This window comes from Cibotium barometz, chromosome 32 (assembly GCF_041138505.1).
Source record: "Cibotium barometz isolate CiBa-2024 chromosome 32, ASM4113850v1, whole genome shotgun sequence".
Lineage (NCBI taxonomy): Eukaryota > Viridiplantae > Streptophyta > Polypodiopsida > Cyatheales > Cibotiaceae > Cibotium > Cibotium barometz.
The window spans coordinates 36,241,489-36,313,577 of record NC_141077.1 but is presented as its reverse complement, the minus strand read 5'-3'; the positions used below and the strand labels follow the sequence as shown (position 1 = coordinate 36,313,577).

The 72,089-nt window shown below is 40.2% G+C and overlaps 1 protein-coding gene across 3 annotated transcripts; it reads right to left on the bottom strand.

Annotated features, from left to right (window-relative positions):
• Positions 1 to 35,026: 35,026 nt before the first annotated feature.
• On the bottom strand, positions 35,027 to 38,688 carry LOC147620142 (PLATZ transcription factor family protein). 3 transcript variants are annotated; one of them, XM_086772336.1, is made up of 5 exons: positions 38,348 to 38,688; positions 37,679 to 37,870; positions 37,293 to 37,367; positions 36,938 to 37,078; positions 35,027 to 35,838 (listed from the first exon to the last, which is right to left on the bottom strand). In XM_086772336.1, exons 1-5 carry the CDS (start codon positions 38,348 to 38,350, stop codon positions 35,404 to 35,406), a joined length of 846 nt encoding a protein of 281 aa, XP_086628462.1. In that variant the 5' UTR covers positions 38,351 to 38,688; the 3' UTR covers positions 35,027 to 35,403. The 3 variants fall into 3 exon arrangements, with proteins under 3 accessions (XP_086628462.1, XP_086628461.1, XP_086628460.1); XM_086772335.1 differs by lacking the exon at positions 38,348 to 38,688 and having other exon boundaries at positions 35,027 to 35,284; positions 35,420 to 35,838; positions 37,679 to 38,297; XM_086772334.1 differs by lacking the exon at positions 38,348 to 38,688 and having other exon boundaries at positions 37,679 to 38,294.
• Positions 38,689 to 72,089: the final 33,401 nt, after the last annotated feature.

The following is a 72,089-nucleotide window of genomic DNA, read 5'->3' as shown; positions in this document are numbered from 1 at the left end:
TTGTACTGCCTTGCTTCTAGGTTCTCTCTCAGGCATACCCCGCATGTTTTCCGCAATAGATCGTCCGATCGTCTGAGCAAACGCTGCGAGATCACCTAGGTGAGCAGGCATAGTTGGTGGAGGCACTTCTGGGATAGCCTGGCTGATAGGAGTTGGCGTTGGTCTGAGTAGGTTGGCAAATGACGTAGGATATGATATGTGACTAGGCCTAGCTCCCCTTGGATAATGGTTATGATAAGGCGGTCTTGGAGCATACGCCATTGGCATACTAGGAGGCGTAGGAGCTACATGAGCATGAGTAGCAATAGGTACATAAGGCCGATAGGCACTGCCACGCACTGTTGTAGGTACTGTTCCACTAGGTAGTGGTGTCGTACTAACTACAGTGGTAACAGGTGCGCTTTCTGTCATGCTCATCATTGGGGTAGGCATTGCGGATTCCTTAATGGAAAGTTGAGCCAAGGTTGGAAAACTAAAGTTACTACTCGTGGGCTCAACCTGCATTGAGACTCCAGGCGAAACAACATATGAAGGGTCTATGGGACTCACCGAGGGAGTCTCCAATTGTGATAGGGTTGGTTGTTTGGCCTTGCCCGTATCCAAAAACCTCATAGGGCCAGTGGAAACTAGGTCCACTCCCCTATTTTGCCTCTCAATTTGGATAATTCTATGAATCACCTCACATATCATGTGTTGTTGCTCCTCTAGATTAGTGGCGCTAGATGTAGATCGTAGGACTTCTAACCAACCTACATGATATGTGTAACCCGTGTATAGGTCCGTTAGAGTCTCTGTGTGTAGATCATATTCCCAATTTTCATTGAGAAATATCCCATCCAGACTTGGTGTGCCAAACGGTTCTCTTGAAGTGGACGCAATGTCACTTCTTATGGATTGGCTCCTAGGGACCTCTACTTTAGGAGGAGCATCGGAATGTGGTAGCTCAGTAGGGCCCTCATTGAACGAAGTGGGTAGAATATCCACATGGACACTCTTTGGGAGGGTAGGGTCTACATAAGATGTGAATGGCGAATCTACTACCCCTCCTTCCTCATTTACTTCGCTTGTCGCATGTTCAGAGCGTGTAGCTCTACTAAAGGTCTCTATTAGACGACTAAACATGCTAGATCCGGGCTGTGGGGCCCACACTGGCATGTTTTGGCTTGTCTCCTCAGGGTTCTTGGTAGGGTGCCCTTCCATGGCTTCTGAGTCGGAGGATGAGTCACTATCCACTATTCGTGGATCTTGGGTTGCACTCCCTTGGGTTCCAGCCGAAGGCCAAGATGCCAACGTGGAGGGATGGTGTGAGCCTGCGTAGACTGAAACGCTTTCTAGTGGCTCAGACTCCAGCACCCGACCAGAGCGTAGATACATGTGACGTGGGTACCCTACGTGCGTTGGTAACTACCCTTGAAACTCACACAAGTGGTTTCTTAGGTGTTTCGCACCCCGTTTTTACTTGTTTTTGTGTTGTTTTTAACCCGTTTTTGACCCCCTTACCTACGGTCGAACTTGGACTAGGGCGTGTGATAGCTCGAAACGAGCGTATCGTTTAAAGGGTCCTAGTGTGCTTTACAGCACCGTGTTCGTCTATCTAGAGCTCCTGTAGTCCTCAAAACAGTCCGTTTCCTTTGGGGGAAAAGGGCAAAAGCCTATTTGCTTGTGGAGGAAAGGGTGAGGGCTTTATCCCACATGCTCACTTTACTCCTTGGGGAGTGGGCTACATATAGGGCACAACTTCCCATAAGCTCTCACTTGAGAGAAAGCTATGGAGGCTCACTCTCCTATATATATATATCAAGAGACCGAGACCGAGGCCGGGGTCGGGGTCGGGGTCGTGGGTCAATTGGGGTTCTTTCTTTTCAAAATTTTTTTCTCCAATTAGAACATCTTTCCTCTCCACATGTTTGGTTCTTTCTTTGAAAATAAAATTTAATTTTTTTCTTTTTTATTTTTTATAATTTTTTTTTTATTTTCTGTTTTTTTTTGTGAGATAAGTTTCCTAGGGTTTCCTTAGGGTTCAGCCTTGGCCGCGGTGCAGTTCGCACACACAGCACAGATCTGGGGATTCAGAAATCCCTCTCACACGCAGAAACCAGATAACAGAACGTACGCCCACACGCGGAGCGAAAATATAACAAAAGAAACAGGAATACAGAAGACAAATTGCAGAAACAGAGATTGAAAACCACAGAAACACCTCAACAGCAACACAGACGCCTTTCCTATAGTGTAGATTAAACTTCACGCAGCAGCCGAGCTGCAAACTGGAGCTTAGTGCAGGGCAACTCCCCGGCAGCGGCGCCAAAAATGTGCGCTTTTGCCGCACAGGTCGTAGCTGGGGACTTGCCAGACACCGTATGCGAGCCACGAATGGCTACAAGCATACAACCAGGGAAGGAAGCTCAAACAGAATGCCAAAGGGTGTGTCACTCACCACTTAACTGCTGCCTTGAAGGATTCCCGCGTCGCAGCCGTGAAGGAGGAGCCGCCGTCGCCGCTCTACCGCCTCTCCGCCGTCTCACCGTGCCGCTACACAGTGCGCTCGATCGCTCTCTCACTCTCTCTCTCTCTCTCTCTCTCTCACACGCAGGAGAAGGAAAACAAGGAGATAAGGCAAGAGCACTCTTCTATTCACAACACATGAGAATGAGGATTTTAGGGTTACATTTGACTCATATAGGTGACTTGGCCGTTCACACTTGGGCGCCCATACATGGCCGGCCGACCCTAACCCTTATCCTACTGATATCCAAGGTGCGCCTCTCATCGGCGATCACCCAATCCCTTCATCCTTAACATATGGTGCCGACAAGCCCGGCCCATGACTCAGAATATTTAAATTAATGACGTAAAATATAGTATGTCGCAATGTCCGCCATGGGTTAACACCTAGGCTTATGGTGTGGTGAAGATGAATAAATGTATAGCGATGGAAACCGTAACTTATTTCCAAGTGCTCCCACCCAACCATGAGCGGCACATATCTATAGCCGATATATGTAGCTGCTTATGGGAGGATGTCAAACCATTGCTAGATTCCCTTATACTTTGCGAAGCAGTTATATGCCGAGTTTGTATTGGGACTTGAGGTGGACTATAGTACTACTCGTCTTGGTAGTGGTGCAAGTCGTCTTGGTGCAGTGGTGCAAGCAGGGGTTGCTTAGGCGAGCAAGGTAGGTTGTATCTCCCCCGGCCCTTTGAGTTGTTGAGGCAAACCTGACCTTTGTGCCACTTTTGACTGTTGAGGCTCTTGGATCATATATTGGGGTCGATGTACACCTTGCGCCAGAGTTGCATTTGGGAATGTGCATAAGAATGAATGCTATATGCATTATGTATTGGGCACATTACATCAGTGTAAATATGGGATTAGACACTGCCCTTGTCCAGAGAATAAGGCAAGAGGTAAGACCTCCTGCATAGATTTGGGTTTGCATTACATAATGACACAAGATAAATATCAAAATCCCAAAAGAACTGTCAACAAAACGTTTAAACATGTTGCTCACATGGAGCAAGAAGACTTGACGGACAAGCTCATGGCCCCAACAATGAAAGAAGAAGAACATATCTTTCCAAGAGGAGGATCCACACCAAGAAGAAAAGCTGAAGGAAGACATGGACACGAGAAGAGAAGCTGTCCCACAACAAGAAGACTGAAAGAAGAGGAAGACATGGACGCGTGGAGAGAAGCTGCCACACGATAAGAAGACTGAAGACAAGAGAAGATGTGAGGCTCCAAAGAGTGAGGAGCCATGTGAAAATCTCTGAGAGAGAGAGAGAGAGAGAGAGAGACCCCACAACCCAATGTAACCTACCCCAACAAAGTAAAACCACCGATGATGTAGGCCACGTGGTAGATGTATGTGTGAGCACTTTAGTCAAGGTCGCGGGCACTTGTAGTAGCCTTGGACACATAGAGAGAGTGTGTGTCACAAGGATTATGAGTTTAGGGACTTGAGGCACTGGTCTCGCGGACTATCAAGTAAGAGAGAAACTTGGTATAGGGTCCAGGTGTGCTAAGTTAACTTGAGGGGAGGTATGCTAGGCAGCACTGGTCGTCGCGGACTATCAAGTAAAAGGGAAACTTTGTATAGGGTCTAGGTGTTCTAGGAGTATTCACTTGAGGGGAGGTGTTGAAATATACAAGTGAATAGGGTGTGTGCGGGGGGAACAAGCCCTTGGTTATTAGAGGCTATAAAAGAAAATCTGTAAATGTGAAGAACCTGTGAAAAGGTGAGAAGAATCTACTGGGAGAGAATAAAGGGTAGCATGAGAAGATTTAGGAAGTGTGGAGATATTCTGGGAAGTGTGGAGATATTATGGGAGAGGTGGAGAGAATCAAGCAAAAGAGGTGGAGTGAATCAAGGAGAAATCAATGGGATTAGATGCTTTGATGTAAACTCTATAAATTGAGGCATTAGCCTAATGAGAATTTGCTGGTTTTTTATTATCCATGCCTACATTAAACTATTTGTTAATTGCTCACTAATTACTTACTAATTACATCTTAATTGCTCACTAATGACATCTTAATTACTCACTAATGAGAATTTGCTGGTTTTTGATTATCCATGCCTACATTAAACTATTTGTTAATTGCTCACTAATTACTCACTATAATTACTCACTAATTACTTACTAATTACATCTTAATTGCTCACTAATTACTTACTAATTACATCTTAATTGCTCACTAATTACATCTTAATTATTTGCTAATCACTTTGTTAATGATGTTTATTCTAGTATTTGATCCACCATAGCTCATCACAATGCTGTAATTTTAACATAAATGTGGTCCAATGTTGTGACTAAACTTTGCAAGAGTGAGGGTTGGGTCCACATATACACTCTTGCAAAGTTTGGTCACCATCAAACTACATTTGGTTTCAATGTGCATGTTAAAGGCTCAATTTTCGAGGGGCTCTCTAAGGCCACAACACATTGAAAATTGGGCCTTTGGCATGCACATTACACACAAATGTGGTCTGATGGTAACCAAATGTTGCAAGAGTGAGGGTGGGTCCACATATACACTCTTGCAAAGTTTGTCGCCATCGTACCACATTGAACACCAAACAAAAAGACATCAAAAGATGCAACAAGTAGACATCAAAAGATATAAATTATAATGAGAAAAAGTGAGACACCAATAATATAATAATAAAAATGCAAAGTACAACTCTCGATGATATCAAACTAATCACACTAGTACCCTCTCTAGCTCTCAAAATATCTAATATGCTCTCGTGTTCATCTACATGAAGCTGCCAAAGAGGTCGAGCACCACTTTTTGCGGCGGCTCTAAACTCAATCACGACGAAGAATCTTGATCGCAATCACAATATGAGAGAAGATGTAGGCCTCACAATCAACCTCGTACTGTGGAACTAAATATATCTCCTATGCCTGTGAACCTACTGAAAATAGTAGCCTGCCACCACCACGACCATACTATGTGCATCACACATACCCCATGACCATCCATGGCATCCTCATTGAGAGTTCTCTCTCGCATGTGCATCTCAACAAGTAATAGTCCACCTACTCCTAATTGCCATCTGGACAAATGACAACAACAACATCATTCATGGTCAATAAATCGATAAGCTCGTCATAGTCAACTGCAAACATGGCGTGAGCATCAAGTGCGATAGGTACAACATGCATCAGATGCTCAAGTGTAATCACTCACTCAGTCTAATGATCTACCCATGCAAACATGACACTCTCATCCCAATATCCCTCTGTGAAGCATGCAAACTTTCATGTAAAGATAACAGGGTCGCCTCTACTGTGAGAGGTGCTTGCAGCATGGATTGGAAGCCCAAAGTTACTAGAACTTTCTACCAGTCGAATGCCACTGAGCGATCGATATGACTACCATCCACACACCAAAAATATAAAGTTCCTAGAACTTTCTACCAGTCGAATGCCACTGAGCGATCAATATGACTACCATCCACACACCAAAAATATCTCCTAACCATCCTCGTACTCTCGATATCTCAGTAGCAGTTGAATTCCATTGAGCGATCGATAGTGTTGCCATCCACACACCAAAAATATCCCCTAACCATCCTTGCATCACGTGAGGGATAAGAAGAGGTCACGCTACAATTCAAGTGTCATGTACACCACTCCACCACCTACAGTGCATCTCCAAATCTCTCTGCATCATCATGTCGAGGCTAGTGATGCCGTAAAGCACGCTCCATGCACGCACCACCACCTCATGCTCCCCCTTCCCATGGCTGATCTCAAAAAAGCTCTAAATGACCTGTGTGGCCAGCCTCCAAGTACCACTTGTAAAGCCAATAGAACTGCCTCGAATACTTGAACTGACCACCCATTAAAGGGAATGTGGGGGAGAGGGAGAGCTTCAAACCCTAGCAAGCAAACACACACACACACACACAAGAGAGAGCAAGACACAAGAGAGAGATATATAGCTAAATTTTCTTCTATCTTCTTCTTCTCTACTCAATCAACATCAATGTCCACCGTAGCACTAGTTGAGCTCGATATATCAACACTCCCCCTCGAGCTCAACTCCACACACTACACTCCAAGTAAGCTCCTAAACCTGTGGAGCTTCTTCATGCCCAATGCCTTCGTGAAGATTTCAGCTACCTGATCCTCTGTGCTGACATATACCAGATCTACACATCCTACTAGAACCTTCTCACTCACAAAGTGATAATGCACCTCAATGTGCTTTGTTCTAGCATGATATACTAGGTTACTGGCCAATTGTATGCTTCTCATGTTGTCATAATATATATGACAACTGCTCTATCCACCACGGGCTCTCCCATGTCACCAAGTAGCTTCTGAAACCAAGCTACCTCACAAGCTGCCATAGCAGTACCCCTATACTCTGCGTCTGTACTCGACAAGGCAACTATTGGCTGCTTCTTACTACTCCAACTCACAACAACACTCCCAAATGAGAACATAAAACCAGTGGGGTAGATCTCGTCTGCAATACTACCAGCCCAATCAACATCTATGTACCCATGCAATTGTATCTCTGTACCAGCCTCATAGAAAAGTCCATAATCAACTGTGGACTTTATATACCTGAGGATCCATCTAGCTGCAGCAGCCGCCTGCTTCAAGCCATACAAGGCTTTGCATAACCTACACACAAAATCTGGATGTGCATCACTCTCATAACATGGTGGCTGCATCATGTACACTTCTTCTTGCAAATCATCATGCAAGAAAGCATTCTTTACATCCATTTGATGTAAATACCAACCCTTCGCTGCAGCCATAGCAATGACAGCTTTCATGGTTGCCATTCTTGCCAGGCTGAATGTCTCCTCATAGTCTATGCCATAAGTCTGCGCATAGCCCTTGGCAACCAATCTTGCCTTATACCTGCTCATCACTGAACCATCAGCATTGTGCTTGACTTTATACACCCACTTACATCCAATTTCCATGGCATCTTCCCATTTCTTATTTCCAATTTCCTGCTCAAAGCAAGTGGGCTCAACCTCCTGTATTTCTTTTACCATGTAAGCATAATGATGGGCTATATATCCATCATATCTCAACCTGTCAATAGGGTATCTAACCCTCGTAGACCTGCATACACCTAGATCACTACCAAGTGTCCTCAAAACAGCCCTGGTTCTCCTTACCACACTAGGAGTAACCACAAACGGAATGCCAAGCTCCTCATCAAGGCTCTGCTCAAAGCCACTAGAGTCACCATCCACATATGAGTGACCTTCTGATAGAGATCAGGCACAAAAGGTTGATCTACCTTTTCCTTCCCTTTCCGTGATACATGTGTACCTGCATCATTCCTCAACCTTCCTGACCATGGGCTAACATTGGATCCACTACTTGAGGACTCCCCAGGTCCACTCAGCACATGTGATTGCTGCTCTACATGTGGTGCAACATCAGCACTTCTTACATCTGCATCTTATGTTGCCTTCACAACTAGTGCATCTACTCATCTCATCGAAGACATCTCTGCTTACTCGCATCTCACGAGTGGTAGGGTTATAGCATCTATAACCTTTTTGCTCCATAGCATAACCAATGAAGATGCATTTCTCTGCCTTTAGATCCAACTTTGTTCTCACTTCATCAGGAACATGTACATATGCAATACACCCAAACACTTTCAAGTGAGACACATCCGGTCTTATGCCTATAAACTTTTGTTCAGGAGTCATACCATGAACAGCTGTAGTGGGTGTCCTATTCATAATGTACACACTGCTTCTGCCCAAAAGTAATGTGGCATATTCTTTTCAGCCATTAAGGCATGTGCCACTTATGAAATGTGCTTGTTTTTCCTTTCTGCAACACCATTTTGTTGCGGAGTGTACTTTCACGTAAACTGCCTCTTGATTCCCTGCTTTCTTAGGAAATCATTGAACTCATTGGAGAAATATTTTCCCCCACCATCTGATCTTAGGCATTTTTTTTCCATGCCTTTTTCCTTCTCAACCCCAAGGCTTTAAATCTCTGAAAGTGAGCAAACACCTCACTTTTCTTCTTCATGAAATAAACCCACACTTTTCTAGTGTGGTTCATCAATGAATGTAACATAGTACTTGCAATATACAATTGGTGCAGTCTTGGTCGTTCCCCATACATCTGAATGTATGACATCCAATGGCCTTGCACACTAACATGCTTTTCATGTAGGAAAGCATGTTTGGCCTGCTTACCAAGTTGGCATGCTTCAACTTTGGCAAACCTACAACAATATTTTGGGCCTGCATAGACTTCAGTCGCTATACATTCACATGACCAATGCGCTTGTGCCATATGTTAATATCTGTAATGACACATGTTCCATACGCAAACATGGTTGCCTTTATCTCAGGCATCTTCACATCCAAAGTAAACATCCTGCCATTTCTGTTACCCTTTGCAACCAAGCGACACTTATTTTTGAAGTCTTCCACAAAACATCCTTGAGGATTAAACCTCACTTGGCAGACCCTGCTCAACCACCAACAGAAAAACCAGGTTCTTTGTAACGTGAAGTACATCAGCCAACTACTTCATTTTTCCATCCTACATAGACAATGGCACTTTATCAACATGCGCAATGGGATGCGCAGTATCATCACCTGTTTCAACATAACCTGGTTTTTTTCATTTTTTGCATATCTCTAAACCACTCAGCATGACTAGTCATGTGGTTAGAGGTGCCAGAATCCACATACCATATACCTTGAGATCCTGACACATCCCCTGTTGTTATGGAACTAAGCATGTGCTTCATCACAAACAGCTGCTCACTTTTGTCATCACCTCCATGTTTGCTAGATGATGCATAGTTGCCTTGCTGCAACTTCCCACTTTCAATGTTGTAAGATTCCTCCCTCCACCTTTTGAGGTGTGCAAGTGTAAGAACCTCCCCTTCTGATCTTATAATTGTTTCCCTCTCTGAAATAAAAGAAAGATCCTGTTTTACCGTGTTTTGGCCTGGAGAGAGAGAAAATGTCTAGAGGGAGGTAATTTAAATTGAGATATTTTTGGATATAAAAATCCTCCTAGTGTCTAAAATGATTTCCCCTGAAACAGAAATTCAAAATGAACTTTCCAATGTGCAATTGGAATTAATTAAAAATAGGTATAAAGGACCTAAGCCTAAGGGTCTAGATTTTCAGAAATTTTTAGATTATGGTCCAATTAAGGTTCCTAATCCAAATGTAGGGAGGAGATAAATTGAAGAATAAAAGAAAATCCCCCACAAATGAGTAAATGCTCACATAAGATGAAGAGTTGACTAAGGACAAGGTTTATTAGTTAAAAAAGAAGAGATATTTAGAAGAAATGATGCATTGTTTACACCTTAGTGTAAGGGTCTCCCCTCATGAAGAAAGCACCTATTTCACATGTGTGGAGGAGTTTTAAACTCAAAAATAATGAGATATTTTTATCTCTCCTCTCTCCTGTTTCAATTAGATATTTTTATCTCTCCTGTTTCAACTAGATCCAAAAAGTAAGCTAAACTGACCCAAAAATGGTCAAGAATTGACCAAACTAATCTGAAAATTTCTAGAATCAGTTGGCTTGGTTAGAGGCTCACTTATTCCTATAAATAGAAGTCTTCCCCTTTGTAAAAGCTTAATAGTGTTTATGCACTGTTACTCTACTCCTACCTAGAGCCAATTACATTGAATTTTCTTGATAATTCAATTGTTTTTTACTTAATCCTCTCCAAAATAATTGGTGGCCACTCTTGATCCAAACAAGAGTAGAACCCTCGATCCCTCAAGCCAAAGGAAAGCTCACAAACTCCATGTAAGATAAATTCTTCTTACTTTTAATTTTAAATCTATGGTTTTCTTGATTTTCTTGTTTGTTTTAGTTGATTAAGTAAATTCTAATGCTATGCCTTGATGAAAAGGCCATCCCCTTCTCTTTCTTACAATTCAGTCTTTCTTTATCCTAGAATGTTTAACAAAAAGATTAATTAAACTTTTCTTATTGTTTACTCTCTTGGAAATTGAAAATTGTGTAGATTAGAGTCCTTTACATCTAATTGGAGTTAATTTAAATTGAAAATAGAATGTTAAAAATGAGAAATTGTCAGCCATACAAAGGAGGTTATGGCAAAATTTTCTAGAATTTTTTGGAAAAGAAAGTTTATTTTTATGTTATTCCAAAAGAGTAATTCCCACCGTTTGTGCATTCTAAAAGAAATATTTCTATTTTACTCCATGTACATATTCACCTATGAATATGCATGGATATCACGGATATTAATTATTGAATTTAATTTCTATGCATAGAAAGATGCATAATGGAAATTTTTATTATAAAAGTATTGTTTTCATTGAATTTGATTTCTATGCATAGAAAGATGCATAATGGAAATTTTTATTATAAAAGTGTTGTTTTCATTGAATTTAATTTCTATGCATAGAAAGATGCATCATAAAGGATTATTTTATTTCAAAAGTGTTATTCTCATTAAAATTGATTTTACGCATAGAAAGATGCATAAAGGATTTATTTATTTCAAAAGTGTTATTCTCATTAAAATTGATTTTACGCATAGAAAGATGCATAAAGGATTTATTTTATTTCAAAAGTGTTATTCTCATTAAAATTGATTTTATGCATAGAAAGATGCATAAAGAATTTATTTTTATTTCAAAAGTGTTACTTTCATTAAAATTGATTTTATGCATGGAAAGATGCATAAAGGATTTATTTTTATTTCAAAAGTGTTACTTTCATTAAAATTGGTTTTATGCATAGAAAGATGCATAAAGGATTTATTTTTATTTCAAAAGTGTTACTTTCATTAAAATTGGTTTTATGCATAGAAAGATGCATAAAAGATTTATTTTTATTTCAAAAGTGTTATTTTCATTAAAATTGGTTTTATGCATAGAAGGATGCATAAAGGATTTATTTTTATTTCAAAAGTGTTATTTTCATTAAAATTGATTTTATGCATAGAAAGATGCATAAAGGATTTATTTTTATTTCAAAAGTGTTATTTTCCTTAAATTTGAATTTATGCATAAAATGATTTTTATAAAAGTGTTATTCCCACTAAAGTTTATTTTTATGCATAAATAGATGCATAAAAGGATTTTTATAAAAGTGTTATTCCCACTGAAGTTGATTTTTATGCATAAATAGATGCGTAAAGAATCTATATATCAAAATTAGAATTCTCTTAAATTCTATGAATAGATGTAATAAGATGTGATGAGAATCAGATAGATATGAATGAATGGATGGATGTGATGTGAATAGAGGTAATGAGATGTGAAGTGAATAGATGTGAATGAGATGTGAAGTGAATAGATGTGATGAGATGTGATGTGAATTAGATAGATGTGAATGAATGGATGGATGGATGTGATGTGAATAGAGGTAATGAGATGTGAAGTGAATAGATGTGATGAGATGTGATTTGAATCAGATAGATGTGAATGAATGGATGGATGGATGTGATGTGAATAGAGGTAATGAGATGTGAGGTGAATAGATGTGATGTGAATCAGATAGATGTGAATGAATGGATGGATGGATGGATGTGATGTGAATAGAGGTAATGAGATGTGAGGTGAATAGATGTGATGTGAATCAGATAGATGTGAATGGATGGATGTGATGTGAATAGAGGTGATGAGCTGTGAGGTGAATAGATGTAATGAGATGTGATGAGAATCAAATAGATGTGAATGAATGGATGGATGGATATGATGTGAATAGAGGTGATGAGATGTGAGGTGAATAGATGTAATGAGATGTGATGAGAATCAAATAGATGTGAATGAATGGATGGATGGATATGATGTGAATAGAGGTGATGAGATGTGAGGTGAATAGATGTAATGAGATGTGATGAGAATCAGATAGGTGTGAATGAATGGATGGATGGATGTGATGTGAATAGAGGTGATGAGATGTGATGAGATGTGATGTGAATCAGATAGATGTGAATGAATGGATGAGATGTGATGTCATGTGAATCAGGATGTAAATGAATGATATGTGATGAAAATGGATATGAATGTAAAAGTGAAGAATGGATGTGGTTATGTACGTGAAAGAATGGACGTGGATGTACGTGAAAGAATGGATGTGATTATGTACGTGAAGAATGGATGTGGATGTGTATGTGAAAGAATGTGATGTGGATGTGTATGTGAAAGAATGTGATGTGACGTAAAGAGATGTGATGTGACATGAATATATGTGGATGTGAAGTGATAGTTATGAATGTATGAATAGATGTGGTTAGTCGTGTGAACACCTCAGCCTCTGGTGGCTCCCCCTACCTCTAGACTAGCCTCTTCCCCTTGTGTATGATTGCTGTTGTGAATCATTGGACTGTTGTTATCCAGAATTCTGATTCCCTTGTCGGCCACCACCTTGGGCTCACCACACAGCCTCTATCTTTGCCTCTACCTGAATTAGAGTAGAAGGCCTATTCCAATGTGTTCTTGCTTTGTGAAGAAGAATCCTCACCTAAAGCCTTTTCTTCTATGATCAGCATAGATATCAAGTCCTGAAAGTTAGAAATATTCTCCCTAATTGCAATGGAGGTCTTGAATGGCTTGTACTCTTTGCTAAGCCCATTCAAACAGACAATCACCAAATCATCATCCTCCAATGGATACATTGATAGACCCAAGGGATTCGACAATGCCCTTGATCTTTAAGGCATATTCATTGATGGACATGCTCTTCTTTTCCACAGTATGCAACTCTTGCTTTAACTGCAACTTCCTTGCCTTTGTGTTAGTCTGGAACATCTGAACCATTTTTTGCCATGCAACTGTTGGAGTGTTTGCATCCTGTATGTGTCCTATCATAGTGTCTGTGATACTAATTGAAAGCCAACACATGACTTTTCTTACACCCTGATTCCAATCCTTAAATGCCTTTATATCTATAGGAGTGGCATTCTCCTCAGATAACTCTAGAGGCTCCTCATTGTCTCCTTCTACATAATCCCAAAATCCTTTACCCATTAGAAAATTAGTCATTTTGAACTTCCAGGCATGGAAGTTATTCTTATCCAGCTTCTCACTAACAATCTGATTAATTTCGTCAAACATGTTTTCCTACAAGTAATCAAATAACCTGCAAACAGACAACTTCTGTATGCATACAGCAATATCTCTTGTAACTGCCTGTAAAACAGCAGTACTTCAGCACAGCCTGTGTGTCACCAAATGTGACCAGAGTACATGTACATACACCCAGTATCAACAATACATGTCCAAACCCTGTCTGCACTTCCAAAATGCAATGTTGCACTGCAATAACCAAATTTTGAGCAGAAACAATTCTCTACCAGAACTTGAAAACTGTCGAAAATACCCTACAATGATGAAACGGAGCCCGTAACGCACCCGAAACACGAATCTGGCTGAAAAACTTATCCAATAGGATAGTATACCTTCCCTGTAGCTCCGCTCCCGCAAGATAGCTCCTCAATCGGAGATGTGTAGCTCCCAGAGCTACTGAGGGGGTGTTGTACATAAACCAAGAAGGGGAAAGAGATGATGGTGCTCTTACCCGTGTAGTACCGCTTCCTTCCTTGCTTGTTCTTGCATCCTTAGCTCTCACACAAACCACGCTCTGATACCATAAAGAGAATGTGGGCGAGAGGGAGAGCTTCAAACCCTAGCAAGCAAACACACACACACACAAGAGAGAGCAAGACACAAGAGAGAGATGGATAGCTGAATTTCCTTCTATCTTCTTCTTCTCTAATTAACCAACATAACATAAAGATAAGAGTACACACTATATGGGTTAGTACTCAACTACTACAACATACAAGGGTCGGTCCATAATGTGAATCCAACTAAACAAGTTGGATCTATAACTATGCCAGTCTCTAGTAATCCAAAATGGTTGTCACACAACTTGTCATCCCACTGGCCGCATATCACCCATAATCTCACCAACCATGCCAGTGGTGTAGATGCGGAAGCTATCACCCAGGCGGGTCATCAATGTTCATTGTAGCACTAGTTGAGCTCGATATCTCAACACCCATCAGTCAGACCAAATCTATCGCTCATGCCATGTGACTGTGATCCATCATAAATGCATCATGAATGGAGAAACAATGCTGTACAAAATGTGCATCATGCGAGCGATCATCACTAATGTAAAAATGATACTCCTTGATAATGATACGATTCTTAGGGGTGCTAGCAACTCCATCCAAGTGTATCTCTGCATGACGATAGCTAATATGCACCAAAATAGACACCTAAAGTGCAATACATTTTTATCTTAATACAATGGTCAAAAGCGATCTATTATATCACAAAGCAATCAAAGATATTATACCTTCCCTAAAAAGTCGTACTCATATTGTATCTCTTGGTAGGACAAGAATGTATATTCTCAGCAAAGTCCACCATTGAGATAACCACACAATGGGAAATTGTTCCAAGCATGCATGAAACTGACGGTCTTGCCATTTGGCACAATGGGTGTGTCATATATAAGGGTAGATGTGCTCTCTAAAAGTAGTTCTGAATAATACATGTGGAGTATGTTTCTCCAGGACCTGCAACCTCCTTGACTGCCCCCCACCATTGAGTTGGCGCACTCCATACTCATATTGCTGCCAATGCACTACTTCAATGTCACTAACACCCCCTCAAGCATAGGTAGCATTTCCAACCTCCCACATGTACCGCATATCTCCTTGACACATGAAAGGTGATGGTATAAGAAATCTGGCTCGTGTGGACACAAAAGAGAGTGTATGAAATTGCATGGGCTAGAAGGCCTCCCCCATTGTTCCCACGCACTATCGAGAATCCAGGAATCATCAAACAACTGGAGCTTGAGTAGATGAACACACCTCTTCAATGGCAATGATCTTGGACACATGACGACATATGGCTAGCTTGCCTATGGTGGCTCTTGCATTCACACTCTCACTAAGAGGAGGAGGAGACTCACATGCTTCAACTAAACCAAGGGGGGCAATAGTAGGGAGAGGTGGAGGAGGTGAGGGTGATAGTGGCCCACTAACATTAGTGGCGGCTGCCCATTGGCGTGCTCTCCACTCTCTTTTCCGCTCTCACGAGCTATCCTCTTTCTCTCCACCTAAGACTTTGTGAGCCCATTCTCTACAAAATGATATGAAGACTAGACACTGAGCTATGATTGAATGAAATGAGCATAGAAGTGTGTGCATTTGTAGGAAACAACACTCTCTTATCTTGCATTGTAATGGATATTCTAATTCATAAGATAAGATTTCCTTTATTCAATTGGATAATTCTAGATTAACATATATATCTTTTTAATTAAATCCTAAATGATATCTTTGGTTATATTTTTAAAATGGAGAGGATTTTAATATAATATACTTTTTTCAAAAAAAAAATAAAAATAAATAAAATATTTTAAAGATAAAATATATTTCTTTTAACTATTAAATAATATATTATTTAATTTATCTATGTTATTTATTTTTCTAATTAAAATTTACTATTTAAAAATTATACCTTAAAATTATACATATATTAAATAAATTAATAAATAGGTAATTTTTAAAAAATCATATAGGTGTAATAATATATTTTTTAATTGATGTATACTTTTATTTTAAAAATAAATATCATAAGAGTATTTTACATACATATGCATGGATTATCTATAAATTTTATATATATATATATATATATATATATTACATGTATGTGAAACTATGAAAGGAAGCACCCACGCATGGGAGAGGTGATGATGACATGGAAAATCGAGTTGATGACATGGCATACACGTGTGTGACAATGGGATCAACTCAAGATGATGTGATATATCCATGGTGGATGTTTTGATGATATAGACTAACGATGTGGTAATTTGAGTGAGGTGGCAACTCTCCCTCCTTGATGATGTGTTAAAGCATGTCACATGGCATCTAATGAGGTGGAATGTCATGTCATTAATAATGAGGTGGCATAGTGAGGTGGCATGCCATGTCATCAATGATGATGTGGCATAGTGAGGTGGCACATTGAGGTGGAATGCATGCCATGTGTTAGTGACATGTCAGACACATGGCCACATGCAAGGCCACCTTTTAGGGGTCTCCACCTAGGTTTGGTACATTACCTAACCTACTTTACCAAGCCTAGTTAGACTTGGGTTTAGGCTTGGAAGGGAAGAAACTACTCAAGTAGAGCTATTTTCACATAAAATGGATGAAAATTCACCATGATTAGCACTACTTTATCACATAAAATTATAGCATAATCACATAAAATGATTTTTTATAATTAATTTACTAATTATGTTCAGTTGCTCTAAGAATTTGAAGTAAATTTCCAATGGAGATCTTGAAAAATCTAACCGTTAAGAATGAAATTTGACTATATGGTCACATTTTCCTCATAATTATCTATCCTTGGATCATTCAATCAAGTAAAAATACATGATTTTCTATATAAAGATGTGTTGTACTTAAAATTTACTCTTTTGTATACTTTCAAACCATATAATAATTAATTTAAAATAGAAATTACATGTAAAATTACTCAATAAATCAAGTTAGATCTCCATTACATGTCTTTCTTGTGTGCAATGTGGGAATGGAATTGAAGTTAAAACAAGGAAGTTATTAACATTTTAGGATCGTACTATCTACCCGTCCAAGTTTGGGACATGCCATATGTACTATATTTGTGACGTAGGAAATTTGGCATTTGAAATTTTTGATTTTTTATCTGACCATATGTTTAAGTGTAGGACTAAGAGTGTGATATTTCATTAGAAGAGCTCAATGTCAAATTCCTTTTCCAAGTGGGTGTGAGATTAGCCAATTTTAGTGAAAAAAATATTATTTTTTGCTTTAAAAAAACTTGGAAGCTGATCCAAAGTTAGGACCCTTCTTGTACAACCACCCTACACTAACCGCCCCTTTTGGGTTGTGCCAAAGAGTATCTTCCTCCCTTCAAAGTAGAAGGGGAGAACCTATACAAAATTCCTCCCTTTCGCAAAGAGTTGGGGCTAGACTACTCTTGGGAATATTGATTATTGGGCTTATGGCTTTGGTGTCTTTTGTCCTCAGGTTGTGGAATTCCTCCCTTGCATAAAGGGTAGGGGTTGGACTACTCTTGGGAATATTGATTATTGGGTTTATGGCTTTGGTGTCTTTTGTCCTCAGGTTGTGGAATTCCTCCCTTGCATAAATGGTAGGGGTTGGACTACTCTTGGGAATATTGATTATTGGGCTTATGGCTTTGGTGTCTTTTGTCCTCAAATTGTGGAATTCCTCCCTTTTGCAAAGGGTTGGGGCTCGACTACTTCTGGGAATATTGATTATTGAGCTTATATGGCTTTGGTGTCTTTTGTCCTCATGTTGTGGAATCTTTATGTACAAATATTTATGATACTATATATTCTATAGTTATATGTGATTTTTTGGTAGTGGAGAGTGTGGTAGTGCTTGAAAAAATGGCATTTTAGTGTATTTGTATGGGCCATAATTAAGAAAAATCGGCTGAGATATTAGTAGCGCTTATTTTAAGGAATAATTTTTTGTATATTTTAGTTATAAAACGAACATATAGTAGTTATAAGACGGGCATATAGAAGAGATTATCCGGATTTAAGAGTAGTCCTTATTTTGATTGGTTGAAAAGTATGTTTTTTTAAGCACTGGAGTGTGGAGCTGTCTTTGTGGTGCTCCCCTTAGAGATCATTGTTTGTAAAATTTCCCTCTATGTATTGACAATAGTAATACACTTACATAACCCTTTTTCCCCAAAAAAAAATATTTTTTAATACTTAGTACTACATAGACGTAGACTCGCCTAGATTGAGAACATGAGCTATATGGATGAATGGTTCCCTGAAAAGACCTAGGCTCTAAAACTAATGTCACATGTGCTAAGTGGAAGGGTGCTTTATTAAGTACTAGTAATTCATGATAGTTAAAATATTTAAATTAAAATACACAAATAAGAGATTAAGAATTGCATTTTTTTATTTTTGAGAGAGATGTGTGTGTGTCTGTGTGTGTGTGTGTGTGTGTGTGTGTGTGTGTGTACATATATATATACATATATACATATGTGTATATACATACATACATACATATATATATATATATATATATATATATATATATATATATATATACATATACATATGTATATATGTATGTGTGTGTGTGTGTGTGTGTGTATACATATATACATATATACATATGTATATGTATATACATATAAATATACATATGTAAATATATATATATATATATACATGTATACATATATACATATGTATATGTATATACATATATATATATATATATATATATATATATATACATGTATACATATATACATATATATATATATATATACATGTATACATATATACATATGTATATGTATATACATATACATATACATATGTAAATATATATATATATATATATATATATATATATATACATATATACATATATACATATATATATGTATGTACATATATATATATATATATATACATATGTGTATGTATGTATGTATATATATATATATATATATATATATATATATATAGATACATACATACATACTGTGCGCTTTTGCCGCACAGGTCGTAGCTAGGGACTTGCTGAACACCGTATGCAAGCCACGAATGGCTGCAAGCATACAACCAAGAAAGCAAGCTCAAATAGAATGCAAGGGTGTGTCACTCACCGCTCTAACCGCCGCCGTGAAGGATTCCCGCGTCACAGCAGTGAAGGAGGAGCCGCCGTGCCGCTACACAGTGCTCGATCACTCTCTCACTCTCTCTCTCTCTCTCTATCTCTCTCTCTCACGCAGGAGAAGGGAACCAAGGAGATAAGGCAAGAGCACTCTTCTATTCAACACATGAGAATAATGGTTTTAGGGCTACATTTGACTCTTATAGGTGACTTGGCCGTTCACACATGGGCGCCCATACATGGCCGGCCGATCCTAACCCTTATCCTATTGATATTCAAGGTGCGCCTCTCATCGGCGATCACCCAATCCCTTTATCCTTTGCATATGGTGCCGACAAGCCCGGCCCATGACTCAGAATAGTTAAACTAATTACATGACGTAAAACATAGTACGTCTCAATGTCCGTCATAGGTTAAGATGCCCCCCTTCTTGATGTAGATTCCGTCCTCGGAAGCTATGGTATGGTAAGCTTGATAGGGTTGTTGTGGTAGACCGTCTGCAAAATAGGGAAGTAGAGTGAAAGTATGCTGGAATTCAAAAGATATAAAGAGTATAAATTCAAGCATCTTAGACCACAATGGATGTTGCTACGAGACTTAGTTTAAGGGGTCATATGAATGAGCTAGTGTAGCAAATTAACAGGAGTTTAAAATTATTAAAAGTAAATCAAGAGTTAGCAAGGTGTCAAAGGTTAATCAAGGTTTATAACTGACCTAAGTCAAGGAAAATAACCAAGCTTAATAAATAAACAGATGACCACACTGTGTCTACTCTAAGAACAAGTTAATACCACGAGCCTAGGGACACAAGAAACATCAGAGTTACAGGAGCCTTTTGCCTTTATTTTTTTTATGCACGTGATAATTTTTACACACAATGGCGACCTTCCTAAGGCAAAACTAACATCAATCCTAGTACCATGTTTAACATAAGGCATTATCCAGGAATCTATTAGTTCACCTTAGGCAAGGCTACCCCCTACCAACCAAGGCATCGATCTGGAGTAGAATACTCCTCGCCTACCAAGTATCAATAAGGTGATAGGCCAACATTAAAGCACATCATAGACTTGTATTGCCATTTATTGTAGGCTTTTTTTTTCCTTTTTTTTTAAATTTATTTCTTTTGATCTTCGCTCTCCTGAACTATAATTTATCTTGCATCCTTTCGACAAAGGGGTAAAAGCTATGTCCTAGAGGTCAACACACACATGGCCAGGTGTCAAACATTAAGATGGTTTGACCCTAGACCTAAGACAATCATATTCCAAGGTTAACTAAAGACTGCATGCATTCTCAAGAATATATCCAATAAGGTTAAACTCATTAATGATTCACACTAGCACGTCAGGCAACTTCAAAAACTAAGTAGTACATTGACAATTTCCATGGTCATGCATTATAGTTCATGCAATTAATTGAACAGTAAAAACGAAAGAGAGTGGGTATGGAAGAATTACACCTGTATTTTGGAGATCTCCTTGATTCGATGAGAAAAATGCCTGCAATTTGATGAGATATTTATGTATGAGTGTTGCGGCTATCTCAGGACTTGAAAGCAAACCCACCTCAAACTTTTCCACCTGTACAACCAACTAACAAGCACTATACCTCGGGAGGCACATCAGTGTGAAAAATTAAAGACTCGTTTAAGGAATCCAAACTAGAAAAAACTTGAAAACACTAACCTACCTACCAGTCCACACTACTACTGAGGATACGGTAAGAGGATGTTGTAGAGTCCTGGCTCTAGCCCGAAGGCTAAGCCTCTATCCGCATCATCCAAATAAATAAAGTCAACCTCAGTACTGCCGTGAGTTTCATCCGTCCATTCATCTCATTGTCAGATATTTCCTTTTCATTTTCCCATCCACATAAACTCATCAAGAATGTAACCATGCGAGGATAGTCATCTTGTGGAAAAGGAAAGCATTGGGCTAATGGGGATATGTCCTCTACGGAGTAGGGGTCAGTCATGGTCAATAGGCGAATTAGCCATTCTAATTCTTGAACATTTTCCTCTCTGGCTAGTACATCTATATAACTCATGTCTCTAAACTCACGTGTCGACTCACGAACGGCTCACATCTCTAAGCTTATGTGTGTTGACTCATGGTGTTTTTTTCATGGGACTATGGACTTACGTCTCCCAACCCGAGAGAGATGGTTTGGCATAGTTTTTTGAGGTGTTTGAGATTCTTAAGATTTTATGGTGGTTATAAGGATTATTTCTAATCCAAGTTTATGGTGTCTATAAAAGTGATAATATGTGGTTTATTATTTTTTTGTTGATTTTACATGCTCTAAGCTACCAATTTCACCATGTAAATGAACAAAATTTATGCGATGGATGAACAAAAAATCATAACTTCCTCACTCTAATTCACGCACAAGCGACTTATGTTTTTGGGTTAGTTTATTCTACTTTGAATTTACAAATGCTAAGAACAAAATTATGAAATGCATGAATGAAAAATCACTTCTTCCTCACTCTAATTCAAGAAGAGGATGTTTTTGGAGTGGTCTTCTCTCACAAATGGTAGAATGGGGGGAAGAAGCTAATAAAAGAAAGAAAAAAAAACCTACATCGGGTAGCTATTTTCTTCCTACGAGGCTTCTTGTCTGAACGAGATTGAGCAAGGGAAGTAGCTGTTAATGAAGCTTTTGGGACCCATTTGTATGTACTCTTTGGCATAGTAAGCGGAGCTTTAGAGACCACCCTGCATGTTTCCACTCTTGGCGTTGAAGCGTTAGAGGGGTGGCAAACAATCAAAGATGGTTTTGCCACTGGACTTTGTGATTTTTCGTTATCCAGCATTTTGTCCAGAGTCGATGGCTTAGGAGCGGGATTTTGAGCGGTCATACTACTGAGTGTTGGTTCTTGCGTTGTGACTCGTCTGGTTGCCCAATCTCGATATTGAACTTGGTGGCCAACATCCATTTGCGCCCTAAGTTTATAGTGCCTTCCATGGTACCAGCAGGCATAACCAAAAAGCTTTAAATTACGGTCCCCTTGTCATAGGCAATCGGAGTGTGCAGAATTCCTGAGACAGGGGTTTTCTTCTTGTTGATACCTTGAACTTGGATAGCACTCTTGGATAAAGGTGGTTTTCCAAGTTGACACCACACACCATATGATAGCAAATTGTGTTGAGCTCCTGTATCCAATAATGCATTATACAGCACCTCCCCGTAAGGACTCTGTAACTCAATTGGGTATCTTAGAGGTGGGCAGATTCCAGTGAATCCTCCTCTGCCTCCTCGAAAAATACTTGCGTAATTCCCAAGTTGGCTTCTTGTTGGCGCCTAGCACGCTGTTGACGTTCTTTGGCTTCAACTCTCACTTGTATTTTCTTAAGTTCAGCTTGTTCTTTAGCTGCCTTCTTTTGATGGATTGCATATAACTCCTCTTGGCTTAGGGGGTCATAGTATCTTTTGAATTTACTCCCATTAAGGAATCCAATGGTTTCAACTGCGTCGAGAGTCTCCACTCTGATGGTACCTTGCGGGGTAATTTCACATACTCTATACGGTCCCTTACCAGCATATTTGAGCTTCTTTTTTTTGTTTCGCACTCCATACATCAGGACTTTATCCCCAACCTTGATGTCCTTGTCCTTTAGGTGGCGATCAAACCATTTTTTCCTTCTATCCTTCTCCACAAGGGCATTGTACACAGCCAATGTGTTCTCCAGGTTGAGTTAACACACACCCAATAGCAAAGTTTGATGCATCAATATGCACATGGAAGAGTAAATCCTAGTTAGGCATTCTCAAGATTGGAGCACTCGTCGCCAAGGCCTTCTTTAATAGCTCATAGGCACGGTCACATTCTTCAGTCCAAATAAACTCGATGAGAAGCTTATACAATGGTCGAGCTATCTCGGCGAAGAATAGAATAAATCTTCGATAATAACAAACGTGGCCCATAAAGCGTTGGACTCCCTTATAGTTGGTGGGTGGGGGTAATTCCAGAATGACCTTGATTTTACTCTCGTCAGTGGAAATCCCATTTTTGGACACTATATGTCCTAAGATAACTCCGTGTTTAACCCAGAATTAGCATTTGAAAGGATTCAATGAGATGCGATATAATCTACACCTTTCAAATATTTTTCGTAAACACATCAAGTGTGTCCCAAGAGGAATGAACACAAAGATCATCTAAGAAAGCTTCACAGAAGTCCCTTAGCTTAAAGGCTATGTTTATCAATCGTTGGAATGTTGCAAGTGCATTGGTCAAGCCAAAAGCCATGACACGAAAGGCACACTCCAAACTCCGTGATAAATGCTGTTTTAGCTTGGTCCTCGACTGCAATTGTGATCTGATTGTAACCCGAGTACCCATCTAAAAAGCTATATGCCTCCTTGCCTGCCACTCTTTCAAGCACGTTTAGAATATGGCAAGGGGTAATGATCCCTTCTGGTGGCTACATTAACCTTTTTGAGATCAACGCACACTCTGAGTTTCCCATTCTTTTTTGGTACGATGACTATCGGAGAAACCCATTCTGAGTGCTCAATAGGGTATATGAATCCACATTTTACAAACTTTTCAATTTTCTCTTGTACAATCTTTGCGTACTTGAAATAAGCTCTCTCAAAAGCTTATTTGGAGAAGCTCATTGTGTGCCCATCCCCCTTCATTGATGTGTTGATGCTCATACATTTGGAATGTTTTATTGACTTTGAGAAGTGCTTCTTAGGACACATTATCCTTGGGATTGTAGAGTTTTTTGCAGAGTTAGAAATCCCATCAACACCATAAGCAGTCACCTTTCAAAAATTATTATAAACCTTACATACTTATAATGGCTTTCCTTCAACTTTTTTAATGGGCCAATTGTCACACCAGGGTCTATTTAAGGGAGAAAGCATACATCTTAAAAAAATTATTATGAATATTACATGCTTTTATCATGGATTTCCTTTAACTTTTGTAATTTACCAATCGTACAACCAGGGCATTTAAGGGAGTAAGCATTCATCTTAGATAAAGTATCATAAATCTTATGGCTTTTCATCAACTTTTTAAATGTACCAATTCTCACTAGGGTCTATGTAAGGAAGTCAATATTCCCTCCATTGTTGCATACAATTATTAGTTTATCTCACGTAATATATATTCCAGTTTGTGACCTAAGTTACTATCATAGGGACTATAGTAATCTCTCTATTGTTACATACAATTATTAGTTTATCTCACCAGTATATATTCCAGTTTGGAACTAAGTTGCCATCATGGTTACATACAATTATAAGTATATATTCTAGTTTGCGGCCTAAGTTACCATCATAGGGACTTTGGTAATCTCTCTCTCTCTCTCTCTCTCTCTCTCTCTCTCTCTCTCTCTCTCTCTCTCTCGTAGAGCAATATATATTACAATTTTCAATCTAAGCTGCCATCAAAGGGAAGTAAACAAAGGGTAGTTTACACACACACACACAATTATTAGTGTATATTCTAGTTTGCGGCCTAAGTTACCATCATAGGGACTTTGGTAATCTCTCTCTCTCTCTCTCTCTCTCTCTCTCTCTCTCTCTCTCTCTCTCTCTCGTAGCAGTATATATTACAATTTTCAATCGAAGCTGCCATCAAAGGGAAGTAAACAAAGGGTAGTGTACACACACACACACACAAACACACACACACACACACACTACGTATATACATACATACATACATACATACATATATATATATATACACACACACACACGCACACACACACACACACACACACCCACCCACCGACCCACCCACACCCACACACACACACACACACATATGTATATGTATATATATATATATATATATATATATATATATATATATATACATATATATATATATATACATATGTATATATATATACATATGTATATGTATATATATATATCCTACGGCTGGAACCCAAGGGAGTGCAACCCAAGATCCACCGAATAGTGGATAGTGACTCGTCCTCTGACTCAGAAGCCATGGAAGGGCACCCTACCAAGAACCCTGAGGAGACAAGCCAAAACATGCCAGTTTGGGCCCCACAACCCGGATCTAGCATGTTTAGTCGTCTAATAGTAGAGACCTTTAGTAGAGCTACACGCTCTGAACATGCGACAAGCGAAGTAAATGAAGAAGGAGGGGTAGTGGATTCGCCATTCACATCTCATGTAGACCCTACCCTCCCAAAGAGTGTCCATGTGGATATTCTACCCACTTCGTTTAATGAGGGCCCTACTGAGCTACCACCTTCCGATGCTCTTCCTAAAGTAGAGGTCCCTAGAAGCCAATCCATAAGAAGTGACATTGCGTCCATTTCAAGAGAACCGTTTGGCACACCAAGTGTGGATGGGATATTTCTCAATGAAAATTGGGAATATGATAAACACATAGAGACTCTAACTGACCTATACACGGGTTACACATACCATGTAGGTTGGTTAGAAGTCCTACGATCTACATCTAGCGCCACTAGTCTAGAGGAGCAACAACAAATGATATGTGAGGTTATTCATAGAATTATCCAAATTGAGAGGCAAAATAGGGGAGTGAACTTAGGTTCCACTGGCCCTATGAGATTTTTCGATACAGGCAAGGCCAAACAACCAACCCTATCACAATTGGAGACTCCCTCGGTGAGTCCCATAGACCCTTCATATGTTGTTTCGCCTGGGGTCTCAATGCAGGTTGAGCCCACGAGCAGTAACTTTAGCTTTCCACCAACCTTGGCTCAACTTTCCATTAAGGAATCCACAATGCCTACCCCAATGATGAGCATAACGGAAAGTGGTGCACCTGTTACCGATGTAGTTAGTATGACGCCGCTACCTAGTGGAACAGTACATACAACAGTGCCTGCTGCCAGTGCCTATCGACCATATGTACCTATTGCTACTCATGCTCATGTAGCTCCTATGCCTCTTAGTATGCCAATGGCGTATGCTCCACGATCGCCTTATCACAACCCTTATCCAAGAGGAGCTAGGCCTAGTCACATATCATATCCTACGTCATTTGCCAACATACCCAGACCAACGCCAACTCCTATCAACCAGGCTATCCCAGAAGTGCTTCCACCAGCTATACCTGCTCACCTAGGTGATCTCGCCGCGTTTGCTCAGACGATCGGACGATCTATTGCGGAAAACATGCGGGGCATGCCTGAGAGAGAACCTAGAAGCAAGGCAGTACAAGTGGCTAAGCTCACTCCTCAAAACTTCAGTAGTAACGAGGATGTTAGGAAGCACATTGAAGTCTTTGAACACGTGTGTGATTCCTTGGAAGAGCACAATGAGCTGCATAAGTGTAAAGCCTTAGGCTTAACCTTGAGTGGGAAGGCCGGAGATTGGTATCGAACCTTAAGGGTTGAAGAGCGCACTCACTACCCCACTCTCAAGAGATTGTTCTTGAAAGAATACATACGTGAGGGTGTGCTTTGGGGCGTAGCATCTCAACTCCAAAAAGCTGAACGCGAGGAAGGGGAGTCAGTGAGAGACTTTATAAGTCGATTGAAGCATCTAAATTCTCGCTGCACTCCCGATGAGCGCTTCAATAATAACCAACTGCTCGATAGATTCATCCAAGGATTGCACCACGAGGACATATACAATGGCCTAGTCATTAGAGGTCTTACAACGTGGGAAGCAGTCATCACTGCCAATGCAATCCAGTTAGAAGACAACTTGATGATTGCAGGTAAAAAGGTGTCTTCGGAGACAAAATTCGTTAGTTGTATCTGGGCACGAGCCAATGACGGTAAAACCTATTGCCAAGGAGCCCAAGATATCCGAAATGTCTGTGAACCGACCTTACTAAGGCTCTCCAAGAATACTTTAGGGGTAATCGAGCTCCTCAAAATAGCCATATGTACCCAAGAAGAGAGCAACAATGGTGTTCGGTTTGCTTAGGACCACATAGCACGAGTGAATGTCCCACATTCAGAGTCAAATTCAATGGGAATTGCAATGCATGTGGTAAGTATGGCCATCAATCTAAAGATTGCCTAGTACTTAAGCGAATGTTGGCAAATAAGGCACCACTAGCCTGGTCAAACACACCTCAAGTACCCACGCTAATGCCTGCACAACCTGTCGAGCAACCGTACAGCACATAGTTCCAAGGAATCCGAATGTAGTCCAGTCTGTGCCATTACCACCGCCAGTGCTAGGACCACAACCTCCACATCCAAGGATTACCCCAATAAACCAGATGGGTTGTGAGTCACATAGCGCGTGTGGGGATTATGAAGAGGAGATAGACCTCACTGCTCCATACGGGATTGATACGTTTGAAATGACTCCCCAGTACTACATGGAGGATCATTTCGGGCAAGTCAAGCCTGTATATCAAGCGACTGCTCTCGCCACAAGAGGGCAAAACCTTAATACCTTGCTGAGGAGATCACCTCTTCAATGCTACGAGTCTGGTGGACCGCATCGTGTAGCGGAGTGCCCTAATAGGCTACAGAAGATCGCTACTCAGATGCAACCAAATCAAGGGAGCACATCGGGAATGCCGATACTTACATGTAATCGTTGTGGCATAGATCATTTGATTGCTCAATGTCCACATAATCCTAATGCACCCAAGATTACGCCATTGAATTTGGTTGAGGTCACCAAGGCACGAGGAGCCATACCTGTCATACTCGCGAATGTAATTACACGGTCAATGCTTCAAAATCAAAATCACATTCTTGAAGAGAGGGATACTGCATCAATTGCTCGAGCAAAGAAAAAGAAAACACAGTGGAAGAGATCGCTTAATGCCACGAGCTCCAAGCCTAGTTCAAAGACTAACATAGGGACAGGAGACGACCCCGTGTATATGAATGATCCTGAAGATGATTCCGATTCAATAGAAACCATGGGGACCAAAGCCACTACCTTAAGGGAGGAACCCACTCGGGAGCTCAACGAAGGAGAATCAAGCGAGTACATAAATAAGGGGAAACAAAAGAAAACTTCCTCGGCCCCACAACCAAGTCAGTTAATGCCCTCTCGACCACCCAAACTGACTGAGACTCCCCAAGACAAGCCACGCGGGCCAAAAACCCTCAAGAAAAAGATTGGAACTTACCCAAACCCAGTTGAGGAGATTGAACAAGTGCAACACTTAAGGGGTTTGGTGGAAGAAACACAAAGAGAACTGGAGCCAAACCCGAGAAAAATCAAAATTCCAGACACAGTGTTTCCTACGCAAGTTCAGCCTCACAGGAACCATAAACCGTTAGCTATACCTAGTATCATTCAGGAAGAAAGTGAGGATAGGACATCAGGAAGTGGGCAAACACCCTTTTTGCTAGAAAGAATGTTTAGTGAGGGAATGCTTGACCCCATTGAAGAGGAAGTGATTCCATCTTCACCAGTCCCTAGTCAAGGGGCGATATCTCAAAAAGTACCGTTGAATGTCCAAGCTAATGGATTTCATGTCCCTCTGAGATCAGAACCACGATCATATCCAAATTATACGGAGATCTTGAGCTATTCTTAGCTCTTCGGGCATTTCTCAATGGAGAACTAAAGGTGGGATTACCACAATTTGCAAATATGGATAGACTCGACACACTTCAAGATGAAGGGGAACATTGGGATCTACAACCCATCCTAGATGAAAACTCGGTCGTCGTGGAAATACCTGTTAACAAGTTGGGACAGTACTTTGAAGGGGACGAATCTAATGCAACCCTCCCCATTACTACCAAGGGATTAACTCTAAAGGGAATCCTTGATGGTGGTGCTAGAGTGAGCATTGTGACTAAAAACTGTTGGGAATCTATGGGGAGACCTCACCTCGAAGTCATAAACATAGTGGCTAAGATGGCAAACGGAACTATTGCTAAACCTATTGGAATGTTAAGGGACCTTAAGATCAAGGTTCTGGGATACAAGGTAAGACATACCTTCATTGTAATGGATTTCTCCAAGCATCCTATGTCATATCAAATGATCTTAGGACGTCCTTTCATGAGGGAAGCACAAATGGTGCATGATTGGTCGAAAAACCATGTCTACCTACAATTCCAGGACTCTGTCATTCGAGTTGATCTTGAGAATGGTCGTGCACATCCCTTAGGAAGCAAGGTTATCATCGATAATCGATCGGATACCACTATTCACTCCGCCCCATTAAGGTATTGCTATACATGCAAAAAAGAGACTGATGATGGGAAATATTCTCCTTATATGGATGTCCTACCGGGTATGACTGAGTCGGATAACGTGGATTGGGTACACCTAGCGGCAACCATAGACACATGGGAAAATAGAGGCACAAGTTGGGTAACACCTGAGGGGCAAGATATGCCACCGTTAGTGCCAATAAACATGATAGGTGTTATGCACTTGACTCCTGATGGCGAGAAAGCGGCAACCTCCACTGACACTGACAGTAGCAAAGACTCTGACCAATGTAACTCTGACTATGAATCTCAAGAACAAACTGACTCTGAGCCTGATGGGGGGGATGAATCAAATATTCACCCAAATGTGGAAGCAAGGTGCTCAAGGCCTAGGACAGTGACCTCCTACAGTTCATCCGAGAGTGAGGGGGACACAAGTGAAGATCGACCAAGTGAGTTCGAATCTGATAGAAACAAAAATCAAAAACTTGGTAAGAAGAAAACGAGACATAAGCGCCAACGCTATCGAGCTAAGGTGCGAACCACAATAAACAAGGAGAGGCCCACCGCAGAATGGCTTAGTTATGTAGGAGCTATTGACGCTCATCGGAAGTTAGAGGATAATTGGGGACAATACCTCCAAAGTGTCATGTGGTGTATTCTGCAACCTCATGACGTCGCCCAATTAGAAATCGAAGAGAAGCCAAAACTAAGTCGTACTGCAAGAAGGCGGCAAAACCAAGAGTTAGCTCAGCAACAAAAGGAGGCAGAATTGAAAGAAAAAAGCCTGGCACAACAAGAACCAGTAGACTTACACCCCGCACGCGAGCATTTCAAATCATTCACCACAGGGGAACGTAAAGTGGTCTACACAAAAGCCCAACGAACGCCTACCAATGGGAGTAGCGGTGTCTACGATGGCCCTGCGATAGTTAAGGAGATAGACTTAGCAGATCCGGGTGTGGAGTCTAAACCAGTTTTTATTGCTCAAGACCTCACCCAGTCAGAGGAAGCTGCACTTAAGAAGCTTCTTAAAGATTTCAAGGACATATTTGCTTGGACATATCATGATATGAAGGGTGTTCCACCCTCGGTGGTGCAACACACGATTCCAATGATTAGCACTGCTAAACCAGTCCAGCAACGTCCCTACCCAATGAATCCTAATTATCACACAACTCCTAATTTACTTACAACTTACTCAAATATGTTCATGTTTATATTAAAACCAATTATAATATACCCAATGATTTCATCTAGCATGCCATAGCTATAACTCCTAATTTACTTACAACTTACTCAAATATGGTCATGTTTATATTAAAACCAATTAAAGTATACCCAATGATTTCATCTAGGATGCTATAGCTACAAAATTTTACACTTTTAAAAAAAAAAGACAAGTGGCATTTTTTTTAGTTTTGGCATGCTAGATGAACTTATTGGGTCTATTCCGATCAGTTTGATTGTAAACATGACCATATTTGAATAAGTTTTGAATTAGAACACTTTCCAATTTTTTTTTGAAAAAACCTTAAGTGAGTTGCACTTTTTGAATTTTTGGGCAGCAAGTGGCAAGCTTATAAAAACTTACTTTATACTCATAAAAATTTATTCAAAGAAATCATGTTTATACTATAGAGATGGTAGAGATGGGTAGTATGTGGAGAGAATACAAAGAGATTAGCTGTGAAAATAAGCTCCCTCAAAGAAGCTCACTCCTTGCCCCAACCCCCCTGTCTTTTATTGAGATCGACCTTCATAAAGTCATAACAAGCCATCAAGTCTTCAAAGACCCCATTTGATGTGTCAAACTTGGCCTCCCCTCATGAAGTGCTCCCTCATAAGGAGAACTAATAAACATGAGCAAGCCAAAATTGGGCACAAGGTGGTGAGTTTCAACCTCTATAATGTGTGTGATGTATGCCACCTATTAACCTTCAAAGGCCCCATGTGGTGAGGTTTAACCTCTATAATGTGTGTGATGTATGCCACCTATTTTCATCACAAAGTCATCACAAGAAGACATTAAACCTTCAAAGGCCCCATGTGGTGTGTCCAAATTGGAATCTCCAAGCTACTTAAACATGGCCTCTCCTTGCTTGAAGAGGACTAACAAACATGATCAAACAAGGCGGAAAGTCCTAGCCTTTACAACATGTTGATAAATATTATCAAAAATAATAATAACAAAATTATGATAAGATTACTAAAAATAACAATAAATATATGTTTAACCATACATAATTAAAAACAAGCAATGTCATCACACTTGACCCTTTCACAAACCATGGCTAGGTCTATGGCCAATGCATGAAAATAAAAAATTCATTATAGAATTAAGAAAATAGCTAATTACCACTGTGCCTTTTTCTCGACCCTAGGAGGTTGTTTAAAACACAAAGGACACGTGCTATTATACTTTAAAACCCTAGATGGTTTGAAGTAGGTGGTTTTTTAAAACACAAGGGACAAGTGCTATTATATTGAATTCAAAATTTCCATCGGTTGTATGTTACTATCAGTGATTGGTAAAACAAAGAGTTAAAAATCTTCAATTAATATCCACAAATTAATTTACCTACAGTAATACATAATATTTCCTGGGTCCTTATAGGTTAGGTTGGTAGTATCCATTGCACTATGTGTGGTTGGACCAAGGGTATTTTCACCCACTTAGTACTGCACCTGGCATACAAAACACAAAGTTCAAGAATAGAAATGCACAATCACAAGGTAATTTAAAAACTCTATAGTTAGATAATGTACTAATTCTATTAAATAAGAGATAAGTCTATAGTAGATAGGGTCATAATTCTATTTAATAAGAGAAATTACAAATGAGAATTGGTGTAAGCAAGATAACAATGTGTTGGAAGGTGTGTAGTGGAAAGAAGGTTTCTGTTTTATGTCCTAGGCTATGTAAATATGTTGAGATATCTTTATGCATTGCCATGGTATGTTAACTAGTGATGGTGTAGTGAGATGAACTACCAAAATAAAAAAAGGTGGTATTTTAGTACCTTTCACTCAGCATGCATCAATGTGTGCATGTGCATATCTAGAAGTAGTGTTTAGGAACATTGTTTTTTACTCAACCTTGCTTCTCAAGGCTCTCCATGAGTTGAGAATGATGGTTATTTTGAGGAAGCACTTTGTATGATGTCCTAGGCTTTGTGAATATGATGAGATATCTTTATGCGTTGCCATAGAATGTTAACTAGTGATGGTGTAGTGAGATGAACTACCAAAATAAACAAAGGTGGTATTGTAGTACCTTGCACTCTGCATGCATCAATGTGTGCATGTGCATATCTAGAAGTAGTGTTTAGGAACACTGTTTTTTACTCAACCTTGCATAAATCCTTCTCGAGGCTCTGAGAATGATGGTTATTTTGAGGAAGCATTTTGTATGAAGTTTGGTCCTTGTAAATCTTTAATGGTTATTTTGAGCAAGCATTTTGTATGAGGATTCATTCTAATAAATCTTTTAGGATTTTTTGAGTATTTATTCTTCATCCAAGAGTTCCAAATAGAATTTTCACAAGGGGATCAAGCTTTAGGTTGAAGCAAACCTTTCAATTCCCAAACCCTAACTGAGGCTTGGAATACACGTGTTTTGAAGAGACAAAAAGATGTAAATGCCGAGAGGACATTGAGAAAGAGCTAGGAGACTTGATTTTTTATGGGAGTCATGTTTGTTTTTGGGCATTTCAACCAACAAGTACACTTGAGAGCGTCTGTGGATTGTCAAATATCAAATACACTCGAGAATTTCTATGGGCCGTCAAAAAATATGATCTTGAGTAAAAATGTTCAAAATTTGTGGGCATCTTGTCGTTTTGAGGGGAGAATATTCCCACTTAAAAAATCAACCTTGGGAATTAGCAAAGCTCAAAGGATCTTGTAAGTAGGTGAGGTGTGGGTATATGTGCATGCACGTATGCACACGTGTGTGTGTGTGTGTGTGTGTGTGTGTGTGTGTGTGTGTGTGTGTGAGAGAGAGAGAGAGAGAGAGAGAGAGAGATCCCATGAAAGCACTTTTTTAATATGGAGCTTTAAGCCGCGGCAATCAACTCTAGACTTGAGAAAGGGGATGGATTTACACTAGGCCTTAAATTTGCAACCTAAGGCTAGGTTCCAAAAAAAAAAATCATGAAACTTTGGGGGTCATATGTGAGGTACCTTCTTAACCTCCCTTTAGTTAGAATCTAGGCTTCTGTAACGTTATGTGTATTCACCACCTAACATTGTGGTTGGTTCGCTGAGAAATGTGCAAGGTCCTAGGTTGAATCCCTGTGTCAACCACCGTTGGGGCAATAAAATTGACTTGTGCCCTCCCTCACTCCTCAATGACGAGGTAATTCCATTATTTAAAAACAAAACATCACACCTACTTATTAATTAATGAAAAACAATATTTTGGTCCCATATTGTGAACTATCACATGGATGGTTTATTTTTGGTGAAACATATATATGTTCAATAATTGTTCAAGCATGTCATATTTTTACTTGGGTAGAGTAGGAAGACCGAAGAAAAATGAACTTCAAAAACCTTTGTTGTTAGTGAATATGACTCTCTCTCTCTCTCCCGCTCTCTCAAGAATGTCAATCAATGTTGGGCTTTTTTTGAAACTTTTAATTCTTTTATTAGGTGCATTTATGAAACCTTGGAAGAATTGCAAGGTGGCTCCAACTTTAATTTACATTTGTTACAGAAGAGAAATAGCTCTTCATCCCGGGTCGCTACAACCATTACTTCCCTCTTTTTATGCACCAACTCATCTTCTGTTTCCCTGATGACCTCAGTCAAAAAGTTTGATTTTGTAATAAGCCTTGACATACTTGTAGACCAGACTTTTCTTTAATATAATTTCAAGTTTCATTAAAAAAATAAAATGGAAATATGGCATGCCAACTACTTGTAGAGAAGCTTTTTCTTGACACCATCCAACATCTCAAAGCTATAAAGCTTGGCAAGAAAGCTATCTTTCCCTCGCCAAAATAAATAAATAAATAAAAATAAAAAAAATACATGTGTTGTTTTCTAGATTCCTAGTCCCTAGATCTTCATTAAATAGATTCACTCCTTACATTTCCCTTATTTTATCACGTTTATGATTTAATTTAAAAAAATGCAGATTTTCCAACCGATCACAGCATTTCTCCCCCCTTAGTAAATGTTTGAAATTAGATGTCACTAGGAAAAAAATATATTCCTTAAAAACAATATTAAACTCGTCGATAAAAACAGTCCCCACTTTTTGAATTTCATCTTTTAAAAACATTAAAGAATGGTTTTCTTTTAAATTTCTAGCCGCTTTTTTAAAAATTCCATCATTCTGCAAAAACGCTTCGCCGTTTCTGCTCCCAGTCTGTGCACAGCAACAACCCACATTTTGTCTCATCATTACACTGCCCAATTTTGGTTAACCACCTCCTCGTTCATTTAATCATATTCAGTAGCTTTCTTAATCTTAAAATGCGAAAAAAAAAAACCCATTAATTTGATCATTAATTACCAATCTTTAACAATTAAATCGCCCGATCAAGATTAGGAACCCCATTAACAATTTAATCACCTTTTAATCGTTCCCTACTTATGGAACTAAACTAGCTCTTGCATACAAGCACACCACAAAATTGATGATTAATAATCAGATTACCAAGAACCCAACAAATAATTATAGGAGAATTTAGTTGTCTCTCAAAAAAGTACTGCAGTAATAAATACAAAACAGAGGCTGCGCGCTAAGCTTCTGCTAGAATATATACTGCCCTCTGATATTGTATAAAACCTACTAACAGGAATGTGTATACTCACATGCTCTACAACATTCAAGCCTGAAAAAGCAGAGTGTTTTTTTTCTTTTCCAACTTAAGGGGGCACTCCTTGTGGGCTGCAAAATTTGGTATCCAGACAGTGCGATGGTCGGTTTCACACTGTTCTGTCCAAGACAAAAAGGCCAGCCAAGGAGGGGCAAAAGAAAGGAAACCCATTTCAGAGAAAGCTCATCACTGATGGATTACCAAAGATAAACCCATGATAAGGCTTACTACTTACGGATCAGAAGATGGGTGACCTGTGTGGGATGCTCTTCCTTCTGTTGACGGAGGGCAAGATGACTGATATGGGTGAGATGGAGCGTTTAGGCAAATGGGTTGTTCTCAGTTTCTCAGTGATGACAGTGGTGGCCGTCGCAGTCGTACCCCCCCATGTGAGGCCATCATTGGCTGTAGACCCTGATGAGGTAGGTGAGCATGATGCTGGGCCACCAAGCACCGAGTTCGGTGACAGCTGCTCTTGTTCCTCCTCCTGCTCCTCGTCCTCTCCCTCAGCTGTTGTGGCGGTGGTGGCTGCAGCCTTCGTCATGACCGTCATGCTCTCTGCTGGCGATGCCAGGCTGCTGCTGCTGCTCCCTAACAGATCTGACATCTGCAGCGAATTGCACAGGCGTAACAATGCTTGCAAATCCTTTCCCTGCTTCACCACAGCCTCTATCTGCATTGTCAAACATGAACATCCATAAACAAATCACATGGATACTCATCAACATGGGTATGCATCTACACGTTACACATGCACATCACACAAAGATAGCCATCATCAGCTGAGCAATGGTACTATTCCCATCTCTTCAAGCCATTAATAAGATAATTTTTTTAGGTTTCTTTTCTTCTTCCATGGACACATCATCAATGAGGATTCCAAGGGAAGAAAAAAACATTTAAAACTCGACTTTGAAAGGCAAATGTGGATGAGAACCAATACACAAGTAGCTTCCATTTATATAAGTTTACGCAACACAGGTCTTGGTCTATCATGTAGGCAACCAACACATTGCTGCCCTTCATGACATCTGAGAACACAACCCACAGATTTCTCTTCATAAAACGAGCATCACACCAGGCAACCTCTCACATCCTTGTGTGGCACAAGTGCATGTCATAGTGCAAACACTTGCATGGCACACTGTGGCCCCGTGCAACATTAACTCTCACATAGAGCAATCCTATATCTGAAGGCAACTATGTGACATGAATGTCACATAGGGCATCGTTTTGGTGGTGCCCTACACTATGCATCAAGCATTTCATGGCAAAGTACATTAACTCTCACATAGAGCAACCCTATCTCTGAGGGCAACTATGTGACTTGAATGTCACATAGGGCATCGTTTTGGTGGGGCCCTACAATATGCATCGAGCATTTCATGGCAAAGTACAAGCTTCACTATGGGATACAGTATTGAAATGATGCATTACATAAGACAGCCCATGTGAGAGGTCATACGAAACCTGACAATTTTGTGCAAAAATTGGCAATTGATACGGCCATGTTCTGGATGAATTTGACACAAGTGGCATTGTATTTGGCATGTTTGGTTCAAGAGTAACACTAAGATAGGCATGACCAAGCTTAATTTTTGCTGTGAATGTTGCGAATGTATTGTACTTGGCATGTTTGATTCAAGAGTAACACTAAGATGGGCATGACCAAGCTTAATTTTTGCGGTGAATGATGAGCAATCCCTTGGCAGACTGGAGAATCAGGGCAGGTATAAGAGTGGTGAATTCACGACAAAGATGGAAGCATGTACCTTGCAAGCTACTGAGCAATACTTGTAGGCATCCTGCAAGCTCCTCTCACAACTTTCGCAGATGTTGCCAATCCCCTTGGATGGCCGAGGCTGAGGCCGCTGGTTCAAGAATACCACCTTTGCACTGTTGATGATGTATGGCTGCAATGTGGTGATAACATGCCGAATTTTAATTGGGTCCACTATCTTCAGCAGATCCAAGGTCGTACATACCATCAAGTGATACTTTTATATAAATCTTCCATCGATATTATCTTTCTTTATTATATGTACATGACCTTAAGATATGTTATGCATCATATGCATACTCTAAGCTACACCTTACATAAGGAGTCAAGGAAATGCCTGACTTTACCTGCACATGCGAACAATCGACCAATTTCTGGATGTCCTGCATTCGGACAACATCATGGTACACATATCGACGGATCTGCAAAAGAGAGGGGAGATCTCACATTAAGAGCTATGCACTGAGCTAGAGTGGATAAACACTTTTGCTTTCTTGCTATGCACTCTCTAATCACTCCTTCAAAAAGGGAACAACCACTAATTGGATCACAAAGGACTAATGTCTGCATCAAATTCCATCTTCAGAGAACCGAATTAGTGTAAAAGGCATGATTATTACTCAGAAAAGAAGCTAGTTAACAGATAATTAACTCATGCAAGAGCCCAAATTTTGATGAAGTTACTAACAAGAGAGATTGAAAGAAAGAACTAATCCTTGATTGAACTATATACCTGAAGGAGCCTGTGTGGGCTATGGTTGGGGAGGCAGTGTTGGCAGATGCCCACAGAGCAGTCCACGCAGTAGATGTTCCTCTCATTCTTCTTCACTGTAGAATGTGAAGCACATGGTGTGAAGAACTTCTCAGCTAGCAATGCCTGCAGCCATGCTGGCTTCTGGGGCACTGCAGGGAGAGTGTATCCAACCTGAAAATACATTTAATATTAATTAGCACTCCATTAACAATTAACCAACGCTCCATAATCTGGATTTACTCAACTTGCTTCTAATTTTCAGACTAATTAAAACAGATCACATATCTCTTGTTATTTACAAGGCAGCGCAATTGACATATATGTGCTTAACAAAATATTTGTGATATTTAAGAGGAATACTGCAATTTAAAGTAATGTACTCATGAAATAACAAAGACCCAAATAATTTTAAAGGCTTCTTTTTCATGTATATTAATGAAATACCAAAGACCCAATTCATCAAAAAGGGGGCATAAAGACTACATAATTAATATTACCATTATTATTAAAGAACCAATTCAAATTTAAAAGGCAAAAGCTACAAAAGAGGGGACACAAAATCAGCAATTTGAAGAAATTGCAGAGAGAAAAAAAAAGCTGATTAAGGAATCAAGATTAAGAGGTATCACGAAAGGGAAGGAGGAGAACCATTGAAGAGGGAGGCGGTGGCTGCTGAGAGTTTGAATGGGGAAGGTTGGCATTCAGGAGGGGGGGGAATTAGAGGTGAGCAGGCAGTTGAGCTATGGCGATGGCGAGCTCAAGCAGAGAAGAGGGAAGGGTAAGGGGAGGGGGGGGGATGCAGGGCCTGTGAGAAAGGAGGGAGAGGCTCTGGTCGAACTCGAGAGCAGCTGCAAAGTGAAGCCTCAAGTGAGGAGAAGAGGAAGAAGAAGAGGCGGACTGTGAAGAGAGGGAATGCATCCTGGCCGTCCATCTCTAACATCCAACGGCCCTTCACCTTCCCCCTACCCTTAAACACAGCTTACTAAAAAAAAATTTTGAGTTGTTCCACCAGCCAAATCCCACCCCTGCAACCCTATAAGTTTTTGATTAAATGCTTTTTAGATTCTTTTGCATTTTCCACCATTTTTTCGGTGGCATTCTTAATTTCCTTCAATAATAATAATTACAATCTACTTAAAAGAAAGGATAAAAAGAACAGCTCTTTTTCAAAAGAGGTTCTCTCTCTCTCTCTCTCTCTCTCTCTCTCTCTCTCTCTCTATATATATATATATATATATATATATATATATCTATCTACAAAATAATATACTTAGAAAAAAGGTGAAAAACAATAGAAATATTACCTTCTTTGGGGTGTTTCTACACAAATATATAATTACAACAAGGTTTTAAAATAATAACTCCCTTGGATCTCTCTCTCTCTCTCTCTCTCTCTCTCTCTCTCTCTCCAAGTACACCATGTCACTTTGACAAGATTTCCATGCTTTTTAGATCCCCAAGAAATCATGTTGACCTAACCTTAGATTGCTTAGAATTTGAATGTCAAACATAGGAATGAGTTTGTTTTCATTACTTGTATGCCACTACAAACACCTTATCACATCACTATAAAAGCGAAAGAGCTTATCACATGCTTAATCAAAAACAATGATAAGGACATCTCAAACACAATAATATAGAAGCCTCCGGGAAGTTTATGCTCAATTTTGGGCAAGTAGAGAAAGTCACTCTCATGAGGTTGATTCAATTAATGCATTCAGCTATTTTGTCCTCGAGATTTAGAAGCAAGGAATTCGCAACTTCACACAAATGGTTGAGTTCAATGCTGGAGGAACTTTTATCTGATGTATTTTTTCTCGACTAAACTTCTAGAAAAGTTAATTGAAATTTGACATCCACTTTATTTAATATTTTTTATTGTAATATTATTCAGGTGAGGTGCATTGAGTGGGTTTATAAGTTGGAGGGTATCAAAACCAAGTTCTTCTAGTGGAAGATCATTTACCACCATGCTAGGTGGACTAAACTCATCTTTAGTTAAATAGATATAAGGAAGATCATTTACCACCATGCTATGTGGACTAAACTCGTCTTTACTTATATGTGTTTTTTTCGAACATAGTAGTGGATGAATGTGTAGTAGTAATTTGTGTATGCTTCGATAAGCAAAACCCCTAAATGACTAGCTTTATTCTTTCTCTTTGAAAATAGGTACTTTTTTAAGCACTTCTTGGATCTTATTGTGAAAGCGTCTTCATAAGGTTCCTTTTAACGTGTCTCTCTCTCTCTCTCTCTCTCTCTCTCTCTCTCTCTCTCTCTCTCTCTCTCTCTCTCTCTCTCTCTCTCTCTATTGTACTCCAGGCACCCCCCTCCATTATGCCCTATCTTTGATTCATTGTTGTTCCCATCTTTTACCTTACACACACCCATCAACCCCACCTCCACATGATCACTTCCCACTTAATCTTCATCTTGCCCGTACTCCCAACCCATGTCCCCCCTCACCAATGCTACCCTCTCTTTTTTATGACTTGCCCACCAATGCTACCCTCTCTTTTTTCTGATTTGCCCACCTTTCTCCAACTCTTACGCCATCACTAAAGCTTTACATGTCCAATCAATCCACATCCATCGGAGGAACCCCAACTCCCCAACATAAGGCATGAGGAATTCAACAAACAAATTGGACCCCCATGATGGAGCACTTCATTGTTCTTTGTACTAAAAATTTATGTACATTAAAGAGAGCCTCTTTGTCTAGATTATCCAAACTTATGCATAGAGTGCAACATTTAATGAAATTTTTCATAGGTAGAATCAAGAAGTTAGGGTGAAATTTTAACCTTAAATCTTTTGTAAAGGATGATCTTTTATGATTAAGTGATAATCATAGCATGTAGTGTAATGTTGGTAGTTCCTCCCATCAACATCACTCAAAAAATGGTATGATAACAACTTGGGACCATTTTTTAATTAGGTCTTTTGAAGCCTTTACATTTACATGAGGTGTATCATTTATTAGCTATCAATGTTATTGATTTACATTAGGGGTGTTAAATGTTTATCTTAAAAGAATGTATATACGAGAAATTGTATATAAATGATCAAAAAGCATGTGTACAAAAACTTATTTTTTACTACCCTCCTCACATGGGTGGTGGGGCCCTTAGTGAGTGATATGGAACCTCTTTAGGAGTGAAGCTCCTTGGGGTTTTTTTTTAAGGTTGTGTAGATTATATTATAATATTGAAATGACTAGAAGTTGTTGTTATCCATAGCCATTCAAATGGCTCTTTCTCTCGATAGAGCTTGAAAGTTGATCCTTACATGTTGTCATGGTCAAGATGCCACATAATGTTTCTCATTAATTACAACTAGCCACCTTTGGGTATTATCCAGTTTATGTGGTTTTTTTTTCCAAAATACACAATTCCTTCAATGTATTGTTTTAAGCTTCCCCAATTTTGTTTCACCTCATATAATGCTTGTATTATGATTTTCTTTACAACTTTTATAAGCAAATGTACTCTCAAATCTTACATGGTTTTATGTTACCAAAAATGATTATAAGCAAATGTACTCCCCAATGATTTTCTTTACAACTTTTATAAGCAAATGTACTCTCAAATCTTACATGGTTTTATGTTACCAAAAATTGACAAGAGTATAATTAAAACTAGTTTGGTAATAAAAAAGTGTGTTCGAGGAGATTTTATGTCCTTGCATGAAACAATTTTGTGGATTTTACTTTATTTTTGTTAAGTTTAGAAATCAAATTATAATCATTCCTTTTGTAGTGATATTAGCAAGACTTCATGAAAACTTTGATTTTCAAAGAAGTCATGTAAAACCTTGCTATTTGGGGGAGGAATTATTATAATTTAAAGGTTGTAATACAAGTCCATATGAGGCTGGAAGCCATTCTTTCTATTTGGAAAAGTAGGTCATGATGCATTATCAAGGGCATGTGAGAGGGAATATGCCACCCATTAGCTGGTGTGGCTAAGGGTCAACTGAAAATGTTTTTCTCTAGCATCAATATTTTTACTTAGCCCACCACACATGTAGAGTTCTCACCTACACATTAAAATCTACATTGGATGAAAGCTCATCAAGTGGGATTATTTTTCCAACCCTCCAAAAAAGTACATTCTTATTCCGGTCGTGTTACTAAACTAGTCGTAAAGTTTATTTACATTGCATATGTTAAAATATAACGCTTTAATCCTAGCATATTTTGAGAATGAATATTGACAAGAGTTTGAGGTTTATGGTCATAGTAGCAATATATATGTATGTGCCACGCATGCACAAAAAATATGTGTGTGAGAGAGAGAGAGAGCATTCCCACAAGCATATAGATAATAGCAAAGGTGTAGGATCTTTAAGAGGTATCGACGTGTGAATGTAAAACTTGTAAAGAAAGTAGTTTCTAGTACAAAGTTGAAGTCATGCATAAAAAAATATGAGAGAGAGAGAGAGAGAGAGAGAGAGTGTGTGTGTGTGTGTGTGTGTGCCTACAAGCACATAGATAGTAAAGGTGTTGGTTTTTTAATGAGGATCACGAATTCAAAACTTGTAAGAAAATAGTTTTTAGTACAAACCTCACATCAAACAAATAAAAGTGGTCACCAACAAGTCCCAACTTTCATAAAGGACTTGAGAACAAAAAAAAAAAGCTTGTCATTCTTCATTCAAGAGCTCACACTTATAATGAGAATATTGTCACAATGACTTTTACAAGCGCATTACATGAGTAGAGGTACATTTTTCAAAGTAGAACTAAACACCTAGTGGCGAGAGAGAGAGAGAGAGAGAGAGAGAGAGAGAGAGAGAGAGAGAGAGAGAGAGAGAATAAATGAAGCTTTTCTACTTTAAAAGAGAGACAAAGATAGGGAGGATAAACAAAGCTCATTTCCTTTAACCACCAATTTATCCTCCACCTTAGAGCTATGACTCTCTCTCTCTCTCTCTCTCTCTCTCTCTCTCTCTCTCTCTCGTACAGTGGTGAACAATTCTCTCATGGTAGGAGTTGTGGTGGCACTTAATGAAATGAAGATAGGACATGCAAATATTAATAGAACAAAGTGGCAATGCTTGATAGAAGAAGTTGCACTTAATGGAACATGCAATGCCAATAATGGACTTATAAAACTTGATTGAGGATCACTTGTAATCATACATCAGTATAATATATCTATTATAATCCCCTGTGATTATAGAAAAGTGGATCCTTTTATCTACCTAGAAATAAGTTTTGGAAACCTCATCTAGCTAAATTACCATATGGTATTGACTCTAGGCAATAACCACATAGAATTTGGGGATAATTTTAGGGTAATAATATAGCCAAAAGCCTAGAGATAATATATTTTTAAAACTAATCTTTTGTTTTTTTTCAGAAAGTTCATTTTTGGTAACTTTTGATCAATGTGAAAATGTCTTTAAGCAAGCCTTTGCCTACCTAGTCTAACATCTTGAGATGAATAACGATGTAAATTTAAAGAAAACTGACTACTTTTTAATGCAAGCTCAAAGATGGTAGCCCCACCAAGCAATATGTAAAGGACTAGTGAGCCACAAGTGCTATGTATAGGTGATGACTCCCACACCCACCTATTCTCCCACCTAGCATAGGAGGAGGTTAGCCACAACCACCTAAGAGATCTCTTTAAGATTGTTCTCCAAGAAAGTAAAACATTGGATTTGCTGTTGAAAGATATTGGTAAGCTTAATTTCATATAATAGACCTTGTTGTGGATGCAAACTTTGGGGTTAAATTTATTAAACAGCATCTGTTTATGTATACTTTATTTCGTTGTCATTTAAATTTGTGTCTTGTGTGACATTTTGTGCTACTTGATTTGCCACTCATTTTCTGTGTTAGAGCATTTGGTAAAAATCAAAGCCAGTTTAATTGAGACAGTAGGCTGGTTAACATTTTGAGCAATGGATGAAAAAAATGGCAAGTTTTCTAAGGCTGCTTGCAAATGCACTGTCTTGGTGAAAAGTCTAGTTTTTTGGAGAAACATTGAGAAGATTGTAACTATTATAAAACTAAAGTGTTAGCTTTACTAACAGTCTAACAATGCCGAGGTAATGAAAGAATTCAAGATGATTTATGTGAAATTGTTGCTTGGTGATCAAGGAAAAGATGCATATGTACAATGTGTGAAGTTCGGACACCATGAGGGAATGTTTTTGGTGATTCATAGCATCTTGAGTTTGGAAGTGAACTCGTTGAAACTTCAACATGTTACAATACGTGTGTTAGTAGGGGGCTACATCTTAGGAAGTTGTGAACTAAACTGGTCAGTGTTTGACTTTATTCATTCAAAATGTCGCACAATAGACTTAAGCCATTAATAGATGCATGCCTTGTGTATGTTTTCTCTAATATGCATATCTTGGAGAATTCATGCTCAGTGGCATTTCGTGCAACTCTTATGCATATCTTGGAGAATATATGCTTGAACATACCCACGATGCAACCAAGTGAAGATGAAGTTGAGTACGAGTGTTGCAATCAGAATGCAGTGACATGGAAAAGTTTAATGATCTTGTGCCAATCCTTGTAGATGAATTATCTTTGCATACATGCGACACACGACTGCTCTTTTGTATGTAGAAACTTTTGGATGTTATGAGAAATGTCCTTAAACTAGAAAGTATTGTAATGTTTGGTGTTTTTTCTTTGCATAATGCATGTTAACAAATAGACGCCATGCTTATAGTTATAAAGTATTGTAATGCTTGGTGTTTTGCTTTGCATAATGCATGTTAACAAATAGACGTAATGCTTATAGTTACAAATGTTTGATCCTCAAATCACATTAATATGAATCTCATTTACAAAAAGGAGCCGTATATAATGGCATCAACAAAATGTTTTACATCTCATACACGAGATTGAAGTTTAACACAAATAGAAAGTGATGCTCATGCTTCTTTCATTGGTGGGGTGGCTTGGGTTACCCCTTTAATCGGTTGGCTAGCTTGCAAAGGTTCAACATGAGGCTAAGAAGGGCCCACGTCTTCTTGTGGAGTGAAATCCCCGGGGGGTTCACCTAAAAGTATGTAAGTGTAGCACGTCAGTTCATCTAAGAGGGGTATTTAAATTCCAAAAAGTTACAGGTTTACATATACAGGAGGGGCTTTTTTATCCAATTTTGAAAAAAAGTTGTAAGTTTCTTAAGAAAGAGGGGTCATTTTATTAGCGTGTGACATGTAAGTAGAGGGGGTTTTTTATTACCTCTTGAACGCACGTGATATGCAACATTTTTTAAAGGTGAACCCCCCGAGGTGAAATCCAAGTTCTCTCCCAAGAAAGCTTCAAAATTCGCCCGTGAAAGAAAAATTATTGCCTCTTTTTACAGCCCTATGACTCTTCAAGTGCAATACATAGTTACCAATTCTCTTCTCAAAGTTGTGCATTTTTTGCCTTGAGTGCAATGATCCTCCTCTACAGTTATACCCACGCTTGTAAGTGTAGCCCCTTGGGTCACTAATTATACCATGCTCTCATGGGAATTAGATGTCAAAGTGATGGGAACACTTCGATCTGCCTCTCTGTGCTACCCTCTTGCCAGAGCACAAACTTATGCTCAACCTTTTCCTATGCTAGTGTTGATTGGCTTATCATTCCAATCAACCTTTCTTTTGAGCACATCGTGTGACAAAATGCTTGTTAGACTAAGCATTGACTTCTCCACCTCGATAAAGGTTAAAGAAATACTTTAGCAAGTCCAACGTATTGACAATCCATAGAGAGGAGCAGTCTCCTTGCACGTGTCGGTTTTATGAAAAAGTGTTCTTGAGCAAACTTCCCAGGACATAGCAAAATTTATTAAGTTTAATTAATAAATCATGAAATATTAAACTAAAAAATTTCTAAATTTATTTCAAAAATAAAGATCTTTAAAAAATATATAAATCATTCTTTAAAAAAAATATAATAATTAAAAAATTAAACTAATATAATTAAACCAACTGAATCTAAAAAAGATTAAAACCTTTTAAATTACCTAACAAACTAACTAACTTAATCTAAAAAAAGATTAAAACCTTTTAAAACTTACTAATTAACTTAATCTTTAAAAAAAGATTAAAACTTTTTATTTTTAAAATTTTGGCGAGAAACACCGGTTTATATACACTACTCACACACCCAAGTCCGGTTACAAGGACGTGCAACTTTTTAAATTACCTAAAGAAAACAATAAGAGAAAAATAAAAGAAAGTAAAGAGCTATCCTACGATATGTATGATAAAATCAAAGAAGGGGATAAGCTTTATATAAGTGGGGTAACTCTAGGTAACTCCATTGTACGATACATTTTATCATACGATAGAGAATATATCATGTTCAACATAATCTATCATACGATAGGTAATTCTATCATATGACAATATTGGACACTCTGTAATTGTATGATTTTAGTGGGTGAACTATGCACCAAACCATATATATATAGTTACGCATGTCATACTTGAGGTGCTAGTTGGGGATGGCCTTGAGGTTTCCCTTGGGGATGCCCCTACCACTGTTGGCTTAAACGGTTTAGAAGATTCTTTGCCAACTCATCAATTCTCATGTCCTTAACTAAGACTCTAGTTTGTGCAAGTTGGGTACCCTTGTTAATCCCATTTTGTATTAGCAAAGATGCTCCTCCAATTGAGGACATTAATAAGTGTTATGTAAAGGCACTATAAAAGTTGTACATTTTGAGATATTGGCCACCCAAGGCCTTAGTTAGTAAGTTTTGGGTGCCCAAGTGTGAATAAGGGCCAGGTGTATAAAAGGCAATTTCTCATAATGAAAGAACACAATCCCCCTTTGTGCTATGAGAGCTCTTGCTTTATCTTATGAGAGAGAGAGAGAGAGAGTGTGTGTGTGTGTACTCTAGTGCACGTTCCTCTTCTATGCATGTGTGTGGGAGAGTGAGAGGTAGATTGCCTTACATTGTGGCGAGAGCGACTCCATGGTGACAGCATGGAGGTGGAGATTGAAGGAGTGGAGATTTCAAAAGCAAGCTTGGGAAGCCTCAAGGGACGTGAGCTTGAAGCATTGGTAAGTGCCCAGTAATAGTTGTCTATTGCTTCTTCCGATTGTGAATGGGTAGAGTTCTCTCTTGGGAGGTGTGGTAGCCCATAACATTTTTGGAACCGCTGCCGAGGAAACACCATTGTTTCTTCAATCCTCTTTCAACTCTAGATTCTTCTATGCAAGATTCACTATTTCCTTTGCATTTGGAAGGTGCATTGTGAAGAAACGGTGTAGATAAGGTTTGAGTGGTAGAGAGGAATTAAAGTAGTTCTGGAAAATCGTGTGTTGGAAGTGTGGGTGAGTACTTGGTAGTACCTAGAGAAAAGCTACACCTAGTTTTACTTTCAATTTTGCTGGTTTTCGTCACTAATTCCTACACCATGAGCTAGCAGTTATTGGTGACACGCATTGTATTCTTTTTTTAATCACGAAAATTATAAAAATAAGGAGCCATTGATTGTGTTCATGTGTTGCATTGCGTTCCTAATCCTTGGCACAACATTTTTGAATCATTTGGATAGGGAAATCACCCTCTAACCATCATTCTATTGACACGGTTTGTAAACTTGTGAAAGTGCAGGAAACAGTTCACGACCTGAAACATAACTTGCTACTTCACGACGTGATTTGAATCCATTTTGACCACGTGGCAAATAACTAGAAACATCTAGAAATGCCAGTAATAATAGCATGTGGATGGGAATAAATACCAATCTAGAACCCATCAATGAGGAACCAAAGGCTGACGAAAGCCTTGAAACACAAGAAGAGGAGGACAATCTACCTAAGGCACCTACAAGAGGTGAGGATCGTCTCTATACAAGAAATGATCAATGATCCCACATTCTTGCAGAGCATGGAACTCCTAATCCAACAAAGGCGAGCTAAGGCCACTAACGGTGAGCCAGGCGATGAGGAATTACTCGGACCCATCCATAGACCCAAATTGAATAGAAAAACCTATCCAGGAAGAGGACGTGGTCTAGGTAGGGCTCGAGCCAATTGTAAATCCCAACACAAATCTAAACGCAGTCACACAAGGGAAGATCTGCTGAATATGGCCGTGGAAATGGGCCAAGGTATGGTTAGGGAACTAAGCACTGCCCTGGAATCCAAACCATCCTAGATGAAGCCACATATCATTTCAAAGCTTGTGCAAAAATTCTCGAGAGACGGGGACCCGATCCAACATATAGAGGACTTTGAGTCTACCTGTGAAACTTGTGGGCCAGTAAGCGATGTAGCCATGATACATGCTTGTTCTCTAACCCTAGAAGGGAAAGCCCACCAATGGTATCGAACACTAAAACCTGAGGATAAAGTTAATTTCAATCGGCTTAAAAATGTGTTCATTATGAGCTTCGCTTGAAGTGGTGACAGATGGAGTCCTATGGCTTAGGTCCACAATATCAAGCAAAAGGAAAATGAGTCCATGCAAGATTATGTTTCTCAGCTCAAGCACTTGAATTCAAGATGCAAGTTGAGAGAAAGGCTAACTTATAAATAGTTATTATTTTGCTTCCGAATAGGAGTCCGAGATCATAAGATGCATGATTATCTAGTGTTAGCCTGACCGGCTACTCTAGATACTTGTAAGCTAGCAATTGAATATGAGGACAATATGCTTGAGTTGCCGCACCAGAAGATGTCATCAAGGCAGCTTCAGTAGTGGCAACATTGCGAGTCTCTAGTCATCAAGACACAAGAACCAAGAGCAAGCAAGTTGGAAATATGACAATGGAAGAACTCAGTAATGCCATCTTATATAAATTAAAAGTTAGGGATGGGAGAGAAGCATCAGGGAATACTCATCTGGGGAATTCAAATTGGATTACCCAGTTTACTTTGCGAGCCACATCAACTGAATGATGTAGATATAAACTACACCACCACCACTGAGCATGAAGGGTTGGCCATGGCTTATGCTATAAAGAAATATTGACATTACTTACTAGCCAACAAATTTGTATTCTTTGTGGACTATCAAGCCCTATTATATCTGGTGAATAAGCCTTGCACCACGAGAAGAATGACACACTTGTTGCTTCTACTCCTGGAATTTGACTTTACAGTCACGGTGAGAAAAGGAACACAACATGTTTGCGGACCATATGTCTAGAATTACAAACGGAGAACGTGCAACAATCGGCATTGACGAGATGACCTCCCAGATGCTTGTCTGTTCAAACTTGACATGGTGCCTGAGTGGAGTGAGAAACTATTTGACTATCTAGCTCATGGTTTCCCACAAGATTGACCTTTGAACAAAGATAAGATGCGTCGGCTTATTAAGCTGGCCGCACCTTATCAATTGATTACTGGAGAATTATATAAGTTAGGCAAGGACGGTATCCTTAGGAGATGTGTGCAAGAAGATGAATTTGTTATTTACGATTTTAGAAGAAGCACACTCAGGAATAGCCAGAGGACATTTTGCTGGAGAAGTTACAGCTCGCAAAGTGCTTCAAGCGGGACTGTGGTGGCCTACGTTATTTGGGGATGCCATAGAATTTGTAAAGAGATGCGAGAAATGTCAACGATTTACTATTCCACAACAAAAGGATAGGATGCCACTCACCCTTGTGATTGTGAGACAACCCTTTGAGAAATGGGGAATTGACTTTATTAGACCCATTAGCCCAGCAGAGCATCCGTCCACAAGCCCGTTATGTGATCATGGCCATATATTAATTTACTAAGTGGGCAGATATGCGAGAGCCTCTAAAAGAGATGATGCTCAAACTACGGCCACGTTCCTATATGAACAGATCATTTCTAGATTTGGTTGCCCACTTGAATTAGTTAGTGACTAGGGTTCACATTTCATTAATGAGGTGATTGAGCAATTAATTACAGGATTCCTTGTAGTCCATTGCAAATCATCACCTTATTACCCACAGGCAAATGGCCAAGCAGAGAGAACAAACAAGTGTGCTATCCTGACTAAAATCTTAGAAGCCCAGTCGCACAGATTGGGAGCACAAGCTGATTGCAGCACTATGGGCCTATCATACATCATATAAGGTAGCGACAGGATACACTCCCTTTCGTCTAGCTTATAGCATTGATGCGGTAATGCCTATGGAATTTTTAGTTCCAAGCTTGCGAATTGCCATACAGGAAAGGCTCACATAAAATGTGTTAGTTGAGAGGTTGGTTGACTAGGAGAAACTTAATGAAGCCCGACTGACTGCATTGCATTGGCTTATGGTCAAAAAACTACGGAGAACACATTGGTTTGACCATAACTTGAAACACAAGGAACTGTAAACGGGGGACCTCGTCCTCATGTATGGCATGGGAAGCACCAAGAAAAAGAAACAAAAATACAGCGGGTTAGGGCCTTTTAGAGTGTCCGAAATGACCCCTCAAGGGTCAGTCCGAATTGAAACTATCGAAGGGGTGGAAATGAAAGGGTATATCAACGGAAGAAAACTCAAGAAATATTATGGACCCCTAACCTAGGAAATGCTCATACAAGAGCATCTCATAAAACAAAAGAAAGAGCTAGTCAAGGAAAAGGTCAAACAAGCTCAGGAGGAATCCAAGGCGAGGGAAGCCAAAGCAAAACAAATACTTCAAGGGAGAACGCTATACATAAACATGGCTTAACTCACCTTTCTTGACAAGGATGACATGGATATTGAACCTATTTGACTCAGTGCAAGATTCTCTACAAGGGGTAACGACAAGCATCACATTAATTGATATAGGGTCAAGTCATAAATTGATTTCCTATGAGACATGGGTAAACAAACCCCCCTAGAGGCAACTAATGCACAGGTTCATAGTGTGCATCCATTTGTTACACAAACAATAGGAATTTTGAATATATAAACATCTCAATCAGAAATAATCCCTTAGTTGGGAAGGTGTTTGTTATGCCTGTAGGAACAATGGAAGAGGAGATGCTTCTTGGATGATCCTGGATTTGCACCAGCAAACTGTCACAACCGATGGGCAACATAGGAAGTACAACTCAATGATGGCAAAGACACCATCACCATGCCATTATAGAGTCCATTGAATAAGGGAAGACATGTAGTGGCATGTGACATGGAGTCTCCAATGCCAAGAAAAGCAAAAGGCTTAACAGAACAAGCATCCACATCGAAAGATCATCCCTCTGCAAGAAAACCAAAGTCAAGGCAGCAAAGGTATCTAGTCACACAAAGTGGGTTCCAAAAGCCTAGCTTCAAGTACAAGGATACTATCATACATAAAAAATCTCATGGGTATCAAGGCAAAAACGCCATGCTACAAGCAAGAGATAAGGCAATCCAACCAAGGACAAGAAGCTGTATTCCAAGCAAACTCGCACACAACTCAACATTCAATAGTGGTGGGTCTGAAAAAGACTTACTAGCAGCACAGGGCTATTATCAAGGAAATGAAACGATATGGGTACCAAAACCCAATTTTTGTGTTTACCTCCAGAAGAACAGAAGAGAGCCATAAGCACAGGCAGGACCAAGTCCCAACTAAATCAAGTGCTAAGGGAGCACTAAAATTGGTCTAGAGAAAGAAAAAAATTCAACCAAGTAAACAAGGGAGGTCGACACCGCCAATGTCATCCACCACCAAGGAGGAAAAGCTGAACCAAGCTGTGGACCAGGGTACAGAAGACGTGCACTCACATGCATAGGAAGCAAAACAGGTTCACCAGGATTCGGTGGATGTACTCCTCCATTGGATGGAAGGAAAAATCAAAAGTTCTCACTCAAAACTTAAGCTGTTGCAAAAACACATACCCACAGGCTCCAAAGTACAACATTGGTTCCCAGCAGAATAAAAGGAAGGAGGATGATGAGGGGTACCCAGCTCCAAGCAACTAGGATACAAGGTACAGGGGTATGCTTTTCATGCCGTGATACATGTTCATTCATTTCATGTGTACACTTATACTCCTCTGAATTCATAACATGTGGCCTTTGAGTGTTTGAGCATATAGGAATCCATAGGGTATCAATATTTGCATGCATAAGGGTACGAGTTGTTTCATGTCGTGAACCGGTTTAGGCTAGTTCACGTCATGAAATGCTCAGGGCTATTTCACGCCATGAAACGCTTCAACCTAGATCACAACGTGAACCAACTCATGCCAGTTCACGCCATGAAATAGTCAAAAAACCTCCACGAATTGTAGACGGACACGTGGCATACCCCAATTAAGATGGTCGCTTCTATGGTACCGATGGCTAGATCATAAAAGCTTCTTTTTCATTTTTTATGCATTCTTCGTTGGCTTTCTTCACGTGCTTCTCATACTTCATCGTCTTGCACTTCTTCATCTCATCAGCATGCCTTCCACCTTGCTCTTCTCTAGCATCGATTACTTGTGTGTGCGACCAGTGGTTCTCAAGTAGAGCTCAATACATAGTTTTCATTATTTCAATCGTTGGTAATAAAATCATTGTTTGGAGCTATTACACATCTCTGCACTTTTGCACCTAAGAAATGACTGCATCATCCCATTTCCTTCTTGTTTACATCATCAATCCACCTACATTCCTCAAAGTGACATCTTCCACTAAATCCCATCATAAAGGCATACGGGAATGGCCTGTGAAATAGCAGTCTACTATTTCATGGAGTCACAACTAAAATCTCAAGTTTGGGGAGAATGCACTAAATGCTAAAATTACATTGCTTACACCAAAAATAACCCACTAACACTCATACCACACTCTAATCATGACCCCACAATCAGCTATTTCACGAACTAATGGATTGCTAGTTCATGAGTTAAGCTTTTACGCTTTAACCCTTCACGGGTTAAGCCCTTCATGAGTTAACCCTTCACATACTAACACTTCATGAGTTAAGCCCTTCACGAGTTAACCCTTCACGTACTAACACTAACAGTTAAGCCCTTCACGAGTTAACCCTTCACGTACTAACACTAACACTTCATGGGTTAAGCCCTTCACGAGTTAACCCTTCACGTACTAACACTTCACGGGTTAAGCTTTCATGCTTTAACCCTTCACAGGTTAAGCCTTCTCATGATTTAACATTTCACGTATTAACATTTCACGAGTTAAGCCATTCACGCGATGAGTTAACCCTTCATGTACTAACACTTCATGGGTTAAGCATTCATGCTTTGACCCTTCATGATTTAATATTTCATGTATTAACATTTCACGGGTTAAGCCCTTCATGATTTAACCCTTCACGTACTAACACTTCACGCTTTAACCCTTCATGGGTTAATATCTCATGCATTTCTACTTCACGCACTGCTACTTCACGGGTTAATATCTCACGCATTGCTACCTCAAGCACTGCTACTTCACGGGTTAATACTTCACGGAATAAGACTAATTCATGGCAAACACAAATTCACACACATCCCTTCTTGATTCATTGCTCACCACACTAACACTCTTCCAATCATACACCCACACACACACATCCCTTCTTGATTCATTGCTCACCACACTAACACTCTTCCCATCATACACCCACGAGCTTTTACTAGTCACAATGACTAATGTTCTTTTCAAATGTTACAGATTGCCTCCTCCGCTACTTCTAAACTAGAGGTTGAGGGGAACCTAGCTGTAACTCAGGCCAGTGCCACAAGGTCACTAACAAAAGGAAGAAAAGAGCACTCCGTGGCATCAAGCTCACTTACCTGGGTCCATATGCACAGGAACTACAAGGGACAATGATCCACTCCGACGTTCAGAGACTAGTCCAGGGAAAGTCACTTTATAGTTTCACATCCCCCCACAGTGTCTAAAGATCTTCGAGGATACAGATGTCAAGAACAAGTTGGAGAAGGTGGGACTTGGAAGAATGGTAGAGGTCCTCCCCCACACCATCAACCCAACCTTATGTGCATGTTAATCCCATTTTGGATTAACAAAGATGCTCCTCCAATTGAGGACATTAATAAGTGTCATGTAAAGGCACTACAAAAGTTGTATTGAGATATTGGCCACCCAAGGCCTTAGTTAGTAAGTTTTGGGTGCCCAAGTGTGAATAAGGGCTAGTTGTATAAAAGGCAATTCTCATAATGAAATGATACAATCCCCCTTTGTGCTATGAGAGCTCTTGTCTTGTCTTGAGAGAGAGAGAGAGTGAGAGTGTACTCTAGTGCATGTTCCTCTTTCATGCATGTGTGTGAGAGAGTGAGAGGTAGATTGCCTTGCATTGTGGTGCGAGCGACTTCGCGGGTGATAGCGTGGAGGTGGAGATTGGAGAAGTGGAGCTTCCAAAGCGAGCTCGGGATATGAGCTCAAAGAATTGGTAAGTACCCAACGATTGTTATGCCTATTGATTCTCTCATTTGTGGTTGTGTGGAGTTCCCTCTTGGGAGGTATGGTAGCCCATAACATTTTGGCGCCACTGCTGGGGAAACACCTTTGTTTCTTCCACTCTTATTTCACAGCTCGAAACACCTTCCGCAATTAGCACTAGGAATCTCGGGATTACCTTACTAAAATTAGGTCGCCTTATCCTAGCACATCTGACATAACAAAACTGAAAAAACTTATCACGTGAAATAGCAACGAAGCATTTCACAACGTGAACCACACTTTGTTTCACGGTGTGAACCATTTGATACTTCACGACATGAACCTTAACCTGCTACTTCACGGGTTAATACTTCACGAGTTAACCCTTCATACCTTAGAGCTTCACGTGTTAGCAATTCACGAGTTAAGCTTTCATGGACTGCTAGTTCATGAATTAAGGGTTGTAAGACCACTAGTGGTACGAGTAGAACCCTAATTACACCATTAGAGTCTATCCGATTCAAATTGAAGTAATTCTTAGCTAAAAATTTGAAACGTGAAACATTAGTTTTGTCGTAGCATGAAAAACAATTCACGACGTGAACAACATTCTATTTCACGGCGTGAAATGCTACATGCTACTTCACGACATGAACCATTCTCTCCGGTTTCACATATATCTGCTATTTTATGACTAGGAGACTGACAGTTTGGCAGAAAATCAAGTGAAAAGGTTGGAGTAGTTATTTTTCCTATTCGAAACATATTCTCATGCACTTGAGGTATGGTAAACTTATTGGAGACGATCTTATCCCGAACGATAGTGCATCAAATCACCCAGGTTATTCCTACCAAATGAGTGTTGGTTTAGGCCGCTTGGCGAGCACTCAATATAGTGTTTCGGCTTGGAGGAATCTAACCACCATAGAAACAAGTAGCGAGGAATCCATGGAAGAAGGCCTGCAATTCTCTAGCCTTGGAGAGGAAGAAAAACCATCTTTCCTTACTAGATCCAGCGAAATCTTTGATATGGCTAGGGAATTCTTTGGTCTCCAACACGGCACGGAAGATGAAACGCAATCTGTGGCACGGGCCTGTCAACTAGCGTAGGACACGGTCTAAGACCAGAATTACTAACCTAGCCTTCTGGCCCTAGGCATACTAACACAGTAAGGATCAGTGGTGGGATGACCCCCAGGGTTAGAAAAAGGATAAGGAAAGTGCTGCCAGGATAGGTCAAGTCTTCTTCCCCACATCGAAGGAAATAGAGACAGACTTTTGAGGAATTGCAGCTATTGAGCTTAAGAAAACAAGAGCTCAATACGCAAAGAACAAGTGCGGAACAACAAAAAATGAAGGAAGTGAATCCATTCCATGTGTCAAAGAACCAGAAACATCTAGAAATGCCACTAATAGCATGTGGATGGGAATAACAGATGGAGTGATACCAAATCTGGAACCCATCAATGAGGAACCAAAGGCTGATGAAAGCCTTGAGACACAAGAAGAGGAGGACAACCTACCTATAGGGCACTTACAGGTGGTGAGGATCGTCTCTATACAAGAGAGGATATACAAGAAATGATCAATGATCCCACGTTCTTACAGAGAGCATGGAACTCCTAATCGAACAAAGGCTATATGTAAACTCTCTATATCACGTGCATTCAAGGCCTAATTTTAAAACCCCTTATCTGTAAATTTTTCATGAATAAAATACACCCTTTTTCTATTCAATCTGTAAACACCCGCCGCTTTAAATGGTACCCTTTTGTATGTAAAAAATGTGTAAAAAAGGGATTAAAAAACCCCTTTTGTTGTGAACCCATGTGCTACGCTTACATACCCCCCGAGACAAAGGCGGGCTGAGGCTGCTAACAATGAGCCCAAAAATGAGGAATTACCCGAACCCGAACTGAATAGAAGAACCTATCTAGGAAGAGAACGAGACCTAGGTAGGGGTGGAAGGCCAATTGTATATCCCAACGCTGATCTAAACACAATCATGAGGGCGAATCTACTGAACATGGCTGTGGAAATGGGCCAAGGAATGGTTAGAGAACTAGGCACTGCCCTGGAATCTAGACCATCCTAGATGGAGCCACATATCATTTCAAAGCTTGTGCAAAAATTCTCAAGAGATGGGGACCCGATCCAGCATGTAGAAATTTTGAGTCTACTTGTGAGACATGTGAGCTAGTGGTGGGCGACGTAACCATGATACATGCTTTTTCCCTAACCCTAGAAGGGAAGGCTCACCAATGGTATCGAACACTAAAACCTGAGGATAAAGCCAATTTCACTCCTTAAAAATGCGTTTATACCGAGTTTTTCTCGAAGTGGTGATAGATGGAGTCCTGTGGCTCAGCTCTACAATATCAAGCAAAAGGAAAATGAGTCCATGTGAGATTATGCTTCTTGACTCAAACACTTGAATTCAAGATGCAAGTCGAGAGAAAGGCTAACTGATGATGATCAGTTATTGCCTTGCTTTCGAATTTCGAGATCATAAGATACATGATTATCTAGTTTTAGCCCGACCAACTACACTGGATATTTGATGTAAGCTGGCCATTGAATATGAGGACAATATGCTTGAGTTGCCCCACAACTAAAAGATGCCAAGGCAACTTTAGTAGTGGCAACATTGTGAGTCTCCAGCAGTCATCAGGATACAAGAACCAAGAACAAGTAAGTTGGCAATATGACAGTGGAAGAACTCAGCAACGTCGTCTTAGAGAAATTAAAGGTCAGGGATGGGAGAGAAACATTAGGAAATGCTCATCTCTACCCTTGGAGAGAAGTGATTTGGTGCTCTATTTGGAGACAAAATCACTCGAGCACCAAATGCCCTCACTTAAGGCTAAGGCAACTACTCTACTGCGCTCACTGTCTGAGATTGGTAAGGTATCCGAGAGTTTAGCCCTTAGAACAATTGCCAGCACCTAGAGTGCTACTAGCCTTGCCAGCACCACAGTGCAAACCAATGTGGCTACAGCCAAATACCTATCTACCAAGAGGGGTGTTTCGAGCGCAAGACATGTTGCTTTTTCCACCACCTATTTTACCCCCACCATAGGCACCACATGCTAAAATCAACCAGGTGTTGATTGAGGAGCCCTTAGATGAAGTAGAAATCATGCGCAAAGTAGAAGTCAATAATGACTACAACAACGAGGAGCCCACGGAGATCGTACACCAGAGTATTATGTCTTACAGAACAACACGCCAGTCCACCAGTGTTTCAAACCATGGTACAATGGAAAGGAAAAGACATAAACTCAACTATGAGAAGGGGACCCATACAATGTTTTCAGTGTAGTGGACCTCATCGAGTAGCAGAGTGTCCTCTTAAGAATGTGGCTAATGCTAGCCAAGCTCAGCCAGTCACGTAGCACACACCAACGTCATGCCTACACTCTCATGTGTGAAGTGTGGTGTTGATCATTTGATCAAAGACTAATCATATTGCACCAATGGTTTCGCTTCTACTTCAAACCACATCACTATTAGGACTATAAGTGTACAGCTTGGGAATATCACACCGCTAAATGTCCTGACTCGAGTGCAAGCAAAACAAGGGGTCAAAGGGAAAAACCAGGGAGGTGTTACAACCTCTAAGACTAGGAGAAGGAGGAGTAAAAAAAGTAGGCAAGGGAGATACCATGGTCACAATACAGGATGAATTCGAAGAAGATACCATTGACACCGGATCCACCCAATCAAGGGCAGAGGGTGACCAAGTGCTGAAATAGGATGGGCAGACCCAAGAAATTGCAAGGGAGGAGACCAACTATCCCTAAGGGAATTGAAGAATATCCAAATGTTGAAGAAGAAATAAGGAAGCTGGAAGAAGAAAAAGCCCTGGTTGAGGAGTATCAACGCAATCACAAAGCCAGGGCCAACCAAGCTAGGGATACAGTGTATCCAAGAAATGAGATGTTAAGGGAAAGAAGATTGGACGTGCCTACTCCGATCCTAGAAGAGTCCAAGGATGAAACTCATAGTGACCTCATGGCAAGAATGTTTGAGGAAGCAGATCTAGATATGTCAAACCATTCATTCCCTAGGATTGAATACACAACAAACACATATAAGGAGCCCTCAGTCGTGTGCCAGAGAACCTAGAGATGTAGGCAGTCTCATAGCCATACTGTCCACAACTATCAAAATGCCGCTAGGACCATTGCTACTTAACACGCTAGCATTGTGGGCAGATGTCAAGGACTGGGTAGAAGGAAAATTGAACCCAATGACCACTACAGAGGAGAGTTAATTCTCTCTAGCAGAGAAAAACTTAGTGCATGAGAAAGAGGGAACACCGACGTTGTTTTTGGAAATCCTAAGCAAGGTTACATGTGATTTGTGTTAGTGGGGAAGCTAAGAGATGTTAATTATGGGGGAGAAGAGAAGGAAGGATGATCGGAAGGAACGTAGAAAAAATCATCAGATTGAGATTGTGTTTCTTAGTTCCTCATTTGATTAATTGAAGAGACATTCATCATTTGAAGAAATTGGCCTTCGATGAAGTCCTTTTTTTGTGGCAAGATTCTTGTCAAATTTTGTGAAGTAGGACCTATTCCTACATGCTTCTTCCCATGTGCTTTTTATGCTCTTATGTATATTTAAGTGCTCTAATGAAGAAGATATATATGAAGTACAAGAATTGAGTCAAATAGACTCTTAGTAAGCTGCTGTTTTTGTTGAAGTAGCCACTCATTGGCAAAATTATGTCGTCAACTTGCGAGGCTAAGATATCTTAACTAAGGATTAGAGATCATTGTGTTGTGAAGATTTTTGTTTGGAGAGTTTTGCAATTTGAAAGAAAGTTCTAGGCAATGGGTTGTACCATTGACCATAATTTTTCCCACAAGAGCTACTACCGCTATCTTATATCAAGGAGTCAAGGTAGATACACCAAAAGGTCATGCATTTAAGATATGAAGCAATGGTGTCCAAATCTACAACTTGGACGAGTGCTCATAATGGTGTGACGGAGTATTTATGGCGATTCCTGCTTTCAAGAGCGTGTGGTAGTAAGTTAGGATGAGATCGTAAGTGATGTACTTCATGGATATATTATGAGATTAGTCATTGTAATAGCATTAGGCCTCTTATGAGCCTAAAGTGCCCGGCCGGCCACAATTTAAGTGAGTGTGAACACTTATGGCCATGTATATAAGTGAATATCTCTCATAATACAAATATACTCTCCCATTGTGTAATAGAGTCTTGCTCTTGCTAATGTCTCTCTGTAATGCATGCTAGTGAGTGTGTGTGAGTGATGTGAGGTGAGAGGAGGCACGAGTATACGTAGTGCAACGCAGCGGTGTGACAATGCTCACGAGAGGCACGATGGAATTGCTTCTCAAGGAGTTGTAAAGCTTGGAGACCTCAAGGGTTACGAGCTCGGCCATTGGAAAGATCCTCATGACAGTTGTGGTTCACCAGGTAATCTCTTGTTGGGGATGTGTTTCAAGGGGGGTTAGGGTGAGCCATAACACTGGTATTATGAGAGTAATGATATGAATGCCATAATTTCAATCCACCACAGCGGGTACCAAGCATTGGCTATCTTGGATGGAGGCATGGGTGTGAGCATTATTACCAAAAGGTGTAAGGAGAACTAGGGAAAACCAGAATTAGAAAGAGTAGATCTAATCATCAAGATGGCAAACAAAACTTCCTCAAGACCGATCGGGCTGTTGAAAAATGTTAGGCTTAAGGTCTTTTTGTGTTCCGCTACCATTATACAATTGTTGTAATGGACTTTCTGCACCAGCCAGACTTATATGACATTATCTTGGGCAGACTCTTCATGAGGGAAGCCAAATTGGTGCATGATTGGGCGTCAGATCAAGTGTATGTTCAAAAGGATTTGTAGATTCTAAAAATTGATCTACATACGTGAAAGGCACATCCCATGGAAGGGAAATCGTTTGGAAATGATTCGGTCACCACCATAGAGCAGACCACATCCTTACAAGTGTGCCAACCAGTTAGGAGAATTGATGGGAAGAGGAAGAGGCCACAATGTATGCATCTTCCACCTCTGGATTTTAGCAAAAACTGGATGCACATTGCCACTATCGATGTGTTTCTCCCTAAAGGAACCCAATACATTGAATTGAGAATTATTCCTACCACCTCAGCGTGCATGGTAGATGTGCAATCAAGAGAAGAGGAAATAGAGGACGAAGCCTCCAGCACAGAAGGGTCTGGCTTGTAAGGTCGCAACAACAACAACACCTAATAGCTTAGGAGACAGCGAAAAAAAAAGAGGTATATCGCTCAACGAAATGCCCTATTACGAAGTAAACCCATGGATGCCTAGTGGCTAAGATATCTCGATATCACTAAGGTGCACGAGGAGTTTTTTAGGAACTGGGGTGAGGAGTTGAGTAAGATAAACCTAGAAGGAAAATGAGGGGCTATGCCCCAGGAGCTGGAAACGCCTAAACTCACTAAGGCCGGATGCAGAAAACGAAATAAGGCTCTGGCTGAAGCCAAACATGATGAAAATAATGCACTAGCTTGGAGGAAAGATGAGGAGGACGACAAGCCAAACCTACTCTCTGTGTCGGCCGGACCATTTCAAAATATACACCATATTGAAGAACAAAAGGTGGTCCAATTGACAGCTAAGAGAGTGAAGAAAGATGGTCAATCCACTTCTTACGATGGTCCGACTGAAGTTAAGGAGGTGGATATTGCAAACACAGGGGAGGACTCCAAACTTGTCTACATTGCTAAGACTTAATTGCCCTCATTGCTCTCTTAAAATAATTCAAAGACTGTTTTGCTTGGAAATACATGGAGATGAAGGGTGTACCACTTGAGGTGGTTCAACACACCATTCCGATCATGGAAGGATCGAGACCATCTAGGCAAAAACCGTACCAAATGAATCCGAAATATGCAACGATTGTAAAGGAGGAAATTGATAAACTCATTGCCACCATGGATTTCATCTATGAAATCGAGCACACATATTAGCTTTCACCAATCAGGATTGTGCCAAAGAAAAATGGGAAATTGAGGGTTTGCTTTTATCTCAAAAGGTCAATGCAGCCACAAGGAAGGACCATTACCCACTACCATATACAGAACATGTATTAGAATGGGTAGCAGGTGAAGAAGCCTATAGCTTCTTAGATGGGTTTTCGGGCTATAATCAAGTGTCCATAGCACCCAAAGACTTACACAAAACAACATTCAATACGATGTGGTGGGGAACATATGCTTATAAGGTTATGACTTTTGGCCTCACTAATGCCCTAACAACTTTCCACAACTGATGTGCACGGCCTTCAAGGGCTACTTACAAAAGTGGCTAGAGGTATTCATTGACAATCGTCGGTGTGCACTGACGGAGCACTTGGCTTGCTTGAGAAAGGTGTTTGAAAGATGTCGATTATATCGTATATCCTTAAACCCTTTAAAGTGTCAATTTTGGGTCAAGCACGATGTAATCTTAGGGCACATTGTGTCAAAAAAGGTATTTCCACTAATGAAAGCAAGGTAAAATTGATCTTGGAACTACCACCACCAACTAACTCCAAAGGTGTACAGTGGTTTATGGGCCATGTTGGGTATTACCAACACTTCATTGTATTCTATGCTGAAGTTTCTAGGCCATTGTATAGACTACTCATTATCTTTGAATGGACTGAGGAATGCCAAGAAGCATACGATAAGTTGAAGAAAGCACTGGCAAGTGCACCTATTATGAGACCACCCAACTGGGATCTTATATTCCACGTGCACATCGATGCATCAAATTCTGCGATAGGATGCATATTGGCACAACCTGGGGAATTCAAATTGGATTACCCAGTTTGCTTCGCTCATCAACTAAATGATGCAGAGATAAACCACACTAGCACAAAGCGTGAAGGGTTGGCCATGGTTTATGCTGTAAAGAAATATTGGCATTATCTATTGGCCAAAAAAATTATATTCTTTGTGGACCATCAGGCTGTATTGTACCACGGGAAGAATCACACGCTGGTTGCTACGACTCCTGGAATTTGGCTTTACGGTCACGCGGGTAAGAAAAGAAACACAACATGTGTTGGACCATATGTCTAGAATCCCAAGTGGAGAATCCAAAAATTGGTATTGATGATGACCTCTCTAATGCTTGTCTGTTCAAACTTGAAATGGTGCCTGAAAGGAGTGAGGAGATTTCAGACTATCTAGCTCATGGTTTTCCGTAAGATTGACCTTTGAACAAGGATAAAATGTGTCGGCTTATTAAGATGGCCACACCTTATCAATTGATTGCTGGAGATTTAAATAAGCTAGGAAAGGATGATATCCTAAGAAGATGTGTGCGAGAAGATGAGTTTGTAATGATATTAGAAGAAGCACACTCAGGAATAGCTGGAGCACATTTTGTTGGAGAAGCTATAGCTCAAAAAGTGCTTCAAGTGAGACTATGGTGGCCTATTTATTCAGGGATGCCATAAAATTTGTGAAAAGATGCGAGGAATGTCAGAGATTTGCTATTCCTCCACAAAACAAAAAGATAGGATGCCACACTCACCCATGTAATTGTAAGATAACCCCTTTGAGAAATGAGGGATTGATTTTGTTGGACCCATTAGTTCAGCAGCGCATCCGTTTTTACAAGCTCGATATGTGATCGTGGCTAGATTATTTTACGAAGTGGGCAGATGCAAGAGCCTCTAAATGAGCCGATGCTCAAACCACATCCAAGTTCTTATATGAATAGATCATTTATAGATTTGGCTACCCACTTGAATTAGTCAGTGGACCGGGGTTCACATTTCATTAATGAGGTGATTGAACACTTACTTACAAGCTTCCTTGTAGTAGTACATCGCAAATCATCACCTTATACCCACAAGAAAATGGTCAAGCAGACAAGATTTTATATGCTATCTTGACAAAAACCTTAGAAGCTAGTTGCACGGATTGGGAACACAAGCTTGCTGCTGCTGCAGCTCTATGGGCTTATCGTACATCGTATAAGGTAGGATATACTCCCTTCTGTCTAGCTTATGGCATTGATGCGGTAATGCCTATGGAATTCTTAGTTCTAAGCCTGTGAATTGCAAAACAGGAAAGGCTTACTGAAAATACATTAGCCGAGAGATTGGTCAATTTCGAAAAACTTTATGAAACCAGGCTAATTGCATCACATGGGCTTATGGTCAAGAAACTACAAAGAAAAAATTGGTTTGACCATAACCTGAAAAACACAAGGAACTCAAAACAAGGGACCTCATCCTCATGTATGGTGTTGGAAGCACCAAGAAAAAGAAACTCAAATACAAAGGTTTAAGACCTTTCAGAGTGTCCGAAATCACCCCTCAAGGGTCGGTCCAAATTGAAACCATTGAGGGAGTGGAAATGGAAGGATACATCAATAGGAGAAAACTTTAAAAGTATTACAGACCTTGACCCAGGAAATGCTCGCACAAGAGCATCTTTTGAAATAGAAGAAGGAGCTAGCCAAAGAAAAAATTAGACAAGCTTAAGAAGTGGCCAAGGTAAAACAGAGACTCCTGGAAAAAATGCTACATGTGAACATGGCTTCACTTACCTTGCTTGACGAGAATGACCTGGACATTGAGCTTGCATGTCTCAGTGTAAAATTCTCTACAAAAGAGATTCAAACTAAGAGCATTGCATTAATTGTTAATAAACGAGATCAAGTCAACTTGATCTCCTATGAAACATGGGTAGCTCTAGACAAACCTCACCTCGAGGCCACTAATGCACACGTTCGAAGTGTGCATTTATCAACTACAAAAATCATGGGATTTTTAAACGTTAATATTTCTATAAGAAATAATCCCTTGGTTAGAAAGATGTTTGTCATGCTTGCAGGATCCATAGAAGAAGAGATGATTCTTGGACGATCTTGGATTTGCGCCAATAATTGTCACATCCAATGGGAAGAACAGGCAGCGTGACTTAATGATGGCAAGGACACCATCATCATGCCATTATGCAGTCCCTTAAATAAAGGAAAACATGCAATGACAGGTGACATGGAACTGCCAGTACCAAAGAAAGCGGAGGTCATAATAGAGAAAGCGTCCACATCACAACCTCATCTCCATACAAGAAAACCACATCTCCAAACAAAGCAACAAAAGTATCCAGTACGTCAACAGTGGGTTCCCAAAGCCCAACTTTGAGCCCAAGCTTTGAGCCCAAGGGTACTATGATACAGACAAGACCTCATGGTGGGGATTCAACCAAAAAAGCCATGCTACAAGCTAGAGACCAGGAAAGCAACCCGAGGACATGAAGCAGTATTCCAAGAAAGCCCGCACACTCAACTCAACATTCAAAAGAGGTGGGTCCTAAAAGACTTACTAGCAGCACACAGAGCTACTCTCAAGGCAATACAGTAGTATGGGTACCCAAGAGCAACCCAAGACCTAATGCTACAAGCATCTTTAGGAGAACAGAAGAGAGCCATAAGCACAAACAAGACCAATTCCCAGTTAAATCAAGTGATAAAAGAAAACACCCAAATTGGTTTGGAGAAAGAAATATGTTCAACCAAGTAAACAGGAAAGTGCGACACTGCCAATGTCATCCACCAAGGAGAAAGAGATGAACCTAATTATGGACCAGGGTAAAGAAGACGTGTACTCACATGTACAAGAAACAAAACAAGTTCTCACCAGGATTCGATGGATGTACTACTCAACTGTATGGAGGGAAAAATAAGAACCTCTGACTCTAAAATGAAGTGGTTGCAAATACCCATGGGTTCCAAGGTACCCCATTGGTTTTCGTGGCAATAAATGGAGAATGATCATATAAGGTACCCATCCCCAACAAGTAAGTGGGTACGAGGTAAAGGAGTATGCCTTTCATGTCGTGAAACATGTTCATTCATTTTTACGTGTATTCTTATCCTTCACTGAATGCATACTGTGTGGCCTTGAGGGCTAAGCATATAGGAAACCATAAGGTATCAAAATTTGAATGCATAAGGATTCAACATACAGTTTCACGTTGTGAACCGGTTCGGGCTACTTCATGCCGTGAAATGCTCAGAATTGTTTCATGCTGTGAAATCAAAATGGTTCACGACGTGAACCAACTATGGCAGTTCACGCCACCATGAAACGGTCAAAAAAACCCTGCAAAAATCATACGTGGACATGTGGCATACCCAATTAAGCTGGCCACCGAGATCAACGGCAGCATCATGTATGCTTCCTTTTTCCTCTTTTTGTGCATTTTTCCTCATCCTGCTTCCGGATCTTGTGCATTTATCTCCATCGCCTACTAGATTTCATTCGTGTTGGTGTTCATCCCCTTCTCCTTGCTTGCGACCATCGATCTCAGGTAGGAGCACATTATCCACCTTTGATTATTTCATTCATTTGAATAAAAGCATTATGTTACATCCTACATGAAATAATCAAACGCATTCGTCACTTAATAGACTGCATATGTCCTTCTTCTGGCTTTTCTCCTCGCCATTTCTTGTTAAATCCGTCGTCACTACATCTGCATGCGGAATGTGTCATCTTCCCCCAAATTGCCTCACAAGGGCATAAATCATTAACCCGTGAAATAGCAGTATGCTATTTCATGAAGTTCACACTAACTATTAGTCTTTGATAACAATACATTGCCTCACAAGGGCATAAATCATTAACCCGTGAAATAGCAGTATGCTATTTCATGAAGTTCACACTAACTATTAGTCTTTGATAACAATACATTGATCACTTAGAAGTCATTTTGCTCATACCAAGCCACATCACTAACACTCATTCCACACTAAAAAACATGACACACCCAACTCTGTTGTTTCACAAAATAAGAAATTGCTACTTCACGAGCTAAGCCTTTCATGTGGTAAGCCTTTCACGCGTTAAGCCTTTCAAGTATTAAGCCTTTCACGCGTTAAGCCTTTCACACGTTAAGCCTTTCATGGCTTAAGCCTTTCACACATTAAGCCTTTCATGGCTTCGCTTCACGCGCTAAGCCTTTTACGCGTTAAGACTCTCATAGCTTAACACTTCACGGGCTAAGCCATTCATGCGCTAAGCCTTTCATGGCTTAATTCTTTCACACGTTATGCCTTTCACGGCTTCATACTTCACATACTAACATTTCACGGATTAACCTTTCACGCACTGTTATTTCATGCTAGGCCAATTACCGGCCTGCACCTTCACGGATTAGGACTCATTCCTAACATGCACATTAACACTCTTCCCATCAGAACACACACACACACACACACACACACACACACACACAATATTAATAAAGCAAGAAAAAAGGAGGACCACAAGCTCCTACCAGTCACCATGACTGATGTTCTTTTCAATGTTACAAATGGCCTCTTCCTCTACATCTTCCTCTACATCAGACCCAAAGGTTGAAGGCAATCTAGTCGTAACTTAGGCCAATACCAGAGGGTCGCCAGTGGAAAGGAAGAAGAGAGCACCACACGGCACCAAGCTTAGCTACCTTGGGCCATATGCACAAAGATTCAAGGGTTTCATGATCACTAAGGACATACAGATAGTACACGGAATGATTATGCTCTAGTACCATAGCCTAAATTGTTTGTAGATATTGGAGGATACATATGTCAAGAAGAAGCTGGGCCTTAGAAGAATGGCAAAAATCCTCCCCCACACCATCAACCCAAACTTATGTGTGGAGTATCGGAAATCCTATGACAAAGCCACCAAGAGAGGTACAAAAACAAAGTTAGATGGCACCACTGAGCACGTCCTCATCACAGAGGAGCTGATGCGCAAATGCTCTGCATTTGCCCCCACCCATCCTGACACATGCCCACAATTTCGAGCAGATTCCCATGGAAGACATGTTGAAGAGGATTTCCTATAACTCCAATGGGGTAGAATATGACAATATATGAGATCAAATAGATGTAAAACTTGCAGAGCCATGTCCATGCTCATGCAAGCAAAACCCATGGATAGATATAATAGGGTACCCCTAAACCGCATAGCTAAGGTCCATGAAGAAAAAGAGGAAGAATGGAAGTGGTACATACATAGAGAAATGGAGAATTACCTCAAGTCACACCAATCAAAGGTGTGTAACCCCTATCTCCTTACTAAAATGCTCAACCATTCACCTAACCTTCCAGTTTCCCAAAGGCACTCAACACAGGTACCCCAAACTAAAGGATCCTTGGAACCATTTACTATCATTCCAGAAGAGTTGCAGGGGGGTCATGAAGTCTTAAAAGAGACCAAAGAACTCATTCAGGAACTAAAGGGGTTCAAATCCAAGAAAGGTAAGAAGATGCGAGGTAGCTTACAACAATTAGAATCTGAAACTCAACGTATGGAAGAAGAGATAGCACAAGATATTGCATCTTTTTAGCAGATTCTAGAGGAACAAGAGGCCAAAGATAAAGAAAATAGCAGCATGTTAGCACAAGTAGTTCCACAATCAACACAACAAACGCCATCGTCTAGCCCTGCTCACATGGTGTTCACTAACCTTTCACCCCTCCGCGACTCCATCATCTCGGCTCAACCCATCTCAGCAGAAGTTGGTGCAACACAGGCTCCCACAGAACAAGTTCCATGAGAGGATGATGGTGAAAAGAATGAAGAGGCAACATCAGCACACCCAGAATCTCAAGAAGCTCAAGAAGCTGAGAAGAGGAAGAGACCTGAAGAAACCACAAGTCCAAGTAAGAGAAGGTGATTGGAAGCTGAAGGCACAATTAATGAAGGTTTGATCTCGCACAACCTTGATTCTCAACGCATGGAGGGCCTCTATACGCTGCTGGTGCACCAAACAGAAGGCTCGGCCTCCACAAGTGCAAATTTATGGACACAAGAACAAAGAGTATGGAGATCTCACTTGCTTACCACTCACTTGCTGCATGAAAGGAATGCTATGCTATGGAAACAAGTCCAGGAGTCTACGGACCAAGTGACAACACTTAAAGAGTAGCTAGCCACTCACAGGGATGTCATTCTAAAAAGCTTAAAGGCAGTCGAGGGAACAGGAGACTAGACTGCAGACCTTGGAGAGTAATAACAAGTTCATCAGCAAAACCATAGTCCTCACCACAAAAAAGAAAACGAGGAGCTAAAAGCACCAACTGCAAAAAGAAGTGGTGTATACCAAGGAGAAGGAAGCACAACATGCAAAACAACTAGAGGAAGCAAAAGCCACATTTCAGGCAAAAGAAGATGGGTACACAAGACAAATAAAAACACTAACTGAAGCAATTACTCAGGTGGAAAATAGAGTGGTAAGCGTACAGACAGAAAGAGAGCAGATGAACAAAGCCCATGCCAAGAAATTGAAGTCCCTAAATGAGACTGATCAAATGCTTGTTAGTCATCAACAAGCACTTGAGCACGTACACTAGCAGACTGACTCTACAAGCCAAAGCTTGGTGGAAGAGCATCAAAGACTACTTGATGAAGCTAATGTTCAGGCCACAACTTCTAGGATTGCATCAGAGGAAGCAGATAGACGATATGCAAAACTGGCTGTTGCTCGAGATGTGCAGGAAGCCGCCATCTCCACACTCCTCACACCACCAAAGACTCAAGGATCTAGGAACTAGAACACCAGCTTGCCCTTCAAGAAAGATCTCAGAGATGGAATAGACTGATGAATTATGACTCCTCACATCGAACGCGCCTCGGAGATAGGTTTGTTTGCCAGTGACTCCTCGGCCCCTCCTCAAACACTAACACTGTTTTTATCTACACTAACCCTCTCTCTCCTTCAAGATGAAATTAACCTCAGTCTAGGAGACCTTACATTGATTCGTCAGAACACAGAGAGAGATGTAGACCCCAAAATCATAATGGGAATCCTTTGGGAGGATATAGTGCTTACTGACCCAACTAATATCTTTTTCTTTCCCTTACATTCCATAGTGCTAAACCTCCATAGTTGGTGTCGGATGCTCCAATAATCAGACATCTTGGATAATAGTGTCGATAAACTCAACCTGTTTGTCCCAGATAATATCCCAGTGACACCAGCCAATTACGAGGTGATTGCACGAAGTTATCGATGGGTTATTTGCCATGGATGACTGAAGTATATAATACCCATCAACATTTAAATCTCTCCGAATCTACTTTATATCATCCTTTTGGTATTATAAAGCTTTACCAAAATATCCATAAACATTTGGAGGCTATGCTCACTACTACGATGTTTGATTTTGATAAAGAGCATATAGAATATCCTCATATAACCACTGATGATATAAATGATCTTCAGGAATTTATGAAAACTAACAAGCCTAGCCTCCCACTCACCAACTCCAGAGAGGGTCAAGAAGAAACACAAGGACCATCCTCATTTTATACTTATCTAGTGTTCTCATCCATGGCCAGTAAGTTATTAAACTCATTTCCTAATATATCTCCAACTAACAAAATTGTGGCAGATTGCATCTTCTCTCGCTTCTCTTCTCTCCCAGTTAATTTTCCTACTAACACTCTCGCCCTCAAGGAGTTGTCAGCACCAACACTATCTCCACCAAGGCCACTTGATGAGGTACACGGCATTCACCGTCATGATGATATCCAGGCTTTTACTAATGATAGTATTCTTGAGTCTTTGACAACTACAGCATATGAGGACTTCATCCGCGTAGGAAATCCACTACTAAAACTTGAGTCTTTGACAACTACAGCATATGAGGACTTCATCCGCGTAGGAAATCCACTACTAAAACCTAAACTCATGTTTAAGGTGTTGATGCAAATCACACCCTTCGACCATGGAGTCAAGGAGGCAGCCTTACGTTCCATACCTTCTCCAAGCCCCAATGCCAAATTTAGAGGAGATGTTACCGATGGGTGGAGAAGGGACATTATGGGAAAATGTGTCTCGTCACATAAAGCTAGCCAATCCGCAAATCAAAATAGTCGCATTTATGATCACCTCCACTATTTCTGTAGATGGTAGAAGCAACACCCAAGGGGAGGCTACATGACTATCCACATAGATGATACCAACCCCTATCTGGAAGATTTTGGCATACAACCAGAATGGTGAAAGAAGTACATAACAGTGCCCAAATACAGCTATCAATACCATAGCTCCTAGCACTACGAGTTGATCCTTTATAAATGCCACTTAAAAGGAGACCGAATCCACTACAGTTCCAAGACTCCAAGAAAAGGGATTCTCATGCGTGCTACAACTTTCTGCACTTCTCGCCATAAACATTCAAGGATATAATAAGTTAGAGATAGCAATTGCTCACATGGATAAGAGCATGACGTAGAATCCTGGATCCAGATGTAGTAGCTACTGTGAGATTTTTGAAGTTGATCATGGTCCTCGTCTCGATATCAACCCAAAAGAAATACATGATGGATTTGAGGCAGAGCAGCTTTGCTTCGACATGAACACAGGGCCAACTGAAAGAGGCATGATGCTTTCCTATCATCGCCTAAGGTGTCTTCCAGGATACATGCATGTCACATTCAAAGACATGGTCAACACTGCGTTTTGGGCTTCTCCATAAGTATTTTGAAGAACCCTCAAAAAGCTTCAGTCCCACTGCAACTTCTATAGACACAAGTTCGGCGACTAGGTCTTTCGACCTAGGTAAAGGTTTTGAGGACAGAACCTACATCAGGTAAGGGGGGATATTAATCCTATTTTGGATTAACAAAGATGCTCCTCCAATTGAGGACATTAATAAGTGTTATGTAAAGATACTATAAAAGTTGTATTGAGATACTGACCACCCAAGCCTTAATTAATAGGTTTTGGGCACCCAAGGGCCAACTGTATAAAAGGCAATTCTCATAATGAAATGATACAATCCCCCTTTGTGCTATGAGAGCTCTTGTCTTGTCTTGAGAGAGAGAGAGAGAGAGTGAGAGTGGACTCTAGTGCATACTCCTCTTTCATGCATGTGTGTGAGAGAGTGAGAGGTAGATTGCCTTGCATTCTAGTGCAAGCGACTCCGTGGTGACATCATGGAGTTGGAGATCGGAGGAGTGGATCTTCCAAAGCGAGCTTGGGGAGCCTCAAGGGACGTGATCTCGAAGCATTGGTAAGTATGATTGTTGTTTCTATTGCTTCTCCTATTTGCGGTTGTGCGGAGTTCCCTCTTGGGAGGTGCGGTAGCCCATAAGAGTATGGAATTTCTGAAGTCTTACGATAGAAATACCAAGTGAGGTATAGTCACAAAGTCAAATGGATCGATTGAGCAAGTCCTCATCATGGAGGAAATGTTACGGGAAGCTCTACAATTGCCCCCACCCATACCAACACATGTTTATACAATCAATCAGATGCCAATGGAGGACATGCTGTGAAGAGGGTTTCCTATAACTCGAATGGGGTAGAGTACGAGAATATAAAGGATGAAACAGATGAGAGAGCTTGCAGAGCAATATCAATGCTCATGCAAGTAAAGCCAGTGGACATATATAATAGGATCCCTCTCAATCACATAACAAAGGTACATGAGGAGAAATAGGAGGATTGCGCTTGGTATATACACAAGGAAATTGAGAATTACCTAAAATCACACCAATCAAAGGTGTGTAATCCTTACCTCTCCTGACCAAAGTACTCAGCCATGCAGCAAATCTCCCCATTCCCCAAGGAACTCAAGAGGAGGCAAAGGTCAGGAGGAACCATGGAGCCATTTGCCCTCATTCCAGAAGAGTTTCAGAAGGGCCAAGCAGACTAAGGAGCTACTACAAGAGCTGATGGGTGGTGAGAAGTCAAAGAAGAATAGAAATATGTGGGGCAGCATCCAACATGTGAAATTAGAGACACAGTGTCTGGAGGAAGAGGTAGCCTAGGACATCGCATCCTTTCAACAGGTTCTAGAGCAACAAAAACAAAAGAAAGGGAAAATATAAGCTTGACAACAAGCGCCATTCCAGAGTCAGCACTACACACACTGCCTTTAAGCCCTGCCCAGTTAGTCTTCAAAAACCTCTCCCCACTCTGTGATTCATTAATCTCAGATCAGCCCACCTCAACAGGCATTGGTGCAACATAGGCTCCAACGGAACACTAATTGCCACAAACGTATGTGGGTGAAAGGAATGAAGAGGCCACCTCTTCACAACCAGAGGCAACTCAAGAAGCTCAAGAAGCTAAGAAGATAAAGAGAGATGACGAGACTCCA

Coding starts and splice junctions, on each gene's coding strand:
- LOC147620142 (XM_086772334.1), bottom strand. CDS start 37,882: ATGTATTTTCAGGTTGGATACACTCTCCCTGCAGTGCCCCAGAAGCCA. Junction 37,368..37,678: donor GCCCACACAGGCTCCTTCAG/GTATATAGTTCA, acceptor TCTCTTTTGCAG/ATCCGTCGATATGTGTACCA. Junction 35,839..36,937: donor ATTGCTCAGTAGCTTGCAAG/GTACATGCTTCC, acceptor TTGACAATGCAG/ATAGAGGCTGTGGTGAAGCA.